Source organism: Coregonus clupeaformis, unplaced genomic scaffold (assembly GCF_020615455.1).
Source record: "Coregonus clupeaformis isolate EN_2021a unplaced genomic scaffold, ASM2061545v1 scaf0087, whole genome shotgun sequence".
Taxonomy (NCBI): Eukaryota; Metazoa; Chordata; class Actinopteri; order Salmoniformes; family Salmonidae; genus Coregonus; species Coregonus clupeaformis.
The window spans coordinates 697,421-768,994 of record NW_025533542.1 but is presented as its reverse complement, the minus strand read 5'-3'; the positions used below and the strand labels follow the sequence as shown (position 1 = coordinate 768,994).

At 43.6% G+C, this 71,574-nt stretch overlaps 5 protein-coding genes across 8 annotated transcripts in view; all 5 read right to left on the bottom strand.

Annotated features, from left to right (window-relative positions):
• Nucleotides 1-21,612: 21,612 nt before the first annotated feature.
• LOC121565560 (zinc finger protein 883) lies at nt 21,613-27,880 on the bottom strand. Of its 3 annotated transcripts, none has more exons than XM_041876139.1 (4): nt 27,650-27,880; nt 25,542-25,964; nt 23,805-23,982; nt 21,613-23,137 (listed from the first exon to the last, which is right to left on the bottom strand). In XM_041876139.1, exons 2-4 carry the CDS (start codon nt 25,953-25,955, stop codon nt 21,780-21,782), a joined length of 1,950 nt encoding a protein of 649 aa, XP_041732073.1. In that variant the 5' UTR covers nt 25,956-25,964; nt 27,650-27,880; the 3' UTR covers nt 21,613-21,779. The 3 variants fall into 3 exon arrangements, with proteins under 3 accessions (XP_041732073.1, XP_041732074.1, XP_041732075.1); XM_041876140.1 differs by having other exon boundaries at nt 25,542-25,961; XM_041876141.1 differs by having other exon boundaries at nt 27,739-27,880.
• A 2,576-nt stretch (nt 27,881-30,456) lies between these two features.
• LOC121565559 (zinc finger protein 345-like) lies at nt 30,457-42,409 on the bottom strand. 2 transcript variants are annotated; one of them, XM_045213193.1, is made up of 4 exons: nt 42,191-42,409; nt 32,858-33,271; nt 32,479-32,686; nt 30,457-32,264 (listed from the first exon to the last, which is right to left on the bottom strand). In XM_045213193.1, the coding sequence occupies exons 2-4, from the start codon at nt 33,260-33,262 to the stop codon at nt 30,703-30,705; spliced, it is 2,175 nt and encodes a 724-aa protein (XP_045069128.1). In that variant the 5' UTR covers nt 33,263-33,271; nt 42,191-42,409; the 3' UTR covers nt 30,457-30,702. The 2 variants fall into 2 exon arrangements, with proteins under 2 accessions (XP_045069128.1, XP_045069129.1); XM_045213194.1 differs by having other exon boundaries at nt 32,858-33,268.
• A 3,751-nt stretch (nt 42,410-46,160) lies between these two features.
• On the bottom strand, nt 46,161-48,060 carry LOC121557821 (zinc finger protein 239-like). The gene is made up of 2 exons (XM_041871293.2): nt 47,918-48,060; nt 46,161-47,703 (listed from the first exon to the last, which is right to left on the bottom strand). The coding sequence occupies exons 1-2, from the start codon at nt 47,955-47,957 to the stop codon at nt 46,610-46,612; spliced, it is 1,134 nt and encodes a 377-aa protein (XP_041727227.2). The 5' UTR covers nt 47,958-48,060; the 3' UTR covers nt 46,161-46,609.
• Nucleotides 48,061-48,074: 14 nt separating this feature from the next.
• Nucleotides 48,075-50,115, bottom strand: LOC121557797 (zinc finger protein 239; the record flags this gene model as incomplete). The annotated part of the gene is made up of 3 exons (XM_041871258.2): nt 50,020-50,115; nt 49,612-49,918; nt 48,075-48,922 (listed from the first exon to the last, which is right to left on the bottom strand). Coding segments are annotated over exons 2-3 (1,149 nt in total), but the record flags the coding sequence as incomplete, so codon positions are not given.
• Nucleotides 50,116-58,157: 8,042 nt separating this feature from the next.
• LOC121557818 (zinc finger protein 239-like) overlaps nt 58,158-71,574 on the bottom strand; it is a 15,938-nt gene continuing 2,521 nt past the window's right edge. Inside the window, exons 2-3 of the mRNA XM_041871288.2 lie at nt 63,090-63,391; nt 58,158-60,876 (exon numbers count right to left, since the gene is read on the bottom strand). Of these exons, the coding sequence (XP_041727222.2) occupies nt 59,786-60,876; nt 63,090-63,186 (1,188 nt within the window). The 5' untranslated portion in view covers nt 63,187-63,391 and the 3' untranslated portion in view covers nt 58,158-59,785. The remainder of the gene's footprint in view (nt 60,877-63,089; nt 63,392-71,574) is intronic.

Genomic DNA, 71,574 nt, shown 5'->3' with positions numbered 1-71,574 from the left:
TAGGGTTAAAAAAGCAGAGCAGATAGTAGTAGAGAGCAATATAGATTAATCTGAAATGGAGAAGAGAGATTCATCATGGAAGCTGCAGGATGAGGTCTTTTGATTTTGATGACAGAGGGGGGGGGCATCTGATCAGTGCTGCTCGTTCCTCTGTTGTGAAAATTAGAGATAGATTAACTCATTCTGTAAGAATCAGTGAGGAATCTTGAGGGTTGATGTCTGTTGGGGATGCCAGCCCAAGACGTGTTAGACGGTCGCGCGGCCTCTGGCAGGTGTGGGTAAGTGTTATGCTTTGTCATAGCTGTGGTATCGGCAACAGTCATTGACAGATAAAATAATGTAGTTGTCAGAACAGTAGGGTTTAAGTGTTCTGGGGTAAAGGGATTACCCTATGGGAATTGTTGGATGGAAAGTAAGGTCAGGTAACAGTGGAAACCTGAAGTATTCAGGTGAAACATTGAGGGCTAAAAGTTATTGTTGTTCTAATAAAACATATGAGGTAAGGGGTATGTTTATGGGAATATCATATTGGGATGTTATATGATAACTTTGGATAAGCATGAACATAAGGTTAGAGATGACAAATATAATGTAATTTTTATGTACCAGGTAGTAGAAAAGCAGGACTTTGATGGTTAAATGATTAGCTTTTGACTGACAATGTGACTATTGGGAATTTTAGAGATATTTAGGGGTTTGGGGGTGATAAAGCATCTATATTCTTACATTATGGAGGGATAGGATTTTGGTATGTGTCAACGTTGAAGCTTCCATATGAGGCTTTTACTATTAAAAGAGAGTTAGCACCGAACACAGCTAAATCTAGGGTTAAAAGGGTGACATGGCTACATGTCATAGTCTTCAAGCCTACCATTGGAGAATGAGTCTAAGGGAGAAGGGGGGACCTCTTCCATGATATGGTGTAACATTTGGGAGATCTGAGAAGATTTGGTTGCAAGCTCAATTAGGCCAGTAGGGGCAGTGATGGGTCAGATTTTAGTTTCAGCTTTGATAACACTGTGTGATGTTTGTACTGACTTTTGAGAAAGTTATGAGATTGAGATAGGTTGGAGAAGTGATGCCTGGAGACAACACTCAGATGCCGTTGGTGATTGTTCCTGATCTGGACGAAGATGGACGAGGGGATTTAGATGGACTACTGATGGATAAATATCCTTTTTGATTATTTGATCATTTTATTTTTATTGTTTCAAGGAAAACATTTTGTAGGCTGATTTTAATATGATTTTAGAATGATTTTATGAATAAAGGGGGGAATGGATAATGTGATTCATACATCATTGATATGTCATTTTTATATTCTTTTAAATTGATGTGGAGGTTTAATTTGAAAATGTTGTTTTGCAAAGGATACTGTTTGGTCGTTTCTTTTCTTTTCATTCCAGAAGCATGTGGGGGAACATGGGAAGGGAGAATATGACTGGAGGAGATGAAATAAGGAGGGTGTGGCTGATTCCATCATCAACAAGTCCATTGGAGGAGGAGACTACGGAGGAGATGAAGTGTAGTGGACTACATTCCAGTGTCAGCAATGAAATATAGACATATTTGATGTGTAATACATAATTGTGTCATATTCTTAGGTATTGATTTTAGTAGAATGATGTTTGATGTTATTGAATGCAGATGAGGATCTTAGATGCTTTTGTTTATTTCGATGGGGTTAGGGAAAGGACGTTTAGGCAGGGAGAGATTCCTTTTCAAGTTCTATGGGTTGACCAGCTTGAGAGTGGATGTTTTCTGGATAGGATTTTGTTTGCAGGGGAAACATGTGTATTTAATGGCATCATAGTTTCAAATGTCTTTACATGATTTATGAGTTTATCTGGAGTACCGCGGTGGTTGCCTGGGGCAGAGGGACCGTGAGAGAATTTTACTGTCTTGATTGATGGATGGATTATGGCTGCCGGACAGTTTTTTCGCTCTTACACTCCATAAAGATTTATTCATAATTCATAGTAATGTGTTCACACTTCATCAACAGTTATTCATATTTCATAAGAAAGGTATTTACACTCTAGAGAAGAATGTTTTGGTTTAAGGTTAAAGATACTCAATAAGATAAGTTGTTACTAGTCATAATCCTATTCTGTTGGTTTCGAGACTTAGTTTAGTCTCGAAGGGGGGAATATAGTATCTGAAGATTATGCCTTTGTTAAATGTTTTTCATGAAGAAATGGAATGTTGTTTATGGTAGTATCAAGAGGGAATGTTTTAGGTGTAATACCACATACCACAGACAGGAGGTGGGTTGTAGACAGGGGAGACTGGTGATTGGCCAGAAGAGGGAGTCACCCCCCTTTTTGCATTGTTTATAAATAGGGGTTAAACGATGAGACGTTAGAACGGCCATAGCAATCTTGAGGAGCCGTTCTCCGGACAACGCGTGTCTGTAATTTATGCTGTAACCTCGTGGTATGAATAAAAGCCTCTAACACGATGCAGCATAGATCGGACTCTTTTGTTGACAGCGATAATTGCCACCATTCATCATATACGACAAGGACAAAGCCAGATACCTCAATCCCTCATTGGTTGCTTTGATAAAAGTCAAACGTGCTCAGTGTCAATTGTGAGGACTGAGGTGTATGGGGGCGGAGCTTATGATTGACAGACACTGCTCCTCCCTCCTACCTGTGTGACGGTGCTCTCCTCGTAAAAATCTCTTCTCTCGAATTGAATAGGTGCATCACAAGAAGTTTTCATTATACAATGTGTAAATGTGATTTTTGAAAAGAAAAAAAAAGATGCATATCTGTATTCCCAGTCATGTGAAATCCATCGATTAGGGCCTAATGAATTTATTTCAATTGACCTATTTCCTCATATGAACTGTAACTCAGTAACATCTTTGAAATTGTTGCATGTTGCGTTTCTATTTTTGTTCAGTATATAAAAACCAGGAGGCTTTTGGAAAGCCTCATAAAGAAGGGCAGTGATTGGTAGATGGGTAACAATGACAAATCGGACAATGAATATCTCTTTAAGCCATGGTCAAGTTAATAATGATGATGTGGATGATGTATTAAACCAGACACATCAAAGATGTAGTCGTCTTTCTGAACTGAGCTGCAGGACAGGAAGGAAACTGCTCAGGGATGTCACCATGAGGCCAATGGTGATTTTAAAACAGCTACAGAGTTCAATGGGTGTGATGGGAGAAAACTGAGGATGGATCAACAACTGAACACTGAACAAAAATATAAATACAAAAAGGTGCTGGTACTCATTTTGGGTGCCAGTATTATATTTAGTTGCAGAAACTCTGCAATACTTTGTTGAGCTATTATTCTATGAGAGGTGCAGGAACTCAAGCAGTTGAACATTTTGAGGTGATGGAATGTGAATAATTGTTAAATATTTCGCCCCTCCTGTGGTTTCCAGCACAACTCTAGCCCACCCCTCTCCGCCCTCACGGAATCCCCAGGTTTTGCCTCTCCTGGTAACACCTTACCGCTGGGTATGAAAAGGGTGTCTGAGCGGCTGGTGGACTGCAGGAAAACACCGGGGCTGAGTGGAACTACGGGACGAGGAGACGTGGAGAAGGCGGGAGATTTGACTAATCAGGAGGTTTTTATAGGATCAGAAACACAATTAGCTGTTTTGCAGTGTTTCATTTCAAATCAAATCAAATTGTATTTGTCACATGCGCCGAATAAATAAATAAAATAAATACAACAGGTGTTGACCTTACAGTTAAAAGCGTACTTACAAGCCCTTAACCAACAATACAGTTTTAAGAAAAATAAGTGTTAAGTAAAAAATAGATAAGTAAAAAATAATTAAAGAGCAGCAGTAACATAACAGTAGTGAGGCTATATACAGGGAGGACCGGTACAGAGTCAATGTGCGGGGGCACAGGTTAGTCGAGGTAATTGAGGTAATATGTACATGTAGGTAGAGTTAAAGTGACTATGCATAGATAATAAACAGAGAGTAGCAGCAGCGTTGGGGGGGGGGGGCTCGTCAATGCAAATAGTCCCGGTAGCCATTTGATTAGCTGTTCAGGAGTCTTATGGCTTGGGGGTAGAAGCTGCTAAGAAGCCTTTTGGACCTAGAATTGGCACTCCGATACCGCTTGCCGTGCGGTAGCAGAGAGAACAGTCTATGACTAGGGTGGCTGGAGTCTTTTGACTTTTGACAATTTCTAGGGCCTTCCTCTGACACCGCCTGGTATAGAGGTCCTGGATGGCAGAAGGCTTGGCCCCGGTGATGTACTGGGCCGTAGCACTACCCTCTGTAGTGCCTTGCGGTCGGAGGCGGAGCAGTTGACGTCCCAGGCAGTTTGCAGTGTTTACGTCCACCTTCACATGACGTAACAGTGAAACATTTTGTGGAAAGATGATAAGAGGACTTCGCAAAGATGGTGTACGCCATATTGATATCTTTTACAATACTGTATTTAGTTTCATACTTGAAATTGCATCGAAGTGTATAGCTGCATCCACTGATGTTCTCGTTCACACAGGAGAAAGACATGACTATAGTGGAGCCTCTACAACATCATGATACTGATGAGGCAGCACCTAGGTGAAAATAACATCTGAACTTTAAAACGAATAAAGAGGAGTCGTATTAGGGAAGTGATACTAGGCCTATGTTGAGTTTATTTATGTCAATCTATACGCGACTGCTCTGGCCTGGTCTGTGTTTTTTTGGGGGGGGGAGCAGTGAGTCTAAGCAGACGTTGCTGCCTCGCTAAAAATGATAACCGTCTCTACCGGAGGACTCAGCTCTCGAACTACAAAATACAGCTCAAACTACAAAAGCCAGGACAACTTTAACTGAACGTCGTGAAGGATCTAGCTAGCGTACAAACGGCAGTTATTTGAAACGTGGAACGTCGGAGAGAGACTTGCTAGTAGCTACATAGCTAACTATAGCAATGGATCAGGTGAGTTAGCTGGCTTGCTATCTACCAATGTTACCTCGTTTATTCTGTTGTGGGTTCTGCTCTGACGATAGATTACTTAAATGAAAGTTGCAGTGTTACAATAATAATCACCCACAGCTAGGGTAGCTATCTTTTCATTAATCGTCATTGTATGCAGCCGACCCCGGCTGTGTGCAATGTAGTAGTAATCTCGGCATTTAGCTAATTCCCCGGTAATGTGGAACAGATGGTCACTCGCTATCTGACCTAGTGGCAAAGACAGAAGCCCCGCTTAGTTCAACAATGTAGTTTCTTAAAATCGGAATAAACCTAACCTTAAATTAAAGGTGCTACGCGTAATGTATCCCCCATGTAGAAACTAGATGAATTGCAACAGCACTAGGCTTCATTCAAAACGAATCTCCCCTCATCCCATTTCCCCTGTAACATGGCGGAGGCTTGCTCTTGAGCCTTTTCCTTTAGGTTTTGGTCCAACAGTTTCAAACATCTGTAAAAACGATATTTTATGTTATTAAAAGGTATTTCACAGCGATTTCAATGGTACAATGATTCCCTACATTATCCAGTGCTTGTTTTCGCACATAAACTGAAATATTATTAACCAGGCGAAATTGAGCGAACAGTGTCGAATTCTAGCAACCAGGAAATGACTATTTCTACATTGGCCGCTTGACCCGATTTCCACTATATAACACAAACAGAGTCAAAACAGCTTTCCCATTTTGACAACAGATGCAGGCCGGGTGGGAGAAATCAATAGACGAATATCACAGCCAATCACAACACTGGCGGGTAAGTAATACTGAGAAACACCATCATTCCACTATTACTGAATATATATTCGACATTTTTAGAAATTAGAATGAAAAAAAAATTACCACAATATAACTGCGTAGCGCCATTAAGACCAAAACCCAAATGTTATGATATAGCCTTTGACTTTGCAGCTTGGCTATCTAGTGAAAAGGGGAGGGGCTATACGGACACGCCTGGTGCCCAAATAAATGACGTATGTCGCGCAGCTGAGAGTCGTGGAGACCAATGGATTCGGTTCAGTCAGTTGTCCTGATGAGCTATTCCCACTTCCCAGAAAGCTAGTTTCTGCTGGCAACAACAGCAGCATGGCGCTAGTTAAAACTTGTCAAAGAAAGTGATGTTTATTTTCGATGGGCGAAGGGAGAAATAGCTTGTAGTAGTGGTCACCATCTGGATGTCAATTAGCTAATGTAACGACAAGCCAGTTCGAATGACTAGTGCAATGGTGTTGTATAGAGGTGCTTGCTAGCCTCTTCGATCTCCCGGAGTGAAGAGGCTAGTGCTTGCTGACGTGAGTTACTTCCTACTGGGCAGCAGTTGCTTCCTACTGGGCAGCAGTTGCTTCCTACTGGGCAGCAGTTGCTTCCTACTGGGCAGCTGTATCACATGTCGCTGGCGGTAGCTAACCAATTTGTTCCATCCCACTTGATTTTTTTTCAAGTATGATAGCAGCCTTGTAATATTGGTAGTAATTATCTGGAAACAGAGATGCTTGTTCTAGGTCCCAAGAAACAAAGAGATCTTCTGTTAAATCTGACAATTCATCTTGATGGTTGTAAAGTCGTCTCAAATAAAACTGTGAAGGACCTCGGCGTTACTCTTGACCCTGATCTCTCTTTTGACGAACATATCAAGACTGTTTCAAGGACAGCTTTTTTCCATCTACGTAACATTGCAAAAATCAGAAATTTTCTGTCCAAAAATGATGCAGAAAAATTAATCCATGCATTTGTTACTTCTAGGTTAGACTACTGCAATGCTCTACTTTCCGGCTACCCGGATAAAGCACTAAATAAACTTCAGTTAGTGCTAAATACGGCTGCTAGAATCCTGACTAGAACCAAGAAATTTGATCATATTACTCCAGTGCTAGCTTCCCTACACTGGCTTCCTGTTAAGGCAAGGGCTGATTTCAAGGTTTTACTGTTAACCTATAAAGCGTTACATGGGCTTGCTCCTACCTATCTTTCCGAGTTGGTCCTGCCGTACATACCAATACGTACGCTACGGTCACAAGACGCAGGCCTCCTAATTGTCCCTAGAATTTCTAAGCAAACAGCGGGAGGCAGGGCTTTCTCCTATAGATCTCCATTTTTATGGAACAGTCTGCCTACCCATGTGAGAGACGCAGACTCGGTCTCAACCTTTAAGTCTTTACTGAAGACTTATCTCTTCAGTAGGTCATATGATTGAGTGTAGTCTGGCCCAGGAGTGTGAAGGTGAACGGAAAGGCTCTGGAGCAACGAACAGCCCTTGCTGTCTCTGCCAGGCCGGTTCCCCTCTCTCCACTGGGGTTCTCTGCCTCTAACCCTGTTACAGGGGCTGAGTCACTGGCTTGCTGGTGCTCTTTCATGCCGTCCCTAGGAGGGGTGCGTCACTTGAGTGGGTTGAGTTACTGACGTGATCTTCCTGTCTGGGTTGGCGCCCCCCTTGGTTTGTGCTGTGGTGGAGACCTCTGTGGGCTATACTCGGCCTTGTCTCAGGATTGTAAGTTGGTGGTTGAGGATATCCCTCTAGTGGTGCGGGGGCTGTGCTTTGGCAGAGTGGGTGGGGTTATATCCTTCCTGTTTGGCCCTGTCCGGGGTTTCTTCGGATGGGGCCACAGTGTCTCCGGACCGCTCCTGTCTCAGCCTCCAGTATTTATGCTGCAGTAGTTTATGTGTCGGGGGGCTGGGGTTAGTTGGTTATACCTGGAGTACTTCTCCTGTCTTATCCAGTGTCCTGTGTGAATTTAAGTATGCTCTCTCTAATTCTCTCGTTCTCTCTTTCTCTCTGAGAACCTGAGCCCTAGGACCATACGTCAGGACTACCGGGCATGCTGACACCTTGCTGTCCCCAGTCCGCCTGGCCTTGCTGCTATTCCAGTTTCAACTGTTCTGCCTGCGGTTACGAAACCCCTACCTGTCCCAGACCTGCTGTTTTCAACTCTTAATGATCGGCTATGAAAAGCCAACTGAGAGACCTGAGCCCTAGGACCATACGTCGGGACTACCGGCCGTGGTGACTCCTTGCTGTCCCCAGTCCGCCTGGCCTTGCTGCTATTCCAGTTTCAACTGTTCTGCCTGCGGTTATGGAACCCCTACCTGTCCCAGACCTGCTGTTTTCAACTCTTAATGATCGGCTATGAAAAGCCAACTGAGATTTATTCCTGATTATTATTTGACCATGCTTGTCACTTATGAACATTTTTGAACATCTTGGCATGGTTCTGTTATAATCTCCACCCGGCACAGCCAGAAGAGGACTGGCCACCCCTCATAGCCTGGTTCCTCTCTAGGTTTCTTCCTAGGTTTTGGCCTTTCTAGGGAGTTTTTCCTAGCCACCGTGCTTCTACACCTGCATTACTAGCTGTTTGGGGTTTTAGGCTGGGTTTCTGTACAGCACTTCGAGATATTAGCTGATGTACGAAGGGCTATATAAAATAAAATTGATTGATTGATTGATTGATATCACCGTGATACAGTCTAATGCTCAGTTGGGAGAGTTTGCGTTGCAAGCCGGTAACACGACAACACGTGGCAGTGTCTGTTTGAATGTTAAATAACGAGGCAGAGGCATTGATGCGAGTAACCAGTCTTGTTCAGTATATTGCAATACATCCGGGTATCTCAAATACACCGGTAAAACACTGGAGTTGCAGTAATGAACATTTACCAACAGATGGCATCAATGTGCCATCTTCCACCCATAACATCTTCCCTTTTATAAAATAGGACAGGAGCTGTCAATTCACTAACAAAACAAACCTAGTAGTAATTTCCAACATGAACAGTTAAGTATTTTATTTTTATTTTATTTTTATTTTTTTATTAACCACTTAACACATTTTGATACTCTCTTCACTTTTATCTCTGTCTGTCAACAATCCCTAATGGGAAACCTACAGATTAAGTCTTTTTGGTGGCTGGGACAGACGCCCGCAGCGTGAAAAGACAGGGGGCTTGTCTGCGTGGACTGCGGGCTCCCGCACAGGCGTGTCACCTGACTGTCTAAGGGGAGTATTGATGGGTGAGGGAGTGGCCGACCTGTGATCCCCTGGCTCTTCGCCCAGTGCCTCAGGCCCCATGTGACTTGCTGGGGTTCCGTCTTTTGTCATGCGACCCCTATGACCATCCGAGTTCTGAGTAGATGCTGGCTCAGCAATCCGAAGGTCAACCCTGTTACGACAGTACAGTGATCCATTCACTTCGACCAAGTAGGAGCGTGGTGCCACTTTCTGTACACAGGATCCGAGTCTCCAGAGGCCCATCCGGTCCCCTGGTAGTGGCTTCATTCGCACCGTTTCACCCACCCTGAGCTCAGGTAAGTCTTTTGCTGATTTGTCGTAGATGAACTTGGAGACCTGTCTTCTGTGACGTAGCTTCACCAGCACGTCTGTCACCACACATGGCTCCAGGAGAGTGCTTGCTACTGGCAGAGCTGCTTTTAAACGCCGTGCCATGAGGCGCTGGGCCGGGCTGCTATCCATGCCTTCTGTCGGGGTATTGCGCCATTGCAGGATTGCTTTCCAGGCATCTTTGCCCTCTCGCAGAGCTTTTTTGCAGAGGTTCTTTGCAATTTTGACTGCCGACTCAGTCTTCCCATTAGCTTTTGGGTGTCGTGGTGATGAAGTGACGTGCTCGAATTCCCATTCTGCAGCAAATTTTCGGAACTCACATCCGGAGAATTGGGGTCCATTATCTGAAATTACCCTATCTGGCTGGCCATAGCGGGCAAACTGAGCCTTGCAGCGTTTGATCGTTGTCTCTGCTGAGAGGTCGGGGAGGAGGTCAAATTCCCAGAAGTCTGAGTAATGATCAACTACCAGCAGAAAGTCTTTGCCTCTGTGCTGGAAGAGATCTAGACTTACTATCTGCCAGGGGCGCATTGGTAGCTCGTGGGACATCATCGTCTCTCTCTGTTGCTCAATGGCATATTCATTGCAGATTGTGCATTTACTGACATAGTCTTTGATTTCACTCTGCATTCCTGGCCAATACAGTGTGTCACGTGCTTGTCTGTAACAGGCCTCACCTCCTATGTGACCTGAGTGCACGCGTGCCAACATCTCAGGGCGCAGAGACCGGGGAATATAACATGGTGTCAGAAGCGGGATAACTAACCATGCTTTCCGCAAATTAGAGTCACCTGTTCTGGTTTTAAAAAGCTTAGTTGAGTAAAACTTCTCCGGAATTGTCCTTAGCTAGATTGAGTTTGCTAGTTAGCTTCAGTGTTGTTAGCACCGTTTAGACATGGCAGCGAACATTTCCCCTCCCGCCGTTATGAAGCTCAGCGGAGATTGGAGCACAAACTGGGATACGTTTAGAGGTGAATGGGAGGACTATGCACTAGCAACGGGACTTCGGGAAAAGGACGATGAGGTAGTGGCTGCCACTTTGAGGACTATAATGGGAGCAGAATGCCGACACGTATACAAACACAATCTGAACCTAACAGCAGCTCAGCAAGGTAACGCTACAGCTTTCTTGATGCTCTCGAACTTTACTTTAAGCCAGCAAAGAACGTTATCTACGAGCGTTATGTTTTCAGTTGTTGCAAACAGGAGGACGGGGAGTCCATTGACAGCTTTGTCACTAAGCTAAGTGAAAAGGCAGCTACATGTGACTATGGTGCTTTAAGAGATGAACTGATCAGAGACAAGATAGTGCTTGGCATAACTGATGAGGGCACCCGCAGACGTTTGCTGAGAGAACGTGACCTGACACTAGTCTTGGCAGTGGAGACATGCCGTGCAGCAGAGCTTACGGATATACAGATAAGGTCCATGGAGCTAGAAAGGCAACATATGGACAATGTCAATGCTACATTCAGGCAGCCAATAAAGAAATTCCCTTTTGCCACAGCTAATGCTAATACTACAGCCAACTCTGCAGTAGACAACCCCAATGCATGCCGATATTGTGGCATTTCTCATGGACGAGGAAAAGAACACTGCCCAGCCTATGGAAAAATATGCAAATCCTGTGGTACAGCTAATCACTTTGCAAGGGCCTGCATGAAAAGCAAGAGAAAGGAGGGTAAAGTGCACTCCATTGAAATAAACACAGATGAAGGGAACAACAGCACAGAGGATGTATATGCTAGCGAGTGCATAGGGGCAGTAAGGGCAAAAGGAAAAAAATTGTTTGTCACTCTGCTACTTAATAATAAACCACAGCAATGCCAGCTAGATTCAGGGGCCACATGTAACGTTATGAGCCTTAAAGATAAAAGGAGGCTCGCGCCCAGAGACAAACTCACACAGAGTAGCACCAAGCTGAAACTGTATTCAGGCCAGTTCATGACCTCTTTAGGCCTGTTTGTGACAGAGTGTGTTTTACGTGGCCAGAAACACACTCTTGAGTTTGAAATAGTTGAGGCTAGTCAACAGCCATTACTGTCAGGTTCTACATGCGAGCGCCTTGGGCTTATTAACTTCACCATCCCACTTCTGACACCATGTTTGAATGTTAAATAACGAGGCAGAGGCATTGATGCGAGTAACCAGTCTTGTTCAGTATATTGCAATACATCCGGGTATCTCAAATACACCGGTAAAACACTGGAGTTGCAGTAATGAACATTTACCAACAGATGGCATCAATGTGCCATCTTCCACCCATAACAGTGTCCTTCACTCCTGCTTGCCGCAGTAAGGGAGGGAAGTAGCTAGAAAGTGTAGCTAATATCAGGGCAGGGTGACCACTAAACCACATTTATTGTAGTGATTTTTTTACTACGGCATTAACGTCAAAAAAAATAATTATACTAACAATTACTCCGATAAAAACGGAATGAGCTCCTAAGTCCCAACTGCAACAGACAAGTTTCAAATTCTCGCTGAAGTTGCTAGCCACAACTATAAACTAGCTAGCTGGGAAGGGCTCATCAGGACGACTGACTGAACCGAATCCGTTCGTCTCCACTCGAGTCTCGCTGCGTGACATAAGTCATCAATTTGGGGCACCAGGCGTATCCGTATAGCCTCTCCCAGTAGAAACTGGAACGGATCGAAACCAGATGGGGGTGGAGAATCAACTAGCCTATTGTATAACTCAGGACAACTTTAAAGCTCAATTTTGTCCCACAGTGCTACAGTAAAAAAAAAAAATAATAACACTCAATAGCCATTCGAAAATGACTCTAATACAACATTCCATTGTTTGGGATAGTGTCAACATGAGCAAATGGCCCAGTGCTACATGGTTACAGTAACACCAAAGATGGTTTAGTATGAAGATATGTAGAAACTGCTTCTCTAATACAAATCCCTGATCACGCTTATAGGCGATATCATGGCAGAAACACATCATCGGGTCTAACGGTCGTCACGCGCTGAACTGCGCATGTGCAGGCCGTCAAATCAAAGGCAATCCTTTTCGATATGAAGTTGATTTTGATGAACATTTTAAATTAAAGTGTCCCCCCAAAAAAAGAAACAAATAAGTGTTAAACAGTTTGACCAGGTTGTAGTAATGACATGTTCAGCTACTGGTTTGAGTCTAGGTTGTGCCTTTTGTAGAAATCGAGAAAATGAACTAAGCCAGAATGTTTCACCTCTCTCATTGACTTCTCAAACACCTCGGTCCGGTCTGCTTCGCAAGTGTTCCCGGAAGTACCGCGATGTTGAAACTCTATGGTATCACTGAGCAGAGCTGGTTATATTAACAGAAGGCTCTGTCACCTATCATTATAATAAGCACCCATTTAGCTCCTATTTCTCACCTCAGACCTGTTTGCTTGTAGAGCTGGGCGCTGAGGGGTTTACAAATGGAGAGAATATATAAAGGATGTTGGTGATTGTAAATTAACCTATTAAGAGCATTGAGATGCAATATGATGCTGTAATTTTGTGTCGCGTGTCCAGGGGGGCTGTATGGAACGTAAATAATTGTTGAACATTCCTCCCCTCCTGTGGTTTCCAGGACAACGCTAGCCCGCACCCCTCCACCCTCCCTGAATCCCTGGGTCGTGCCTCTCCTGGCAGTGCCTTACTGTTGGGTCTGAAGAGGGTGTCTGTGCGGCTGGTGGACTGCAGGAAAACAACGGGGCTGAGTGGAACTACGAGAGGAGGAGACAAGGAGGAAGAGGGAGATTTGGCTGATCAAAGTAAAAGACTGCTGGGTCTGAAGAGGGTGTCTGTGCGGCTGGTGGACTGCAGGAAAACACCGGGGCTGAGTGGAACTACGAGAGGAGATGAAGATGAGGAGGGAGATTTGACTGATCAAAATAAGTAGGAGGTATTATGTAGGAGCAGAATTAGTTTATCTTGGTTGTGTTTACTTTGGACTTCAACCTTCACATCGAGAAGAAGAAGAAGCTATCCTACTAGGAGCATGAAAAACTACTAATCTCCTGGCGGCACACATTTAAAAGAAAACATTTTTATAATAAATATTCTGCACTAGCATAAAAAAATAAATAAAACATATTATGACCATTATGAATAACTTAATTGTGTAGTAGAGTTTAAATAATTCTTAAACATGATTAGGAAGTGGAATCTGGACCAGTGGTGAGAATCCTTATTCAGCATCAACACCTGTATAAGTTATTCAATGGCACTGCTTGATGACTCACAGGAAGTACAGGTTGTTTAACGTTGTCTCGAGACACCGTGACACGTCAACACACAAGAAAACTATATTTAGGGAAGTGTCTTCAAGACATGCCATTTTTTTTTTCTAGGCCAAGGCTGCAGATCCGACTTTTCTGGACCCCCTCTTCCCGACAGCTTGAAGGTCCCAAAACTTCTTGCGGGATTCTCTACTTTACGCTCAGTCTCTGCTCTACTCATTCGGCTGCTCAGAGAACAGGCTACTCTGGCAAATGGTGCTTGTTTTAAGTTAGATCAAAGCTGAATCAGTGTCTGCAAGATCACATAATGATAGGATTCTACGTAACAGAACCCAATATAACAGAGCATGTAGAGACTGTGTGTAAAGTAGAGAATCCCGTACATCCACATGCGCAGAAGCTTCAGGACATTTAGCTGTCGAGAAGAGGAGTCCGGAAAAGTCGGATCTGTAGCCGCTCCATTTTTATATTAGTGGCTTGAGAGATACCATAAAATGTTTGAAGACATGGCATTATGTCTCAAGACATGTTTTCAAAATAAGATGTCTTAAAAAGTATCTATGTCTTGACGTGTCTCAAGACTTCACAACTTGGTGATGGCTGGGTATATAGGAGGTTTATAAAAGATCAGAAACACATTTTTGCAGTCTTCACTTTGGACTTCAAATGTCAGATTGTGTGTTGGAGAACCATGTTGGTGGTATTAAAGCGGACAGACGGTGTGATGAAACATTTACATATCTTTTGTTGTTGGATCATACTTTAATTTGCATCATACTTTTAATTGCAAGTGTGTATCAGTGTATTCGCTGATGTTTTCGTTCACACAGGAGAGAGACGACTATCGTGGATCCTCTGGGGAGCCTCAACAACATCATGATGCTGACGAGGCAGAGAAGAGTCTCTCCAGATCAGAACACCTCAAACACCAGTGGAGACTCACAAGGAAGAAACCTCACCTCTGCTCTGAATGTGACCTCTGCTCTGAATGTGGGAAGAGGTGTAACTCTTCATCAGAACTTAAAAGACACCAGAGAATCCACACAGGAGAGAAGTCAAACCCATGCTCTCAGTATTTAATATTCCACCAAATGAAACACACTTGTGAAAAGCTTTACCACTGTACTGTCTGTGGAAAGAGATTTTCCCAACCAAGTGCACTAAAAGTACATCAGCGGACACAAAGGAGAAAAGCTGTACCACTGCTCTGAGTGTGGGAATAGGTATATGATCACACTGGTAATTAATCATTTGTTGTATTACTTGTGAGCATAATATTTTTTTTTACTGGACTGTTGACCAGTCTGAGGGGAGGGAGGGAGCATTACTTAGGCTGCCGCTCACCCGACTCACCCGACTCACCGTCCCTCCGCTCTCCCTCCGTCCGCTGAGAAAAGGGGACACAGTCTTCCAGCTGATGGCGAATTTTTTTTATTTCTGCCTCATGCACCAATTCATGTTGTTACTCCTTTGATCGGTTGGTGACCACTGTAGTAAAGATGTTCCTTCAATTGGCAAGTCTGAAAAGACACCAGCGGACACACTGGAAAGAAGCCGTACCACTGCTCTAAAGCCTGAGAGTTCGCCAGACAACACACACTGGAGAGAGTTTTTCACAATCAAGTGAGCTTAAGGGTCACCAGCGAAGATATCAACTTCAGAAACACAGAGGAGAGAAGCCTTACTTCTGCTCTGAATGTGGGAAAAGCTTTTCACAAGCGTTAAAGACGTGCTCTGGAACTTTGGCGACCACTAAGTATTTTTTTAAACCTCCCGCTTTGGAATGGATGTGGTTATGACACATACATTATCTAATAATAATCTATGTGCTGAATAACTATCTGACCTCAATTAGCCACTAAATCCCTGTGATTTTCTTGGAGCTGTGCTGCGTCATTTTCCTCACATTTCCTCCCTTGTGGGTGGGGCCCCCTAGCAATTTGAGTTCAACCAATGAGCTTCAGCCCCTTGCCATAATGAGTAATGGCTAGAAAGTGCCTCGTCATGCACCCACAACAGAGAGAGAGTGAGCAATGACTGGGTGCATAAATCTGCACATATGTGACGTAATAGTGCTATCCGGTATCCTTGGGCCATCCCTACCCTAAACTCTAACCTTAACCCCCTACCCCAACCCTTTTCAATTTAATCTTCAAATGGGGTAACGTCAGAGTTGGGATCTCGGATAGCACAGACCCTGCTTCCATCATAATAAGACCTCAAATACAGCCCTTTTTCATCCTCACAAAGTAACACAGTAATAAGTCGAGAAAGTAAATTAACAATTTATGCAAATGCGTCTACATTTACGTTTACGTCATTTAGCAGACGCTCTTATCCAGAGCGACTTACATGAGCAACTAGGGTTAAGCGCCTTGCTCAAGGGCACATCGGCAGATTTTTCACCTAGTAGGCTCGGGGATTAGAACCAGCGACCTTTCGATTACTGGCACAACGCTCTTAACCACTAAGCTACCTTTGCTTCTGGCACTGTTGTTGGATTGAGTGTAGTGACCGTTAGTTTTGCCTGGGCTCTTATTAGATGGTGGATAAATAAAGATGTCTTACTCAGGCCGTTTACCAATGGAAAAAATGGTCACAGTTCCAGTCTGCCTAAGGTGTGTCTCCGCTACCCTTTCTATGAGCTTATAATATAAATGGGATGTCTCGCATCCTTTTCTGTCTCTGGTTCATTTGGCCGAGATTCAAGTATTGAGCTATGAAAGAACTGGAGACAGCTTCTCAAATGGGCCGACCGTTGCTTTTAACGTAATCTACTCATGTTCGCATACACCCTCAGTGCGCACTGGGGCCCAGAACAAGCAGTGATGTCATCCATAAACATGGCAGACATTGATTGAATATAAAAATGTTTATCGTTTGGCTGTGAGTGATTGGGGAAAAAATTGCCCCAGGGATAACTATTTGAATAATTTAATGGATGTTTTGTGCACAAAGGTGATAAAGAAAGTGTATTTTTAGGAATGTTCAAATTCACAGGAGGTTGGTGACACCTTTAATTGGGGCGAACGGGCTCGTGGGGAATGGCTGGAGCGGAATCAGTGGAATGGTATCAATAATAAAAAAGTAAAAAATATTCCAGCTTTATTTAACCAGGTAAGCCAGTTGAGAACAAGTTCTCATTTACAACTGCGACCTGGCCAAGATAAAGCAAAGCAGTGCGATAAAAACAACAACACAGAGTTACATATGGAATAAACAAAAACAAAACGTACAGTCAATAACACAATATAAAATCTATATACAGTGTGTGCAAATGTTGTAAGTTATGGAGGTAAGGCAATAAATAATTACAATTTAGTATTAACACTGGAGTGATAGATGTGCAGAAGATGGTGTGCAAATAGAGATACTGGGGTGCAAATTAGCAAAATAAATAACAATGTAAATAACAATATGGGGATGAGGTAGTTGGGTGGGCGAATTACAGATGGGCTGTGTACAGGTGCAGTGATCGGTAAGCTGCTCTGACAACTGATGCTTAAAGATAGTGAGGGAGATAAGTGTCTTCAGCTTCAGAGATTTTTGCAGTTCATTCCAGTCATTTGCAGCAGAGAACTGGAAGGAATGGCGGCCAAAGGAGGTGTTAACTTTGGGGATGACCAGTGAGATATACCTGCTAGAACGCATACTACGGGTGGGTGTTGCTATGGTGACCTATGATCTAAGATAAGGTGTGGATTTGCCTAGAAGTGATTTATAGATGACCTGGAGCCAGTGGGTTTGGCGACGAATATGTAGTGAGGGCCAGCCAACGAAAGCGTACAGGTCACAATGGGGGGTAGTATATGGGGCTTTGGTGACAAAACGGATGGCACTGTGATAGAATACATCCAATTTGCTGAGTAGAGTGTTGGAAGCTATTTTATAAATGACATCGCCGAAGTCAAGGATCGGTAGGATAGTCAGTTTTACGAGGGCATGTTTAGCAGCATGAGTGAAGGAGGATTTGTTGCGAAATAGGAAGCCAATTCTAGATTTAACTTTGGATTAGAGATGCTTAATGTGAGTCTGGAAGGAGAGTTTACGGTCTAACCAGACACCTAGGTATTTGTAGTTGTCCACATATTCTAAGTCAGACCCGCCGAGAGTAGTGATTCTAGTCGGGCAGGTGGGTGCAAGCAGCGTTCGATTGAAGAGCAGGCATTTAGTTTTACTAGCATTTAAGAGCAGTTGGAGGCCACGGAAGGAGTGTTGTATGGCATTGAAGCTCGTTTGGAGGTTTGTTAACACAGTGTCCAATGAAGGGCCAGATGTATACAAAATGGTGTCGTCCGCATAGAGGTGGATCCGAGCCTCACCAGCAGCAAGAGCGACATCATTGATATACACAGAGAATAGTCGGCCCGAGAATTGAACCCTGTGGCACCCCCATAGAGACGGCCAGAGATCCAGACAACAGGCCCTCCGATTTGACACATTGAACTCTATCTGAGAAGTAGTTGGTGAACCAGGCGAGGCAGTCATTAGAGAAACCAAGGCTATTTAGTCTACCAATAAGAATGCGGCATGGGCAAGTTGGGCAAGTTGCAGCGGAGGGTGCAGAGCTGGTGGCCGGAGTAGTGGTAGCCAGGTGGAAAGCATGGCCAGCCATAGCAAAATGCTTGTTGAAATTCTCGATTATTGTAGATTTATCGGTGGTGACAGTGTTTCCTAGCCTCAGTGCAGTGGGCAGTTGGGAGGAGATGCTCTTATTTTCCATGGACTTTACAGTGTCCCAAAACTTTTTGGAGTTAGTGCAGTTGCAAACTGTAGTCTGGCTTTTTTATGGCGGTTTTGGAGCAGTGACTTCTTCCTTGCTGAGGGGCCTTTCAGGTTATGTCGATATAGGACTGGTTTTACTGTGGATATAGATACTTTTGTACCTGTTTCCTCCAGCATCCTCACAAAGTCCTTTGCTGTTGTTCTGGGATTGATTTGCACTTTTCACACCAAAGTATGTTCATCTCTAGGAGACTGAACGCGTCTCCTTTCTGAGCGGTATGACGGCTGCGTGGTCCCATGGTGTTTATACTTGCGTACTATTGTTTATATAGATGAACGTGGTACCTTCAGGCGTTTGTAAATTGCTCCCAATGATGAACCAGACTTGTGGAGGTCTACAATTGTTTTTCTGAGGTCTTGGCTGATTTCTTTTGATTTTTACATTTATGTCAAGTAAAGAGGCACTGAGTTTGAAGGTAGGCCTTGAAATACATCCACAGGTACACCTCCAATTGACTCAAATGATGTCAATTAGCCTATCAGAAGCTTCTAAAGCCCTGACATCCATTTCTGGAATTTTCCAAGCTGTTTAAAGGCACAGTCAACTTAGTGTATGTGAACTTCTGACCCACTGGAATTGTGATACAGTGAATTATATGTGAAATAATCTGTCTGTAAACAATTGTTGGAAAAATTCCTTGTCATGCACAAAGTAGATGTCCTAACCGACTTGCCAAAACTATAGTTTGTTAACAAGAAATGTGTGGAGTGGTCGAAAAACGAGTTTTAATGACGCCAACCTAAGTGAATGTAAACTTTTCATCGGCAGGGACTGGGAAACTGGTCAGAATTGAAGGAATGATGGATGGCGCTAAATACAGGGAAATTCTTGAGGGAAACCTGTTTCAGTCTTCCAGAGATTTGAGACTGGGACGGAGGTTCACCTTCCAGCAGGACAATGACCCTAAGCATACTGCTAAAGCAACACTCGAGTGGTTTAAGGGGAAACATTTAAATGTATTGGAATGGCCTAGTCAAGAAATGTGTGGAGTGGTTGAAAAACGAGTTTTAAGGACTCCAACCTAAGTGTATGTAAACTTCCGACTTCAACTGTAGTTTGGGATGAATTGATTGGCTGGATGAAACCTCAGTGGGCAGAGCTTAGTGACAGGCCAGTGGCCAGGGTTTACAGGAGAGAGTCAAATAAGAAAAGTAGCGGCTGACTTTTACGGGATCTTTAGTCCGCCGGATCCCGAAGCTTTATATTATATGTTCTCTGTTCTCTATTACACAGGTGGCACACGGAGGGGCCAAGTGTCTGTGGGTTTTCACTCCTCCCTTGGACTTGACTGATGAATAAATGTCACTACTTAGTAAGGAACTCCCCTCACCTGACTGTCTAGGTTTTAACTGAAAGGAAAAAAACTAAAACCAGCAGACACTAGGCCCTCCATGGAATGAGTTGGAACCCCTGGTGTACTACGTGTAGAGAACCATCCACTGGTGGTGCTCATTTAATAACGTTAGATCAAAGCTGAATGGTGCTCCTTTAATAAAGTTAAATCAAAGCTGAATGGTGCTCCTTTAATAACGTTAAATCAAAGCTGAATGGTGCTGCTTTAATAAAGTTAGATCAAGGTGAATTTGTCTTACAGTAATGTTATACTATGCTGTTATTATATTTATATACACACAGGTCTTGTCCAACATTCTACCGTCCTGATATTATATTTATATACACACAGGTCTTGTCCAACATTCTACCGTCCTGATATTATATTTATATACACACAGGTCTTGTCCAACATTCTACCGTCCTGATATTATATTTATATACACACAGGTCTTGTCCAACATTCTACCATCCTGATATTATATTTATATACACACAGGTCTTATCCAACATTCTACCGTCCTGATATTATATTTATATACACACACAGGTCTTGTCCAACATTCTACCGTCCTGATATTATATTTATATACACACAGGTCTTGTCCAACATTCTACCGTCCTGATATTATATTTATATACACACAGGTCTTGTCCAACATTCTACCGTCCTGATATTATATTTATATACAGGTTTTATCCAACATTCTTAACTAATCCCATTTCTAATCTACAGATGTTCTGACTGACTGAACAGCTTTAAAAGGTGAAGAAACAAGTGTGGTGCCTCCCTCCTGCTGGGAGGTGGACTAGATTACTAATCTACCTTCTGACTGGCACTGGGATAGGCTAAGGTCACAGGTGTAGTTCTGACTGGCACTGGGATAGGCTAAGGTCACAGGTGTGGTTCTGACTGGCACTGGGATAGGGTAAGGTCACAGGTGTGGTTCTGACTGGCACTGGGATAGGCTAAGGTCACAGGTGTAGTTCTGACTGGCACTGGGATAGGCTAAGGTCACAGGTGTGGTTCTGACTGGCACTGGGATAGGGTAAGGTCACAGGTGTAGTTCTGACTGGCACTGGGATAGGGTAAGGTCACAGGTGTGGTTCTGACTGGCACTGGGATAGGGTAAGGTCACAGGTGTAGTTCTGACTGGCACTGGGATAGGGTAAGGTCACAGGTGTAGTTCTGACTGGCACTGGGATAGGGTAAGGTCACAGGTGTGGTTCTGACTGGCACTGGGATAGGCTAAGGTCACGGGGTGTAGTTCTGACTGGCACTGGGATAGGCTAAGGTCACAGCTTCTAATCTTGCTGATGCCCCATCTCAAAACAATTTGTCAGTTTGTCATTGCAGTAAACACATTTCACTCATATTGTTAGTCAACGTCTTTTTAATGCTACCTGAGTTATTAGGCAAGAAGATCTGATCACAATGTGTCCTTTGATTGTCTACACCAGTCTAAAAATGTGGGCAACAATCAGAATGTGGACAAGATCAGGACAAAAGGACGCATGTTAGAACCTGGTATAAACGGGTCTTTAGAAAAACATCCTAAATGTATAATCAAGTCAACAATAAGCCGTTTAGCAGACGCTTTTATCCAAAGCCACTTACAGTCATGCGTGCATACATTCTTACGTATGGGTGGTCCCGGGGATCGAACCCACTACCCTGGCGTTACGAGCGCCGTGCTCTACCAGCTGAGCTACAGAGGACCACAAGTCAACAACATAACAATTCAGCTTGTAAATGCTAGGGGGTATCTAACAAATCAGGGTCAACACATTCTGAAATCATTAAAAAAAATGTATAGCCTTGAAATTGGCACCATGGTACAACTCACTCAGCAACCAACAACCCATAATAATAACAATATATATAATAATAATAATATAATATGCTATTAACCCTTTACACTCGTACCCATATATGGGTTGAAATTGGAACGCAGTGGCTGTACAGTACATTATCATCAATGTGGCGAAAAGTACAGTAAATGTAAAATGCACAGAAAATCAACAGTGTAATGCTTGGATTCAGTCTTGTGTCAGGTGAATTGTTGTGTCCTCAACTTTAGTCTAATCATTTTCTAAGTTTCCTTTCAATTGCTACCATGCTGTTCACATTTAAATCTGTAAGACATTTCCATTTTACCCTAGGCCTGGTGTGATTGGTTGATGGATAGGTAATTCAACCCCTAGGCCTAGCATGATTGGTCGCTCGAGGGCTGGTGAATCTCCTACATGTGTTTTCATGTGTTTCACCAGGCACCTGTGATAGGAGAACCTCTCACCACATAGATCACACCTATAGGGCTTCTCTCCTGTATGTGTTCTCATGTGTGTAGCCAGAGTATCTGTCCTGGGAAACCTCTTCCCACACTGATCACAGCTGTAAGGCTTCTCCCCAGTGTGTGTAAGCTGGTGCTTCTTCAGTGCCCCAGAGCGAGCAAAGCTCTTCCCGCACTCAGAGCAGTGGTAAGGTTTCTCGCCGGTGTGCGAGCGCTGGTGTAGAGTCAGGCTTCCCGATTCGGCGAAGCTCTTCCCACACTGGTCGCAGACGTACGGTTTCTCTCCTGTGTGTGTCCGCTGGTGTGTTTTGAGCTGGGTCAGGGTGAGGAAGTTCTTGGGACAGTCGGAGCAATGGTGACTCTTCTCCCCATTGTGTGTTCGCATGTGTGCATTATAGATGTCTAGAGAATAGTAGCCCTTACCGCACTGCGGGCAGAGGTGGGACCTCACTTTAGCATGCGTCTGTTGGTGTACTTTCAGGTGACCCATTTGGGAGAAACTCCTCCTGCACTGGGAGCATTGGTAAGGCTTCTCTCCAGTGTGAGTCCGCTGGTGTGCTTTAAACGTGGCCCTGTGGCCGAACATCTTCCCACAGTGGGAGCACTGGAAAGGTTTCTCTCCCGTGTGAATCCTCTCGTGGGTTTTCAAGCCTGACTGTTGGCGGAATCGCTTCCCGCAGTGGGAGCAGAGGTGAGGTTTCCCTCCGGTGTGGATTCTCTGGTGAGTTCTGAGGTCTGCCGACGAGGTGAAACTCTCCTCACACTGATCGCAGCCATAATTTGTTTCTCCAGTGTGGACTCCCTGGTGTAGTTTCAGAGTATGTTTTGTCGAAAATCTTATCTCACACAGTAAGCAACTGTAAGGCTTATTTTCTGTGTGGGTTCGCTTGTGTGATAACAGCTGACTTGACGTACGAACGCTCATCCCACAGTCTGAGCAGGAGTAAGGTTTCTCTCCTGTGTGTGTTCTCTGGTGTACTTTCAGTTCTTGTAACTGAGCAAAACTCTTCCTACACTGGGAGCAGCTATAATGTTTCTCTCCTGTGTGGATTTTCTTGTGTTTATTTAGTTCTGATGAAGATTTGCAACTCTTCCCACAGTCAGAGCAGCGGTGATGTTTCTTGAGGTGTTCTGATCTGGAGAGACTTTTCTCTGCCTCGTCAGCATCAGGATGTTCTTGAGACTCCCCAGAGGATCCAGGATAGTCACGTCTCTCTCCTGTGTAAACAAAAAAGTGAATAAAACGGTGAATACAGTGCATGTCTTCCAGTCCTAGAGAAGTTGAATCAGACAGCTGTGTTGTCAAAACAATATCACTTCCTCCCATAGACCACATTATTAATGCATCAACACAACATTAAACCCTCCAGCACCACATTATTAATGCATCAACACACTACTAAACCCTCCAGCACCACATTATTAATATATCAATCAACACACCACTAAACCCTCCAGCACCGCATTATTAATGCATCATCACAACACTAAACCCTCCAGCACCACATTATTAATGCATCATCACAACACTAAACCCTCCAGCACCACATTATTAATGCATCAACACACCACTAAACCCTCCAGCACCGCATTATTAATGCATCAACACACTACTAAACCCTCCAACACCACATTATTAATGCATCAACACACCACTAAACCCTCCAACACCACATTATTAATGCATCATCACAACACTAAACCCTCCAGCACCACATTATTAATGCATCAACACAACACTAAACCCTCCAGCACCGCATTATTAATGCATCAACACACCACTAAACCCTCCAACACCACATTATTAATGCATCAACACACCACTAAACCCTCCAACACCACATTATTAATGCATCAACACACCACTAAACCCTCCTGCACTTACTTTGATCAGTCAAATCTCCCTCCTCATCTCCTCCTCTCACAGTTCCACTCAGCCCTGGTGTTTTCCTGCAGTCGTCCAGCCACACAGACGTCCTCTTCAGGCCCGGCAGTAAGGCGCTACCGGGAGAGGCACGACCCTGGAGGGAGGAGGGGGGCGAAGTAGGCTTGTCCTGGACATCCTGAAAATAAGAGACAGAAAGAGAGACTAGATGAAGCATGGAGGGAAACACTCCTCCTACCTGTAAAGCAGTGGTCACCATGCCAACGATAAAGCCCTGCGCTCCTATTTATTTAAAGCAGTGGTCACCATGCCAACGATAAAGCCATGCGCTCCTATTTATTTAAAGCAGTGGTCACCATGCCAACGATAAAGCCCTGCGCTCCTATTTATTTAAAGCAGTGGTCACCATGCCAACGATAAAGCCCTGCGCTCCTATTTATTTAAAGCAGTGGTCACCATGTCAACGATAAAGCCCTGCGCTCCTATTTATTTAAAGCAGTGGTCACCATGCCAACGATAAAGCCTTGCGCTCCTCTTTATTTAAAGCAGTGGTCACCATGCCAACGATGGATCTGCTACCCCACAGCAAAGTTTGATACTAGCCTACATGATAGTTCATACCTTTTAAAACCATGACCAGATAGACTGACAAAAAAATACAGCAATTAGCTGTTATCAATGAGTTCATGTTTAAGTTTTTATTCACTACTGTCAACACGTTTTTTATTCCACACTGTCAACACGTATTTTATTCCACGCTGTCAACACGTCTTTTATTCACAATTGTCAACACGTTTTTATTAAGTACTGTCATCACATTTTTTATTATACACTGTCAACACGGTGTTATTCCTCATTGTTAACACGGTTTTTATTCAACACCTTTACAACACATAAAACGCGCTTCTCCCTACTTCCACTCATGCTACATCCAGCCAGCACCGCAGCTGCAATAGCGGCTCGTCGTGTTTATTTTAATATCAAGGAATATTTCACTTTCACTGGTCATAGGAACAACATGAATTTGTGCATGAGGCAGAAGTAATGCTATGCAACTCGAGTTTCCACCGAGTTTCGCCATCAGCTGGAAGACAGCGTCCCACTCTCTCGTCGGTCTCACTGGAGGAAAGGAGAGAGCAGGGACTGTGAGAGGCCCTCTACGGCTGTCTCCATGTCTCTGCTGAGACTGACCATCAGATGCAGGTACCATCAGTCCAGTCAAATAAAAAAAGCCCATTATTTCAATTTATGCCCAGCTGTGCCTCGCAAGTAATTCAACTGATCTATATTTATATCAAAGCTCAAGTTTAGAAATATAATATGGTCTGAGAAGAACAACATTGTCAGGCCAGGCATATAGCCAATATGCTGTGATAATGTATTAGGCCTACTGCACTAACCTCATTCCTACACAACTGGTTTCATTAGGTTAACGTTGCAGTGGCGTACATGTTTGTAGTCATGTTTTTAAACAATTCTGAGCGGTAGATCTTGGCTTGCATTTTAAACACTGAATGTGATCTTGACTCAGAAAAAGGAAGGTGTCCAATGCTGTAAAGGAATTTTGAAATCTCTAAAAGTCTTTCCTTGATTCCTAAAATCAGGCGATTCTGCCTCCTCAAAAAGCACTGGAGGAGAAAGTCCAAGAGGAGGAACCTCACATCTTCTCCTCCAATGTATGTACAGTATAGAAGGAGGTTGGAGAAACAACACACTTTCTGAATGGGAAGTACTCACATCACTCTCTTCCTGCTCTGGGTTGTGCCTCTCTGGAGATGACTCCGCCTCCAGCCTGTTGCTAGGAAACCAATCATTGTCCTCCACGTCCCATTCTTCATTGCAGGTTGTAGCATCGTCATCACCATCAGACTGGCTGGGACTCATGGGTGCCACACTAGATTCTTCCTGTATCTTTCTGATGTCCTCTTTCAGTTGGAGTAACCAAGACATTCCCTGCTCTTCCGATTTCACCGAATCAGCATTTTCCCACATTTCCTCCATGATTTTACGTCGTAACGAGCGATGGTGCTTTCCTTTAACTTGGGAGCCATCTATTCCACAGCGTTCACACAGGTATCGTATATTGTCCTTAGTTAGAGTAAATAAACTCTGTTCGATTTCATCCAACAACGTTTCCTTCTCTCCACTCATGATGTCCTGCTGGTGGGAACAATGACAATGCAGTCAATGGCAAGACAGCAGGAAGTACATACACTTTAGATGACCTGTAGTAGAAGAAGACAGCAGGAAGTCCATACACTTTAGATGACCAGTAGAAGAAGAAGACAGCAGGAAGTCCATACACTTAGGAATCCCCTGCCTTGCCCTGTCTCCCCCCTGTCCCCATAGGGATCCCCTGCCTTGCCCTGTCTCCCCCCCTGTCCCCATAGGAATCACCTGCCTTGCCCTGTCCCCATAGGAATCACCTGCCTTGCCCTGTCTCCCCCCCTGTCCCCATAGGAATCCCCTGCCTTGCCCTGTCCCCATAGGAATCCCCTGCCTTGCCCTGTCCCCATAGGAATCCCCTGCCTTGCCCTGTCTCCCCCCCTGTCCCCATAGGAATCACCTGCCTTCCAGCCCCTACTACTGCTCCTCTTATTCCATCATTGACTGTTTCTACATCTGAATTCAGATCTATCTGAAACAGCTCCTGTTCACGCAACTCCTGAAACTGACCCCACTCCGCTTTCCCAAATATCCATCTCCTCAATCCATTTCCTACTGATTCTTCCTCCCTCAATCCTACAGTACACATGATAGGATAGTAATCACTACCCACTGTAGATTCCAACAACAACAAAAAATCTCCAAACTACATCTGCCTGCCACTGAACTTGAGATCAAAGTAAGATCCAGAGCAGATTATTTCCAGTTACTGGGTCAATCCTGGTTCCCCGGCCGTCATTAAGACTCACAAGCCCTTTCTCATCCAGTGGTTCCTCCAACACTTGTCCGTTTACATCAGTCCGTAACCCTCCCCAGAGCGTACTATGAGCATTAACATCCCCACACCCCATTACCAGTCTCCCATCTTGACCTTCTACATTCCCAAGGGACCAGCAACTCTAGTCTCTTACACAGATTGTAAAAGTTCACTATTACCATATCATCCCCCCCCTCCCAACCACCCCTCTACATACTCCTGTTCCACTCCCTCTCCCACACACCTATATGGGATCCCCCGCTTTATAAAGGTATCACACCCTCCACCTCCCACCCTATCTCTACGGACTGCAACATAACCTTGTAATACAAAATCTAGAGTAGGTTTTAGCCATGTCTCCTGGAGACAAATCACATCAGGTTTGGCTGGTAAGTCCTCAAGAAACTGTTTGAACTCTCGCCCATTAGCCATCAAACTTCTGCCACTCCATTGAAGGATTAACACCATAATGCAAATTAAACAATACAAGATTCCTGGCTGGACTGATTCTCCAATCTTATTGAAGTCATCCTGTACATTTTCCCATGTCAGTCCTGTGATCCCAAGACATCTCGCTGCCTGCTCCACTATGATCTTTATCTTCTTAGTCCTCGATTGTAAATGTTCTGTGCAACTGATTGCTGCTGTCACAAATGTAACAACCTTCCTCATGTCTCCTACCAGTGTTGTGTTCTCCCCGATTCTGCTCCCTCCATCACGCCCAACCTGCATCTCAATCTGCCCTGGAATACCTGCTCTTCAAGGTGCCCCGATTGTTTCTGCTTGAACTACCTTCACTGCTTCTGCATAAGAGATGTTACGCTCACTCCTCACCTGCTGCACTCCCACCTGTCTTTTCATCCCTGAACAACCCCCATACGGTACACTATGGGCATAATAAATTAGCCAAATTACCAGGTACCTTGTAGAAAAACCAGCTAGCTAAGGTAGCTAGCAAGCGTCTGTCCACCGTTTTTTTTACCCACGTGGAAAAGGTAGATAGATAGCTACCTATCTCTCTTCAGTCTCATCTAATTATCCTTTACGACGTCCAAACAAAGTTGTCCTGTGGATATTGTATTTTCTTGATTAAGAGGAGAATGTCTCGCTTGAAGGCTACTAGCGTAGCACGATTATGTCAGCTAATATCGTTAGCAGCCACTTCCGCTTTGACTGACGTTGTTGCGTTAAATCACGCAGGCCACAGCAATCGAGTATCGACATAGAACATAAAAACTATTTTCAATAAATACATGGATGATGCTTCGTGTAACTGTAATCTTACACTTCAGGTAAAACTTGATGCATTTTTATTTGTTCACTGAAGAATGAAAGTGGGAAAAAAAAGGAATTCCAAAGTTCATAGGAGCTTTGTATTTGATCTTATTATAAAGTGGTATTTATTTACTAAAGCATATGTATTCAATTTGAATTAAAACATTAGAACTATTAGTATAACATTGCTAAAACACTTCACACTTTTATCAAAAAGACTCTGATCTTACATTTGGCCTCGCCCCTATCCATGGAGCATAAAGATATAGGTCGTGTCCCCCGCTCTCCTTAAATATTTTTCATCTGATTTATTCGTTTCGGTGTCTGAATTGATTAATCAAACCCTTTCGCCGCCAGCTCCTGATATCAGGGCATAAAAACCACAACCAGTGTACTGAATTAGCCTAGTGCGCCCAGTTATATCCTGTCCAGAGCTTGTTTTCCCACGCTAAACTAGCTGGCTAGCTGAACTATGCTAGTTTTCGTCCACATTGACAAACTTCAGAAATACTGCACCCTCAACTTCAAACTCATTTGCTAGTTATACAATCATGTAACTAAGAAATTCGCTGGAAAGAAAGTTGAAAAGGATGTATTGTTTTTGTTGAATAGTCATGACTGGTTCGCGCCATCTGTCGTGTCGTTTGACAAAGGTGGCGAGGGATATCATTGCTGCTTAACGCGGATCCAAGTTCAGTTTTGAGATCCAGCGGCGTCATTGGCGTAAGGTTAGCTGGACGTTTCTGATTGGTCTTGGAACAGTGACAATGGGCAGCCTCTCCCTGCTTGGCTCGATGGGATATGTAGTGATTTTGCCAACACAGCCAGATATGTACACAGTCTTGTAGCCTTAACCTTTTTAAACGGACTATCGTATTTGTTGATTGAATCAGACTTTATTAATATTATGAGTAATCCAGGAATGGCACAAGTTCATTGAGAAAATTTGAGAAAATAGCAACTCTACAGAGCGCAATGACCACAATTGGCGAAATTACTTCAGGACACGAAGGGTCTGCAGAGCTCCTCCTCACCACGCTATTTAACATATGATGTGGTTAGCTGATAGGTAAAATACCTGTCCAGGCATTGTAAGATCTGTCAGGAGTCAGCAACGTCTAAGCATAGGACCACACCCCTATTGTATCACATTTGAGCCGTTATAGATCACTGATGTCATGACCTCGTCTGGAATATATTGACCTCGTTTTTTTCCGAGTTCCCAGTTGTCTTGAAAAGCACCATGTTGATTTGTTTATAGTCTCAGACACCACTGGCCCGATTTTGACAAAACTCTATGATTGCGTCCTGCCTTAGAGATCCGGCATTTACAAAATTACACCGATTGACCAAATGGTGGCGCTATAACAAGCGATTGAAAATGCAAACTTTGAAAGGTCGTGCCCCTCACCCCGTTTGACCTAAAGTCATGAAATTCGGTACATAGATCACATGTCATCTATGGACAAAAGTATCCTAAAGCAATATATTCCAGACTAGTAATTAAAACATGGGCACTATTGAACAATAAACATTGCAGTGGGCAGTTAGGCACAAACGCATATGAATCACAGATATTCGTATTGTAACCAATATGTTTACTTGATGAGGGGGACTGTGTCCTACATATCCAGCAGCACTTTGTACTCTGCCGCCTCCATGCAACACACACTGCATATGAAATACAGAGTGGGCTATTTTACCCAGAGTCTATAGAGGGATCCTGTGACGTTTACCCAGAGTCTATAGAGGGATCCTGTGATGTTTACCCAGAGTCTATAGAGGGATCCTGTGACGTTTACCCAGAGTCTATAGAGGGATCGTGTGATGTTTACCCAGAGTCTATAGAGGGATCCTGTGACGTTTACCCAGAGTCTATAGAGGGATCCTGTGATGTTTACCCAGAGTCTATAGAGGGATCCTGTGACGTTTACCCAGAGTCTATAGAGGGATCGTGTGATGTTTACCCAGAGTCTATAGAGGGATCCTGTGACGTTTACCCAGAGTCTATAGAGGGATCCTGTGATGTTTACCCAGAGTCTATAGAGGGATCCTGTGACGTTTACCCAGAGTCTATAGAGGGATCCTGTGATGTTTACCCAGAGTCTATAGAGGGATCCTGTGAGGTCTACCCAGTGATGCCTGAGAGAATGGAGGTGTGCAGTGATTCAGTCCTCCGGCTGTTTGACTTCTCTCTACGCCTGTGTCACTTCTCTCTCCGCCTGTGTGGGTACTCTCTCCGCCTGTGGGGGTTCTCTCTCCGCCTGTGGGGGTTCTCTCTCCGCCTGTGGGGGTTCTCTCTCCGCCTGTGGGGGTTCTCTCTCCGCCTGTGGGGGTTCTCTCTCCGCCTGTGGGGGTTCTCTCTCCGCCTGTGGGGGTTCTCTCTCCGCCTGTGGGGGTTCTCTCTCCGCCTGTGTCGGTCCGCCTGTGGGGGCGCTGTGGGGCGCCTGTGGGGGTTCTCTCTCCGCCTGTGGGGGTTCTCTCTCCGCCTGTGGGGGTTCTCTCTCCGCCTGTGGGGGTTCTCTGATAACTCTTTAGGATTCCTGATCGAGCAAATCTCTTCCCACAAATATCACATTTATAATGTTTCTCTGCGGTGTGTCCTCTTATGTCTTGCCAAGGATTCTGGCTGAGTGAAGTTTATCCTGCATAGATCACAGCTATAAGGTTTCTCTCCAGTGTGAATGCATCTGTGTCTAGTCAGCAGTCCTGAATAAGTGAACGTCTTGCCACACTGGTCACAGCTGTATGGGTTCTCTCCAGTGTCTTCGATTCACTCCTCCATCTGTTTGACTTCCCCCCTCTACCTGTCTTGGTTCTCTCTCTGCCTGTGTGGGTTCTCTTATGACTCTTCAGGTTTCCTGATTGTGCGAATCTCTTCCCACATATATCACAGCTATAACGTTTCTCTCCAGTGTGTGTTCTCTTGTGTACAGTCAGCAGTCCTGACTGAGCGAATCTCTTCCTGCATAGAACACAGCTGTAGGGTTTCTCTCCAGTGTGCACTCGTTGGTGCATTTTCAACTCTACTGGCTGAATAAAGCGCTTCCCACATTGATCACAGCGGTAGGGTTTCTCTCCTGTGTGCCTACGCATGTGTACATTCAGGGATCCCATATGTGTGAAGCTCTTCCCACATCGATCACACAGGAAGAGAGGGTTCTCTCTGGGGTGTACAAGCTTGTGCTTTCTCAACTCTCCTTTGGAAACATATCTCTTCTCACACTGTTCACAACTGTAAGATTTCTCCCCGGTGTGTATATGTTTGTGTTTAGTCAGGAATCCCGATGAAGCAAAGCTCTTCCCACACTGATCACAGACATATGGTTTCTCGCCTGTGTGTATACGCTTGTGTATATTCAGGATTCCCGAACTAGCAAAGCTCTTCCCGCACTGATCACAGACATATCGTTTCTCTCCAGTGTGTATACGCTTGTGTATATTCAGGTCTCCCGAACAAGCAAAACTCTTTCCGCATTGATCACATACATGAATACCCTCCCACATGTGTTTTCTCTGGTGGTGTCTTGCTAGGTCTTCTGAATGAGCGAAACTCCACTCACAGTACTTACAGCTGTATATAGCACAGCTACGATGTTTCTCTCCAGTGTGTGTTGGCTTATGTAAATTCAGTGTTCCTGAGTTAGTAAATCTCTTCCCACATTGATCACAGACATATAATTTCTCTCCTGTGTGTGTTAGCTTGTGTTCAGTCAGGGAATAAGCTCGGGCAAAACTCTTCCCACATTGATCACATCGATAAGGTTTCTCTCCTGTGTGTGTTTGCTGGTGCCGTTTCAACTTCGCTGATGTAGGGAAGCTCTTCTCACAGTCTGAGCAGTGGAACGTCACGCCGGTGTGTGTTCGCTTGTGTTCAGTCAAGGAACAAGCTTGAGTAAAACTCTTCCCACATTGATCGCAGCTATAAGGTTTCTCTCCAGTGTGTGTTCGCTTGTGTATAGTCAATTGTCCTGAAGTACAGAAATTCTTTCCACATATAGGACAGACATATGGTTTCTCTCCTGTGTGTGTTCGCTTGTGTCTAGTCAGTGTTTCTGACATACGGAAACTCTTTCCGCATATAGGACAGACATATGGTCTCTCTCCTGTGTGTACTCTTTGGTGTCTTTTAAGGTTTCCTGACTGAGTGAAACTCATCTCACATACGTCACAGCTATAAGGGCGCTGGATCACTTTCAACCCTGGAGCCTTCCCAGATGATAAGCCCCTCCCACTGAGCGAGCGACCGTTAGAGCTGTCCCCTGTGAAACAAAGACATGAAGTTAAGGTTCCTCATATGTACCAAAGTATTTAACAATAAACTAGTGTTGAAGTATCTTCCCTATTCAACACAGATGAACTGCTATACAACACTGAATAGAAACGTTTTGCAAATATGGATCAATTAATAAATATTGATCAATCAATGAACTGTTACAGGAGCAGATTGTAGTTTAATCCACCCATTGTTCTTACTTGATAACATCGAATCTGAATCTCCATATCCCTCCTCTTCTCCTCCTCCTCCTCCTCCTCCTCCTCTCACAGTTCCACTCAGCCCCGTTGTTTTCCTGCAGTCCACCAGCCGCACAGACAACCTCTTCAGACCCAGCAGTAAGGTGCTACTGGGAGAGGTACGACACGGGGACCAGGGGAGAGGGGAGGGGGGCGGGAGAGACGTGTCCTGAAAACCACAAAAAGGGAGACAGAATAAATAAGGTGGGAAACACTCTCCTACCGGTCAAGGAATTTAGAATCCTCAAAAGTCTCAGCAGTCCTTCCTTGATTCCTCTCATTCTCTGGACCACCTGCTATAATTGCATTGGAGGAGAAACACTTTCTGGGAAATACTCACACCACTCTGCTCTGGGGTGTGCCTCTCTGGAGATGACTCCACCTCCAGCCTGTTGCTAAGAAACCAATCCTTGTTTTCCACGTCCCATTCTTCATCGCAGTCTGTAGCTTCGTCATCATCAGACTGTCTGGGACTCATGGGTGCCACACTAGATTCTTCCTGTATCTTTCTGATGTCCTCTTTGAGTTGGAGTAACCAAGACATTCCCTGCTCTTCCGATTTCACCGAATCTGCATTTTCCCACATTTCCTCCATGATTTTACGTCGTAACGAGCGATGGTGCTTTCCTTTAACTTGGGAGCCATCTATTCCACAGCGTTCACACAGGTATCGTAAATTGTCCTCGGTTAGACGGTGTAAACTCTGTTCGATTTCTTCCAACAACGTTTCCTTCTCTCCACTCATGATGTCCTGCTGGTGGGAACAATGACAATGCAGTCAATGGCAAGACAGCAGGAAGTACATACACTTTAGATGACCAGTAGAAGAAGAAGACAGCAGGAAGTCCATACACTTTAGATGACCTGTAGTAGAAGAAGACAGCAACAGAGGCTGCCACTCACCTATGTGTGAGATTCTGATGTTTGGTTAAAATTTGGAGTGTCCTCGCGCAATGACAGTTGAGAAGAAATACCAAGTCTCAACTACACCATCAATGAAGTGACTTGTTTAATGGATTTACATTCTTCATTTCAAGGTACGTTTATTTCCAAGCAAACTATAAGAGAGAGCAATATTTCCGTAGTCTGTATGTACACTGAACAAAAATATAAATGCAACAATTTCAACGATTTTACTGAGTTACAGTTCATATAAGGAAACCAGTTAATTGAAATAAATTCATTTACGCCCTAATCCATGTAATTCACATGACTGGGAATACAGATATGCATATATTGGTCACAGATACCTTTAAAAAAAAAGTAGGGGAGTGGATCAGAAAACCAGTCAGTAGCTGGTGTAACCACCATTTGCCTCATGCATCTCCTTCCCATAGAGTTGATCAGGTTGCTTATTGTGGCCTGTGGAATGTTGTCCCACTCCTCTTCAATGGCTGTGCGAAGTTGCTGGATATTGGCGGGAACTGGAACACGCCGTCGTACACGTCGATCTAGAGCATCCCAAACATGCTCAATGGGTGACATGTCTGGTGAGTATGCAGGCCATGGAAGAACTGAAAAATGTTCAGCTTCCAGGAATTGTGTACAGCTCCTTGCGCTATGGCGCCGTGCATTATCATGCTGAAACATGAGATGATGGCGGTGGATGAATGGCACGACAATGGGCCTCAGGATCTCGTCACGGTTTCTCTGAGCATTCAAATTGCCATCGATAAAATGCAATTGTGATCGTTGTCTGTAGCTTATGCCTGCCCATACTATAACCCCACCGCCACCATGGGGCACTCTGTTCACAAAGATGACATCAGCAAACCGCTCGCCCACATGACGCCTTACATGCTGTCTGCCATCTGCACGGTACAGTTGAAACCAGGATTCATCTGTGAAGAGCACACTTCTCCAGCGTGCCAGTGGCCATCAAAGCTGAGCATTTGCCCACTGAAGTCAGTTACGACGGCGAACTGAAGTCAGCATGCCAATTGCACGCTCCCTCAAACCTTGAGACATCTGTGGCATTGTGTTGTGTGACAAAACTGTACATTTTAGAGTGGCCTTTTATTGTCTCCAGCACAAGGTGCACCTGTGTAATGATCATGCTGTTTGATCAGCTTCTTGATATGACACACCTGTCAGGTGGATGGATTATCTTGGCAAGGGAGAAATGCTCACTAACAGGGATGTAAACAAATTTGTGCACAACATTTGAGATGAATAAGCTTTTTGTGCATATGGAACATTCCAGGGATATTTTATTTCAGCTCATGAAACATGGGACCAAACTGTTTGTTGGAAGTTGTGTTGTTTTTATTATCAGACCACTAGCCTACAAGCTAAATAACAGCTCGCCAGCTAGCAGCAACGTTAGTTTCCCTAGCAACAGACCCGCTAGCCGCAACTTTAGCTTCCCTAGCAACAGACCCCCTAGCAGCACTGTGTATGAGAAACATTGAACTGCGCTGGGGAAAGGCTTTATTTTCAACTATTTTATTGGCAAACCCTTTGCAAACTCATAATTCGTAATTTTACACAAAGACATTACACGTTCATGGGTACTCATAGCGCTCCCAAACCATTCTCCGTAAGTCGGGTTTTCAGCAGCTACATTTGGCTCCATGTGAACTACAGTTCCGACGCAGTATTTAGCTTCTTACTTTCTTGTGTTCTTCTTTTTTCCGTTTTTGTTCTCCCTTATGTTATTTTTTAGTACTACATTGATATGTTATTTTTTAGTACTACATTGATATGTTATTTTTTAGTACTACATTGATATGTTATTCTTAGTACTACATTGATATGTTATTCTTAGTACTACATTGATATGTTATTTTTAGTACTACATTGATATGTTATTTTTTGTACTACATTGATACAGTGGGGGAAAAAAGTATTTAGTCAGCCACCAATTGTGCAAGTTCTCCCACTTAAAAAGATGAGAGAGGCCTGTAATTTTCATCATAGGTACATGTCAACTATGACAGACAAATTGAGAAAAAAAATTCCAGAAAATCACATTGTAGGATTTTTAATGAATTTATTTGCAAATTATGGTGGAAAATAAGTATTTGGTCACCTAGAAACAAGCAAGATTTCTGGCTCTCACAGACCTGTAACTTCTTCTTTAAGAGGCTCCTCTGTCCTCCACTCGTTACCTGTATTAATGGCACCTGTTTGAACTTGTTATCAATATAAAAGACACCTGTCCACAACCTCAAACAGTCACACTCCAAACTCCACTATGGCCAAGACCAAAGAGCTGTCAAAGGACACCAGAAACAAAATTGTAGACCTGCACCAGGCTGGGAAGACTGAATCTGCAATAGGTAAGCAGCTTGGTTTGAAGAAATCAACTGTGGGAGCAATTATTAGGAAATGGAAGACATACAAGACCACTGATAATCTCCCTCGATCTGGGGCTCCACGCAAGATCTCACCCCGTGGGGTCAAAATGATCACAAGAACGGTGAGCAAAAATCCCAGAACCACACAGGGGGACCTAGTGAATGACCTGCAGAGAGCTGGGACCAAAGTAACAAAGCCTACCATCAGTAACACACTACGCCGCCAGGGACTCAAATCCTGCAGTGCAAGACGTGTCCCCCTGCTTAAGCCAGTACATGTCCAGGCCCGTCTGAAGTTTGCTAGAGTGCATTTGGATGATCCAGAAGAGGATTGGGAGAATGTCATATGGTCAGATGAAACCAAAATATAACTTTTTGGTAAAAACTCAACTCGTCGTGTTTGGAGGACAAAGAATGCTGAGTTGCATCCAAAGAACACCATACCTACTGTGAAGCATGGGGGTGGAAACATCATGCTTTGGGGCTGTTTTTCTGCAAAGGGACCAAAACGACTGATCCGTGTAAAGGAAAGAATGAATGGGGCCATGTATCGTGAGATTTTGAGTGAAAACCTCCTTCCATCAGCAAGGGCATTGAAGATGAAACGTGGCTGGGTCTTTCAGCATGACAATGATCCCAAACACACCGCCCGGGCAACGAAGGAGTGGCTTCGTAAGAAGCATTTCAAGGTCCTGGAGTGGCCTAGCCAGTCTCCAGATCTCAACCCCATAGAAAATCTTTGGAGGGAGTTGAAAGTCCGTGTTGCCCAGCGACAGCCCCAAAACATCACTGCTCTAGAGGAGATCTGCATGGAGGAATGGGCCAAAATACCAGCAACAGTGTGTGAAAACCTTGTGAAGACTTACAGAAAACGTTTGACCTGTGTCATTGCCAACAAAGGGTATATAACAAAGCATTGACAAAACTTTTGTTGTTGACCAAATACTTATTTTCCACCATAATTTGCAAATAAATTCATTAAAAATCCTACAATGTGATTTTCTGGAAAAAAAATTCTCATTTTGTCTGTCATAGTTGACGTGTACCTATGATGAAAATTACAGGCCTCTCTCATCTTTTTAAGTGGGAGAACTTGCACAATTGGTGGCTGACTAAATACTTTTTTTCCCTCACTGTATGTTATTTTTTGTACTACATTGATATGTTATTTTTTAGTACTACATTGATATGTTATTTTTTAGTACTACATTGATATGTTATTTTTAGTACTACATTGATGTTATTTTTAGTACTACATTGATATGTTATTTTTAGTACTACATTGATATGTTATTTTTTAGTACTACATTGATATGTTATTTTTTAGTATTACATTGATATGTTATTTTTTAGTACTACATTGATATGTTATTTTTTAGTACTACATTGATATGTTATTTTTTAGTACTACATTGATTACTGCATTGTTGGGTTTAGAGCTTGCAAGAAAGGCATTTCACAGTACACAGTACAAAACTTAAAAGGTCATGTTTAGAAAAAACTATAATAATCTGTTTCAAACCGGTTTTCAAAACAAATGCTGATATGGCCCTTATCTTTCATATCAGCGATAATGAATCTTTCAAATAAAAAAGCTACACTCACTGTAGCAGTTTTGCACACATCCACAAGCTGTGTGCCTCCAGTTGACGAACTACACTTCCTCCCCAGTTACTCACACACAGGTGTTCAGAGCATGTTAGATAGCTAATCAGCACAGGTGGCCGCCTATGTCTTCCGTCTGTCTTCAGTCAACAAGCAATGTAACATGAAGATATGGCCGTGTGGGAAACCCTAACCCTATAAAACGGTGTGTACCCATTTAAACTTATTTTTGTATTATTTCTTCCTGATATGAAAGCTATGTTCCTTACGTTTCCAAAAACGTACCGCAAGCGATGCGTGTTAATGTTTATAGCAAGCGTCTGGGCTCTTAACAACACTCCCCCGTCAGAAGATACTATCCTCAATAGGTCGTTCTCAATAAAACGTCACAATATGGTGCAGAGCGTTTGATTTGGCTGCTGGGGGTCAAGGAGACCCCAGCTCCACTAAAACCCTTGACAACTACGTGCCGTTTTGAAGGGATTGTTAAATAAAATGTTATAACTATTTGGTTTTAATATCATCACCTCTTTAAGAGCATAGTCAGAACTACACATTTCTGATTATTCCACATTTATCTCTATCAGAGTTATACAGCAAGAAACTGCATGCTTTTCATGATCAGTAAACATCAATTGATCATGTATTCAGATATGTGAGGGTAGCCAGATCCATTTGGCATGTAGCTAGCTAGCTAGCCAAGCAACAACGTGTCATTTAGTTTGCTTCATCAGAGATTAGGCTCTTGGAAAGAGCGTGACATCGGCAAATCCTCATCCTGGTAAAATTGCCAGTCGGACTACTGTCATCACCCCTATAGATGGCAAGCAAATCAAACAATGTTTGGATATACCCATCTTAGTTTATCCCCTGAAAGGTAACTTATTAACTAGCCATATTGACCTGATCTGTTATTAGCTAGCTAGCCAATTTGACATGGTCCATCAATCAATGTAGCCTATTATGTCTGTCAGCAGCAATCATGATCAAACACTTAAAAACAATGTTGAAATTCGCTAGGTAGACCTACGTTGGTTGGAGAAAAAAGTTAATTAGGTCTACTTACCACTATGTTTAGCCAACTGTACAATGTTTTTACCAGTAGCATGCAAGGTAAACATTATCAGCAAACAGTACATCGGCAAATGCGACTTTCTGCTGCTTGACAGGCAGAGCTCACAAAGGATGGGAAATGAACCTAAACCACTCATACTTGTCAGGTATAGTTCAGTTTTATATCACTCAAATATCCAATTAATGATGGCCAATATTGAGATCGTGAGGCTACACTCAAATATCTTAAATTACATGATCAATTGATGTTCAGTTCCTTGCGGATGCCTGTCTCTAACGATAGAGAAAATGTGCGCAATTGTTTTGCATGGAATAGTCGGAAATTTCTTAAAGCGGTGAGGATATTACAACCAAATAGTTTACATTTATTGAATAATCCCTTGAAAACGGCACGAAGTTGTCAATGGTTTTAGCAGAGCTGCGGGTGTCCTTGCCTTGCGATTAGTTTACTACAATTAGGGGAGGGATGGTAGGGTTAGGGGGGAACATAATAGAAAAGGGAAATATATTATGCCAGCTCCAAGATGGGGGAAATAATTGTTTTGTCCTATTATAGTGAGCTTTGAGGGAATCTAATTCAAATTTAACACAGTAAAAACGGTTGGTAAACACTTTGTGACATGTGTGCCACTAATACATCATTAATCCATTGTCATTAAAATTGCAAAACATAACATGCCCATATTATGCCAGCTACAAAATTGGAAAAACACTAGTTTACAGTGAAAATACAAATTTGACACAGTAAAAATGGATGGTAGTGCCAGTGGGCTAGCTAGCTAAAGTTAGCCAGTAGTGCCTCTTCATAGCCATCTATCTAACCTACCTGTAGCTAGCAACATATCATAGCCAATTAGCTAGCTACTAATATCTCCCAGTGTCCCCTCCACTGAGCTTTATAGTCTCCTCCCGCGAACTCCTCGCACACTGGCTGTTGTTGCCGTGTCAGACAGTTACGGTCTCCGTTTCCTGGCAACAATCACACGCTTTTCTATCACATTTAAGGTCTTATTCAACTGGCTGTGTCCCACCCTTAATCTTGTAAAAAATAGCCTCCTCTCTTCTGTTCCTTCTTGCCGTCCTCCCCGACTTTTCTCTGTACTTGAAATAAATGCCTTCCCTTAGTATATCTCTATTCCACTGCTCCTGCCATCTCTGCACCATCACTGTATATATCAGTATTTTTGCCTCTGCCTTGCTCATTGAAACCTCAACATCAACATCCCCACTACTAAGTGCTTGTTTAGCCAGTACATCTACTGCCTCGTTCCCCTCCACCCCCACATGGGCTGGAACCCAAGTAAATCTTATCTGAATAGCCATCTGTTTAATCATGCCATGGGTTTGTAGCACCTCCTAAAGCAGGTCTTGTCTGCTACGTGAGCTAAAGGACTGGAGACTCATTAACACTGCACATGAATCAGAGCAAATAACTACTCTGTCTGGCTTGACTTCCTCCACCCACTGCAAGGCCAACAGTATGGCCATCAGCTCCGCCGTATATACAGCCAGATGATCTGTAATACGTTTCCTGACTTCCACCCTACATTCCTGCACTACAAATGCTGACCCAGTACGTCCTGTCCATGGATCTTTTGACCCATCTGTGGAAATGGCCACAAAATCCTGATACACAGTATCCAGACATCTCAAACAAATCATATGGATCAACACCCTCCCTATCTTTCTGTAGTCTCTCCAACACTTCTAGATCAACTACTGGAGGCGGGAGTAGCCATGGTGGATTTACAGGAATAGCTACCGTTGGACTAAACTCCCTTCCATACAGTCCCTTCGCCTGGGTATTACCCACCCAAAGCTCATGTTCTGGCTTCGCTCATGTTCCCAGCATGCCTGCAAAATCCCCTTCGCAGGATGAGACACCCCATGTCCCTGTAGGTTAACCCAATAATTCATTGCCAGCTGCTGTCTCCTAATCTGCAATGGCATATCCCCCATCTCCACCTGTAACGCAGCCACTGGGGACGTCCGAAACGCCCCACTACATATTTCTTAGTCCTTGCCCCTGTATGACATCTAGCCTTTCTAATGAGGTCCGGGCTGCCAAACCATACGCTATACTGCCATAGTCTATTACCGATCGGATCAATGCAACATACGGGCTCCCGAGTGGCGCAGCGGTCGGTCGGTGCTGGAGGCGTCACTACAGACCTCCTGGTTCGATTCCAGGCTGTATCACAACCGGCCGTGATTGGGATTCCCATAGGGCAGCGCACAATTGGCCCAGCGTCGTCCGGGTTTGGCCGGTGTAGGCCGTCATTGTAAATAAGAATGTGCTCTTAACTGACTTGCCTAGTTAAATAAAGGTAAAATAATAATAAAAAATAAATAAAAATGAGGAACGCCCAGCCCCCCACTCCTTCCCTGTCAGACAGCGCATGACATTTAGCACCATCTTACACTTTCCCACCACTCTCTCAATGTGTTCTGCCCAGGTCAGTCTAGTGTCAAAGTATACCCCAAGGAACCTGAAGGCCCCCACCCTCTCCAAGTTTCTCCCATATAACCTCTAGCATAACCTCATCTCCCACCTTCCTCCTGGTAAAGAACACTGTCTGAGTTTTCTCTACAGAGAACCTGAATCCCCACATTAATGCCCACCGCTCTACCTCATCAATTGCTTCCTGTACCTTCCTGACTATGTATGGCACATTTCTTCCCCTCTTCCATAAGGACCCATCATCTGCAAATAACGACCTCCCAATATCCGTCTGTACCTGAGAGTAAACATCATTGATCATGATTTGCCAGCAAACACACTGGCAACCTCTCCTCGCTTCAACCTCACGTTACCGAAACCCCGCCCACGGTGTTTGATTGACAATCAGCACAGGTCGAAAACGATAAGACAAATGAGGAAACGAAATAGCAAAATGAAGTATTGCGATTGATTTATCGAATTTGACTGATCATTAGAATTGACAGTCTTAAACCACAGAGTATGGAAAAGCATTGTCAATTGCCACTTGAGAATTATTTTTATTTTTATCAGAAGGAAATGAAATGGCAAACATGATAAATGGTTTGTCATTTAAGCGTTTACATTTTATTTTCAAATGTGTCAGTGTTGTACTGGATAGTACCATGGAAATTAAATAAACACTTCTATTTATTTTTCAAATTGGCACACAATATGCAATTTTTTTTGCATTTCAATTATAATTGTCACAAAAAATGCATACCCATTTAGAAAAGGGAATTGCAAACATGATATTGATTTATCATTTGTCCATTTGCGTTTCGGCAGCTAAATGCTTCCATACACTTGCCGGATGTAAAGAACTGAACTCAGATCTCGACTAATGACGTCATATCAATATGGCCGCAAGCAAATCAACTCCAAAAGTCCTCCGGTATAATTTTTTTTGCAGCAATTCATAACGCCGTTTAAAGGCATCAACATGAAAATAAAACTAACGTTATGGTTGATTTGAGCTATTAATATTTTTTAAACGGACCAATATCAGACTAGCTAACGTTTGCTAACGTTCACTGACGACTAGTTGGGTGGAAACTTCCGGGTGATATGCGCAATGCCAGTTTTGTTTACACTTCAGAAAACTGTAATTGGTAACATTATCATCATAACTAGACTGTAAACATTCGTCGTTCATGAGGGCACAAAAACATAAATCCGGCTAAAGCTATTGATGAACAAAAGCTAGCCAACTTACCAGATTCCTTTTAGAAAAGCCAGCTACGTAGCTAGCAAGTTCCTGCCCACTGTTTTCTTCCACGTGGAAAGGGAGTTAGGTTATATCTCGTCAGTCCGGTAATGGTCCCTTACGACTGCGCTGTATTTTTAGATTGAGATTAGAATATCTTGCTTGAAAGCGACTGGCACGACTCTTTTAGCTGGCTACCATCTTTAGCAGCAGGGCAGCAACTTCCGCTTTGACACAGGCCAGAGCAATCGAGTATCGACATAGCAGAGACAGAAGAGGAAGCGAGACACTCCATTCGCTGTTTGTTTTTTTGGGACTCCCTAAAACACGCCACTTCAATACAGCTACGACTTTTCGCAGCAGGTTAGGATAATGTAGCAGGTTAAATAAAGGGTTAGGGTGAGCGAAAATGCTTTACTAACCTGCTACGAAGTCACTTGTATCAAAGTGGGGTGTTTTTAGGGAGTCCCTTTTTTATCTGGTTCAATGAAAGTCCATGCGTTAAGTAGACCAGAACTGACTTTTTTTTTTTCAATGGTAAACGGGCCTGAGTGAACTATCTTCATTTATCCACCATTGTTTATATAAGTACACTTCTTCTTCGGTGGGGTTTACCAATGGTTGGTATCCAATGTTAATGGTGCATTACTGCTACCTACTGTACTGGAGGGTGGGCCAGAGCAAACTAATTTGGCAACTGTATGTAATGATGTTCTACTCAGTAAACTCTTTAAACTCAATTTCTGTATCCCATTCTCCCTCATACTGGATCTCAGTCTCTCTTTCCCTCTCATACTGACATAGCCTCAGTCCCTATAGCCTCAGTCCCTATAGGCCCAGTCCCTATAGCCCCAGTCCCTATAGCCTCAGTCCCTATAGCCTCAGTCCCTATAGCCCCAGTCCCCATAGCCTCAGTCCCTATAGCCTCAGTCCCTATAGCCTCAGTCCCTATAGCCCCAGTCCCCATAGCCCCAGTCCCCATAGCCCCAGTCCTTATAGCCTCAGTCCCTATAGCCCCAGTCCTTATAGCCTCAGTCCCTATAGCCCCAGTCCTTATAGCCCCAGTCCCTATAGCCCCAGTCCCTATAGCCTCAGTCCCCATAGCCCCAGTCCTTATAGCCTCAGTCCCTATAGGCACTCATTGGCACCTCCACATCCTCCTCTGATAAGGGCCTGTTTAGCTAGCACATCTACGTCCTCATTCCCCTCCACCCCCACTTGGGCTGGGACCCAAGAAAAACGTATCTGGACACCCATCTGTTTCATGAGTTTGGAGTACCTCATATAGCATATCTTGTCTACTCCGTAAACTAAAATACTTCAGACTCAGAACAATTAACTACCCTATCCTGCTTCACTTCCCCTACCCACTACAAGGTAAACAGTACGGTCGTCAGCTCTGCATACAGGCAGGCAAGGTAAACAGTACGGTCATCAGCTCTGCATACAGCCAGGCAAGGTAAACAGTACGGTCATCAGCTCTGCATACAGCCAGGCAAGGTAAACAGTACGGTCATCAGCTCTGCATACAGCCAGGCAAGGTAAACAGTACGGTCATCAGCTCTGCATACAGCCAGGCAAGATAAACAGTACGGTCGTCAGCTCTGCATACAGCCAGGCAAGGTAAACAGTACGGTCATCAGCTCTGCATACAGCCAGGCAAGATAAACAGTACGGTCGTCAGCTCTGCATACAGCCAGGCAAGGTAAACAGTACGGTCGTCAGCTCTGCATACAGCCAGGCAAGGTAAACAGTACGGTCATCAGCTCTGCATACAGCCAGGCAAGGTAAACAGTACCGTCATCAGTTCTGTAGACTTCCACCCCACATTCTTTCACTACAAATGCTGATCCTACACAACCTGTTCTTGGATCTTTTGATCCATCTGTATAGATGGACAGGAAATCTTGATACACAATATCCAGACTCAAAGACTCCAGCCACCCTAGTCATAGACTGTTCTCTCTGCTACCGCACGGCAAGCGGTACCGGAGTGCCAAGTCTAGGTCCAAAAGACTTCTCAACAGCTTCTACCCCCAAGCCATAAGACTCCTGAACAGCTAATCATGGCTACCCGGACTATTTGCACTGCCCCCCCACCCCATCCTTTTTACGCTGCTGCTACTCTGTTAAGTATTTATGCATAGTCACTTTAACTCTACCCACATGTACATATTACCTCAACTACCTCAACTAGCCGGTGCCCCCGCACATTGACTCTGCAACGGTACCCCCCTGTATATATAGCCTCCCTACTGTCACTTTATTTTACTGTATATATAGCCTCCCTACTGTCACTTTTTTTACTTCTGCTCTTTTTTTCTCAACACTTTTTTTGTTGTTGTTTTATTCTTACTTTTTTTGTTTAAAATAAATGCACTGTTGGTTAAGGGCTGTAAGTAAGCATTTCACTGCAATGTCTGCACCTGTTGTATTCGGCGCATGTGACCAATACAATTTGATTTGATTTGATTTGTTAAACAGCTCAGATGGCTCAAACCCCTCTCTAGCTTTGCCTAGTCTCTCCAACACTTATAGATCAATTACTGGAGTCGGGAGTAGCCTTGGTGGGTTAATAAATCCCTCATATTGATTAAGGGGGAAATCAGGACAGACAGCCAGCCAAATTTCAGAGTGTCAGATTTTGATAAGGGGGTCGCCCAAACAGAAAGGGAAACGCAACACTGTTTTGTCAATCTCTCACATAGATATGTTGAAATCAATAGTGCGAGAGGGGGAAAATTAGGTTGCATGTACTGTTAAAACTACCAGCTGAAAAACCCCATGGAATCTGGGAATATGTGTTATCCCAATAACAGGTTAGAGGAAAACTTGTAGAACACAGCCAGTTACATTTTGGAGTGTTTTGATCCAAGTTGGTCGACATTAGGATAAGTGTAACACAACACTTTTTATTGTTAATCCCTCCTATCGATATCACGTTGAAATCAAAGTAACACTATTTAAAGGCCAGACGGAATCTGAGAATAATTTTTATTTCACTGGTTAGAAGAGAATTTGCTGAAGACGGTCATCTAATTTTAGAATGTCGGATGGAGATTCTGGAAGGCTGCTGAAACGGGGAAGGAAACTGTACAAAAGGCTGTGAAGTATTTGTAGTTAATCATATCAGTGCTGTAGTGCCGCCAACCGGTGAAGTGGAGCAGAGCATGCTGGGCGATCTCCAGCTCAGAGAAGAAGATCAGCTCGAGAGAAGTCAAGTGAGAGAAAGCTCCAGCCATCCTTGTGGTTTCCCACAGTTAGCTTTCATTGTGTTAGCCAAGACCAGTGTGCGTCCTTGTTGATATGTAAGTACATATTTAATATCTTTCAGGCGTTTATGACAGAAGATGCACTCTGCTACTACAATGTCATATTTATGGTTATGCTAATCAGTAGTTTCAACTGCGAGCTAGCTATTGTGAGCGGACTAGCTCTGTTTAGGTTGTCATATCATTTCGGACATTTAACCCTGTATTTGTAAAGGATAATGTCCCCCAGTTAGTTGTATATATGCCCTGTAATTGTATAGGTGTGTGGTACATCATTATATGGGTATTACGTTTTATTTCATTGTTTAGAGGTATTCAAGTTCATTGTGCAGGTGCTACGCTTTATAGTACACTTGCGATGGCACCCCTTTGATCTCAAACGAGTGCAGTCACAGTCACGTTGTATTGCGCTGTCTGACCCTGTACAGCATTAAGTCATCATAGTCATGTTATAGCCATGCATATTGTTTATAAGAGATGTGAATTGGAGATTGTATTCTGTCATTCGCTATTGTATCTTTCTCTCTCCACACACTTTGGTTGAAGCAAGTTGCCAGACCACTAAGTGCCTCAGCCCATCCCTGCTTCATACACTGTGGTGCTGTTCTGCGCCTGTGCATCTTCAGCGTTATTAAACCACCTCAACTGGAAAACCGGAAGAAAAAAAAAGCTTGTATGCCTAATTTAACCGGACGCTCTAGAAAGAGCTCCCATAGTGACTGTGCAGCAGCCCGGTCATTAGTCTTCCTCAATAGGAGATAAAAACTATTGTGTCTACATGGATGATGCTTCCTGTAACTAATCTTACTTCTGGTAAAACTTGCTGCATTTTTTTGTTGTTCTCTGAAGAATAAGGAATGCCAAAGTTCATAGGAGCTTTGTATTTAATCTTACTAAAAGCAAAATAACGTGGTATGTATTAATATATGCATTCAATTTGAATTAAATTGAATTAAAACATGAACTCTTATTATAACATTGCTACAATATTCTACATTATTTAATTGACAATATGAGCCCATGAAATAAGACACTAATAAGCGAAGTTCATCGCACATACATCACAGCTGTACAGCTTCTCTCCTGTGTGACTCCTACTATTGTGTCTTGCCAGAGAGCATGACTGAGTGAAGTTAATCCCACATATATCACAGCTTTAGGGCATCTCTCCAGAGTGAATGCGTCTGTGCTTAGTCAGGTTTGTTGACTGAGTGAAGCTCTTCCCACACTGGTCACAGCTGTATGGTTTCTCTCCGGTGTGTACTCTTCTGTGTATTTTCAAATCACCTGGATGAGCGTATCTCTTCCCACATTGATCACAGATGTAAGGCTTCTCTCCTGTGTGTGTACGCATGTGTACATTCAGGGTGCTTTGTCGAGAAAAGCTCATTCCACAGACGTAGCAGCCAAAGGGTTTCTCTCCCGTGTGTGTACGCATGTGTTCATTCAGGGCTGTGGTATCTTTGCAGCTCCTCCCACATTGATCACAGCTGTAAGATTTCTCTCCAGTGTGTACACGCTTGTGAATAGTCAGGGCTCCCAATCGAGCAAAGCTCTTCCCACAATGATCACAACTGTAAGGTTTCTCTCCAGTGTGTACACGCTGGTGTTTAGTCAGGGATCCCGAACAAGCAAAGCTCTTCCCACACAGACCGCACCTGTAAGGTTTCTCTCCTGTGTGTATACGCTTGTGTTTAGTTAGGGATCCCAAACAAGCAAAGATCTTCCCACACAGACCACACCTGTAAGGGTTCTCTCCTGTGTGTGATCGCTCGTGCTCTTTCAACTTTGCTGGTGTATAGAAGCTCTTCCCACAGTCTGAGCAGAGGTAGGGCTTCTCTCCTGTGTGTGTTAGCTTGTGTGCAGCCAAGCAGTTAGGCCGAGTGAAGCCCTTTCCACATATATCACAACTATGAGGCTTCTCTCCAGTGTGTGTTAGCTTGTGTTCAGTCAGGTAATCAGTTCGAGCAAAACTCTTCCCACATTGATCACAGTTATAAGGTTTCGCTCCTGTGTGTGTTCGCTTATGTATAGTCAGTTGTCCTGATGTACAGAAACACTTCCCACATTGATTACAGCCATATAGTTTCTCTCCTGTGTGTATTCTCTGGTGTCTCTTTAGGTCTCCTAAATGAGGGAAACTTTTCTCACACACGTCACAGCTATAAGGGCGCTGGATCACTTTCAACCCTGGAGCCTTCCCAGATGATAAGCCCCTCCCACTGAGCGAGCGACCGTTAGGGCTGTCCCCTGTGAAACAAAAGACATTAAGTTAAGGTTCCTCATATGTACCAAAGTATTTAACAATAAACTAGTGTTGAAGTATTTTCCCTATTCAACACAGATGAACTGCTATACAACACTGAATAGAAATGTTTTGCAAATATGGATCAATTAATAAATATTGATCAATCAATGAACTGTTGCAGGAGCAGATTGCAGTCTAATCCACCATTCTTCTTACTTGCTTCATCATCATCATCATCAGACTGGCTGGGCCTCATGGGTGCCACAGTAGATTCTTCCTGTATTTTTCCTGTCTCGTTTCTCTCTCCTCCGGTCTCGTTTCTCTCTCCTCCGGTCTCGTTTCTCTCTCCTCCGGTCTCGTTTCTCTCTCCTCTGGTCTCGGTTCGCTCTCCTCCGGTCTCGGTTCGCTCTCCTCCGGTCTCGGTTCGCTCTCCTCTGGTCTCGGTTCTCTCTCCTCCTGTTTCGGTTCTCTCTCCGCCTGTGTGGGTTTTCTGATGACTCTTCAGGTTTCCTGACTGAGCGAATCGCTTCCCACATAGATCACAGCTATACGGTTTCTCTCCAGTGTGTGTTCTCTTGTGTACAGTCAGCAGTCCTGACTGAGTGAATCTCTTCCCACACTGGTCACAGCTGTAGGGTTTCTCTCTGGTGTGAATGCGTCTGTGTTTAGTCAGGTCTGTTGACCGAGTGAAGCTCTTCCCACACTGGTCACAGCTGTAAGGTTTCTCTCCAGTGTGCGCACATATGTGTTTTGTCAATTCACCTGCATGAGTATATCTCTTCCCACATTGATCACAGATGTAAGGCTTCTCTCCTGTGTGTGTACGCATGTGTACATTCAGGTTGCTTTGTCGAGAAAAACTAATTCCACAGACATAGCAGCCAAAGGGTTTCTCTCCTGTGTGTGTACGCATGTGTTCATTCAGGGCTGTGGTATCTTTGCAGCTCCTCCCACATTGATCACAGCTGTAAGGTTTCTCTCCAGTGTGTACACGCTTGTGAATAGTCAGGGCTCCCAAACGAGCAAAACTCTTCCCACAATGATCACAGCTGTAAGGTTTCTCTCCAGTGTGTACTCTTTGGTGTCTTTGTAGGTTTACTGACTGAGTGAAAGTCTTCTTACACACATCACAGCTATAAGGTCGCTGGATCCCTTTCAACCCTGGAGCCTTCCCAGATGATAAACCCTTCCCACTGAGTGAGCGACCGTTAGGGCTGTCCCCTGTGAAACAAAGACATGAAGTTAAGGTTCCTCATATGTACCAAAGTATTTAACAATAAACTAGTGTTGAAGTATCTTCCCTATTCAACACAGATGAACTGCTATACAACACAGAATAGAAACGTTTCGCAAATATGGATCAATTAATAAATATTGATCAATCAATGAACTGTTACAGGAGCAGATTGTAGTTTAATCCAGGTGTTCCCAACCTTTTCTTTGCTTCCTGACCAATACAGCTGTCTTTTGAGTCGCAACCAACCACAAGGGTTGAGCGGTGAAAACACACACAGACAAAAGAATACGTTTTTAAAAGATACATCCTGCCATGGAGCTGAAAGAACATGTTGCAGTTTAAGACCATTTCCTACAACCCTACACATTTTGACATGGCTAATGCTGTACTCCTATGCTCCAGCATTATAACAAAATCAAAAGGGCCGGATTGGCTAGCAGCTTTTTTTTTCTCTCTCTAAGTTCTCAAAGATTATAGCCTATTATTGTATATAGTATATAGGTCCATTATATTTTCTATATAATTTATATTTGGTTTTAGTCATTTACGTTCACACTGACAGTGTTTTTCCATCCCGAAAATCTATTTCTAAATCTAAATTATTATTTTTAAAATTGCAATGTCATCCCGTGACCCACATGGACCCCCACAAGTAATCCACCATTCTTCTTACCCGCTTCGTCATCATCAGACTGTCTGAGACTCATGGGTGCCACACTAGATTCTTCCTGTATCTTTCTGATGTCCTCTTTCAGTTGGAGTAACCAAGACATTCCCTGCTCTTCCGATTTCACCGAATCTGCATTTTCCCACATTTCCTCCATGATTTTACGTCGTAACGAGCGATGGTTCTTTCCTTTAACTTGGGAGCCATCAATTCCACAGCGTTCACACAGGTATCGTAAATTATCCTTGGTTAGACGGTGTAAACTCTGTTCGATTTCATCCAACAACGTTTCCTTCTCTCCACTCATGTTGTCCTGCTGGTGGGAACAATGACAATGCAGTCAATGGCAAGACAGCAGGAAGTACATACACTTTAGATGACCTGTAGTAGAAGAAGACAGCAGGAAGTCCATACACTTTAGATGACCAGTAGTAGAAGAAGACATCAGGAAGTCCATACACTTTAGATGACCTGTAGAAGAAGAAGACAGCAGGAAGTCCATACACTTTAGATGACCTGTAGTAGAAGAATGATACATCACACAGTATTGATAGTGTAATATGATTATTTACAGCATTTATTTAGCAGTGTTCTCTTCTCATCACCTAATGCAACTACTTGAGTAGACAAGGGTTATGCTACAAGGGTTAGGCTACAAAGGGTTAGGCTACAAAGGGTTAGGCTACAAGGGTTAGGCTGCAAGGGGTAGGCTAATCCTAGTTTAGCCACTAGAGGCTGCCACTCGCCTGTGTGTGAGATTGATGTTTGGTTAAAATGTGGAGTGTCCTCGCGTAATGACAGTTGAGAAGTCTCTCGTTTAATGGATTTACATTCTTCATTTCAAGGTAAGTTTATTTCCAAGCAAACTATAAGAGAGAGCAATATTTCCGTAGTCTGTATGTAACCCACAATCTGAGATATTCAATCTTCCATAATCTAAATGATACCAAATGTTGAATTGTTAAAGCAGCATGTGTTTACAGTTTGAGTTTGAGTTTGAGTTTATTTTTACAGGGACAGTGCACATTAATCAACGTTTCAGTAAAAGTGCCGGTTTTAGCCAGCCGGCTAATTTTCAACCGCAGTCCCTGGGCAGGTTATTAAAAACAATTACAATATAGACAATAACAACATAGAACAAGACATAGCATACAGACATAGCAACATAGGACAAACAAGACGTAGCATACAGACCGAGCAACATAGAACAAAAAGCAGCAAGACAAAATTCATAAAAGCAACAAAGTGTTTCCACACCTCACAAGTTACAGACAACAGACATGGAAAGCGGCAACACACAGCTAGGGACCATGTTCACAAATCTGATTGACCTTTAGCCATGTCTTCAAGCATTTTGTGAAAGTGTGATATGTGGTGCAGTTATGTGTGTCTGATGGCAATGTATTCCAGACATGGGAAGCTCTCACAGAAAAAGCGGATTTACTAAAGGTGCTTTTCCTTAGGGGAACTACACAGTCACCTCTCATGGCAGACCTTATGGATCTGCTGCCATATGTTTGGGTTTTCTGTTTAACAAAAATACTGAGTGGAGGGGGAGCCAAGCCATTTAGGATCTTGAATACAAGACATGCATCGGTGTATTGCACAAGATTTTCCCAACTCAGGAGCTCATGCTTTCTAAGGATGTGACAGTGATGATGGCTATTGGGCTTCCTATCAAGCACTTTGAGAGCCTGTTTGTAGACAGACTGAATAGGTCTTACTGTTGTACAGCAAGCTTGGGCCCAACTAGTCAAGCAGTATGTTAAGTGGGGGAGTATCATAGATTTGAAGTACAGTTTTGCTACCTCTGTAGTCAAACAATTTCGTATAAATCGGAAATTAGCTAGGTTGAATTTGGTTATTTGAATTACCTTTTTCACATGCTTTTTAAAAGAGAGGTTGGAATCAAGTATGATGCCAAGGTACTTAAAATCAGATACCCCCTGGAGCTTCTCCCCTGACACATAGACTTCTGGCTCAGTAGCATCTGTTGCCCCCTTTGTGAAGAACATGCAAACAGTTTTTTTCACATTGAGATGCAAACACGAGTCACTGAGCCACTTTGTAACCTGGACCATTACAGTAGTGAGTTCTTGTGCAGCTTGTTGTTTGCTATTTGCATGCACATATATCACTGTATCATCTGCATACATTTGAACTTCAGACCCAGTACAGACAGAAGGCAGATCATTAATGTACAGGCGGAACAGGAGGGGCCCCAGTATTGACCCTTGGGGCACACCCACATCATAGCTAAGAGTGGGCGACAGCTCATTGCTCACTCTGACACACTGAGTTCTGCCTTCAAGGTATGATTTCATCCATCTCAAGGCATCGGGGGAAAAGTTGAACATGGACAATTTTGTGATGAGAATCTCATGGTTAACAGTATCAAAAGCCTTCCTTAGGTCCAGAAACACAGCCCCAACAACGCCCCCTTTGTCCATCTTGGACTTCACATTTTCCAGAAAAAAGCAGTTGGCCATTTCTGTGGAGTGTTTCGCTCTGAAGCCAAACTGCATGGAATGTAATGTGAAGGGGCTGTTGTTGAGGTGGGCAATCAGTTGTTCTGCTACACACTTTTCAACAATCTTTGACACCACAGGTAGTATACTAATGGGCCTGTAGTTACTCACATCAGCAGGGTCGCCTGATTTAAAGATGGCCGTTATTATGGCCGACTTCCATACCCTTGGAAACACCCCGAGACCAATAGATGTGTTGGTGACCTTAGTAATGGGGCCAATGAGTGACTCTTTGTAGTTTTTAAGAAAGGTAGAGTCCATCCCAAACACATCTTTGGCTTTAGAGTTCTTTAGTGAGCTAATCACCTTGTCTACCTTTGACTCAGAAACCTCCCTTATGATGAAGACAGTCATAACATACAAACACAGCACACAGACACACAGCAAGATCGAAGTGAGCTTGATATGTTTTGTTGTTGAATTTAATTAAAAAGATTATAAATAAGTGTTAAATAACTACATGGTCTTGGTCTATCCCCACATTAATGTATCTTTATCATTTTTTAAGTAGTTCTATTACAGTGAACTTTGATGACCCCTAAGTAAAAAACTAAAATTTTAAAAACTAAAAATGGCTGGTAGAATTTGTTTGTGACGTGTGCCACTAGTAGATCAACAATCCACTGTCATTAACATTGCAAAACATAACATTACCATATTATGCCAGCTCCAAGATGGGGGAAATAATTGTTTTGTCCTATTATAGTGAACTTTGAGGGATTCTAATTCAAACTTAACTCAGTAAAAACGGTTGATAAACACTTTGTGACATGTGTGCCACTAATACATCATTAATCCATTGTCATTAAAATTGCAAAACATAACATGCCCATATTATGCCAGCTACAACATTGGAAAAACACTAGTTTACAGTGAAAATACAAATTTGACACAGTAAAAATGGATGGTAGTGCCAGTGGGCTAGCTAGCTAAAGTTAGCCAGTAGTGCCTCTTCATAGCCAGCTAGCCATCTATCTAACCTACCGGTAGCTAGCTACATATAATAGCCAATTAGCTAGCTACTAATATCTCCCGTGTCCCCTCCACTGAGCTTTATAGTCTCCTCCCACGAACTCCTCGCACACACTGGCTGTTCTTCTTCTGTGGGGTTTCACAATGGCTGTTGTTGCCGGGGCAGCCAAAAAACAAGCTACATCGAGACAGCTATTTACCAAGAGAGTTTATCTATCTTTTTCATAGCTGTCTATTTACCACCACAAACCAATGCTGGCATTAAGATTGCACTCAATGAGCTGTATAAGGCCATAACTAAACAGGAAAACGCTCATCCAGAGGCAGCGCTCCTAGTGACCGGGGACTTTAATGCAGGGAAAATCCGTTCTACCTCATTTCTACCAGCACCATGCACCATGTTAAATGTGCAACCAGAGGAAAAAAACTCTAGACCACCTTTACTCCACACACAGAGACGCATACAAAGCTCTCCCTCGCCCTCCATTTGACAAATCTGACCATAACTCTATCCTCCTGATTCCTGCTTATAAGCAAAAACTAAAGCAGGAAGCACCAGTGACTCGGTTAATAAAAAAGTGGTCAGATGACGCAGATGCTAAGCTACAGGACTGTTTTGCTAGCACAGACTGGAACATGTTCCGGGATTCTTCAGATAGCATTGAGAAGTACACCACATCAGTCACTGGCTTCATCAATAAGTGCATCGATGACGTCGTCCCCACAGTGACCGCACGTACATATCCCAACCAGAAGCCATGGATTACAGGCAACATCCGCACTGAGCTAAAGGGTAGAGCTGCCGCTTTCAAGGAGCGGGACTCTAACCCGGACACTTATAAGAAATCCCGCTATGCCCTCCGACGAACCATCAAACAGGCAAAGAGTCAATACAGGACTAAGATTGAATCGTATTACACTGGCTCTGACGCTCGTCGGATGTGGTAGGGCTTGAAAACTATTACAGACTACAAAGGGAAGCACAGCCGCAAGCTGTCCAGTGACACAAGCCTACCAGACGAGCTAAACCATTTCTATGCTCGCTTCGAGGCAAGCAACACTGAAGCATGCATGAGAGCACCAGCTGTTCCGGATGACTATGTGATCACGCTCTCCGTAGCTGATGTGAGTAAGACTTTTAAGCAGGTCAACATTCACAAGGCCGCAGGGCCAGACGGATTACCAGGACGTGTACTCCGAGCATGTGCTGACCAACTGGCAAGTGTCTTCACCGACATTTTCAACCTGTCCCTGACTGAGTCTGTAATACCAACATGTTTCAAGCAGACCACCATAGTCCCGTGCCCAAGGACACTAAGATAACTTGCCTAAATGACTACCGACCCATAGCACTGACGTCTGTAGCCATGAAGTGCTTTGAAAGGCTGGTCATGGCTCACATCAACACCATTATCCCAGAAACCCTAGACCCACTCCAATTTGCATACCGCCCCAACAGATCCACAGATGATGCAATCTCTATTGCACTCCACACTGCCCTTTCCCACCTGGACAAGAGGAACACCTACGTGAGAATGCTATTCATTGACTACAGCTCAGCGTTCAACACCCTAGTGCCCCCAAAGCTCATCACTAAGCTAAGGATCCTGGGACTAAACACCTCCCTCTGCAACTGGATCCTGGACTTCCTGACGGGCTGCGCCCAGGTGGTAAGGATAAGCAACAACACATCTGCCACGCTGATCCTCAACACGGGGGGCCCTCAGGGGTGCGTGCTAAGTCCCCTCCTGTACTCCCTGTTCACCCATGACTGCATGGCCAGGCACGACTCCAACACCATCATTAATTTTGCCGACGACACAACAGTGGTAGGCCTGATCACCGACAACGATGAGATAGCCTATAGGGAGGAGGTCAGAGACCTGGCCGTGTGGTGCCAGGTTAACAACCTCTCCCTCAACGTGACCAAGACAAAAGAGATGATTGTGGACTACAGGAAAAAAAAGAGGACTGAGCACGCCCCCATTCTTATCGACGGGGCTGTTGTGGAACAGGTTGAGAGCTTCAAGTTCCTTGGTGTCCACATCACCAACTAACTATCATGGTCCAAACACACCAAGACAGTCGTGAAGAGGGCACGACAAAGCCTATTCCCCCTCAGGAGACTGAAAAGATTTGGCATGGGTCCTCAGAAAGTTCTACAGCTGCACCATCGAGAGCATCCTGACTGGTTGCATCACTGCCTGGTATGGCAACTGCTCAGCCTCCGACCGCAAGGCACTACAGAGGGTAGTGCGTACGGTCCAGTACATCACTGGCGCCAAGCTTCCTGCCATCCAGGACCTCTATACCAGGTGGTGTCAGAGGAAGGCCCTCAAAATTGTCAAAGATTCCAGCCACCCTAGTCATAGACTGTTCTCTCTGCTACCGCACGGCAAGCGGTACCGGAGCGTCAAGTCTAGGTCCAAAAGGCTTCTCAACAGCTTCTACCCCCAAGCCATAAGACTCCTGAACAGCTAATCATGGCTACCCAGACTATTTGCACTGCCCCCCCACCCCGGTGCCCCCGCACATTGACTCTGCACCGGTACCCCCCCTGTATATAGCCTCCCTACTGTTATTTTATTTTACTTCTGCTCTTTTTTTCTCAACACTTTTTTGTCGTTGTTGTTTAATTTTACTTTTTTTTATTAAAAAATAAATGCATTGTTGGTTAAGGGCTGTAAGTAAGCATTTCACGGTAATGTTTACACCTGTTGTATTCGGCGCAAGTGGCAAATATTTTTTTTTTTGACTTGACAGCTACGACCGGAAGTGACTGTTGCCAGCAAGCACTTCTTCTTCGATGAGGTTTAACGGCAGTTGGCATCCAATAAATGTTGCATTACCGCCACCTACTAGACTGGAGTATAACTCCCTTATACTTTGCTCAAAAAATAAAAAATAAAAAAACCTACCATCTAACACTCAATAAAAAAAACACCACCCTACTCTATTTGTATCCATTTAAATCTATTTAGTCCTACTTCAGGCCAACAGCCTGAAATGATGGGACGACATCACCACTTAACACACCCTGTAACTCTCCTGATGTCAAATCTCGTACACCCAAATACTTCTCTGCAGCTGCCACCACAACCTCAATTTTCTGCGACTTATGTTCCATCCCTGCGGTACAGTTGATAACCATTGCTATAAACGCTAAAATTCCAATCTTACTGAAGCATATACAGTATCACTTGTTGGCTAACCTTCTGTACTGGCACATATCTACTAATCACAGCACTCCTTGACCCATCTTCCTCTACTTTCTTCACTGCCTCAGCATGACAACTCTGCACTACTCTAACCCTGGAAACCTCAACCTGCCTCTCTCTCACCGGACATTTCTGATCCCCAGCCCCATGGCCACCCCTACAATTAACACATACCACTACTTTCCCCAATGCAACACATTCCTTTGTCTCATGCGCTTCTTAACACTTCTCACACCTAGGAACCTCCCTCCTACACACTGCTGCCACATGCCCATAAGCTTGACACCTGTAACAACGTAATGTATTTGGCACAAAAGCTCGTACAGGATAACTTATATATCCTAACATCACTTTGTCGGGGCAAAGACTCAACATCAAAACTCAAAAGAACAGACAACAACTCTTCTGTTTCTCCACTCACACCACCCTGTCTGCGTCGCACCAAACGACGAGCATCACAAACACCGGGAATCTTCCCCTTCAGTTGGTCAACTTTCACATTTACCGCTATCCCAGTAATCACTCCTTTCAATGGCACCCTTTTCTTGAGAGCGAAACAATTCATATTTGTATGATATATATTATCTCTTGCCCCCATTCGTTTAACATGGAGTGCCTGCTCCCTCTGACCAGCAGAAACACAGACAATTATCACCAGACCACTTCTGGTTACCCTCACCGTTTCCACAGCACCCAACTCTGTTTTCACCCACCCTTTTATCGAATTTTATTGATCATTTGAATTTTGACAGTCTTAAACCACAGAGTATGGAAAAGCATTGTCAATTGCCAATTGAGAATTATTTTTATTTGTCACAATTAATCCTATCACAACAAGGAAATGAAATGGCAAACATGAGAAATTATTTAAGGTTTTTCCTTTAGATTTTTAAATGTGTCAGTGTTGAACTGGATATTAACATGGAAATGAAATATCAAAACACACATTGCTATTTATTTTTCAAATTGGCAGACAATAGGCATACTCAACCATGAAAATACCCATTTAGGAAACGCATACCCATTTAGGAAAAGGAATTGCAAACATGATATTGATTTATCATTTGACCATTTGCGTTTCGGCAGCTAAATGCTTCCAGACACTTGCCGGATGTAAAGAACTGAACTCAGATCTCGACTAATGACGTCATATCAACATGGCCGCAACCAAATCAAATACAAAACGTATTCTTTTTGTAGCAATTCATAACATCGTTTAAAGGCATCGACATGAAAAATAAAAGTTACGTTATGGTTGATTTGAGCTATTTATCTTTTAAATGGAGCAATATAAGACTAGCTAACGTTTGCCGACGACTAGTTTGGCGGAAACTTCCGTGTCATACTTGCAATCGCGGGTTTGTTTGGACTTCACAAAACTGGGATTGGTAACATTATCATCATAACTAGACTGTAAACATTCGTCGTTCATGAGGGCACAAAAACAAATCCGGCTAAAGCTGTTGTTGATCAATAGCTAGGCAACTGACCAGATTCATTGTAGAAAAGCCATCTACGTAGCTAGCAAGTCTCTGTCCACTGTTTTCTTCCACGTGGAAAGGGAGGTAAGCTATATCTCGTCAGTTTTGGCTAATGGTCCTTTACGACTGCGCTGTATTTTTAGATTGAGATGAGAATATCTTGCTTGAAAGCTACTGGCACGACTCTTTTAGCTGGCTACCATCTTTAGTAGCAGGGCAGCAACTTCCGCCTTGACACAGGCCAGAGCAATCGAGAATCTACATAGCAGAGACAGAAGAGGAAGCGAGACACTCCACTCGCTGTTTGTTGTTATGGGACGCCCTAAAACACGCCACTTAAATACAGCTACGACTTTTCGCAGCAGGTTATGATAATTAATGTAGGAGTTTAGGAAAAGGGTTAGCGAAAATGCTTTACTAACCTGTTACGAAGTCACTTGTATCAAAGTGGGGTGTTTTTAGGGAGTCTCGTTTTTTTGTGGTTCAATGAAAGTCCATGAGTTAAGTAGACCAGAACTGACTATTTTTCCCAATGGTTTTCAATGGTAAACGGGCCTGAGTGAACTATCTTCATTTATCAACCATTGTTTATATAAGTATACTTCTTCTTCGGTGGGGTTTACCGATGGTTGGTATCCAATGTTAATGGTGCATTGCTGCCATCTACTTTACTGGAGGGTGGGCCAGAGCCAGACTAATTTCTCTTGAAAAATTATATCAGAAGATTGATGTTCTACTCAGTAAACTCTTTAAACTCAATTTCTGTGTCCCATTCTCCCTTATACCTGTCTGCCATCTGTGCCCTTCAACTGGAATCCTACCTGTCTTCCATCTGTGCCCTTCAACTGGAATCCTACCTGTCTGCCATCTGTGCCCTTCAACGGGAATCCTACCTGTCTGCCATCTGTGCCCTTCAACTGGAATCCTACCTGTCTGCCATCTGTGCCCTTCAACTGGAATCCTACATGTCTGTCATCTGTGCCCTTCAACTGGAATCCTACCTGTCTGCCATCTGTGCCCTTCAACTGGAATCCTACCTGTCTGCCATCTGTGCCCTTCAACTGGAATCCTACCTGTCTGCCATCTGTGCCCTTCAACTGGAATCCTACCTGTCTGCCATCTGTGCCCTTCAACTGGAATCCTACCTGTCTGCCATCTGTGCCCTTCAACGGGAATCCTACCTGTCTGCCATCTGTGCCCTTCAACTGGAATCCTACCTATCTGCCATCTGTGCCCTTCAACTGGAATCCTACCTGTCTGCCATCTGTGCCCTTACCAGCACACGGGAGAGAACACATAAAGTAACCTCACCTAAAGAATATACAGTCCACCAGGTCCTCACTTACAGAAACAAATAAGTTGCTTTGTTATTTAATTTGTTGTTTCATTTGACGTAGGATCAATACTGACAAGGGTTGGCCGTTATTTGAGTGATAGTTTAGCCAGCGACGTTCATACAGAGTGCCCCCGTATTTTTCATGCCATTTGAGTTCGTAAAAAAAATACTTGTATGCCTAATTTAACCGGACGCTCTAGAAAGAGCTCCCATAGTGACTGTGCAGCAGCCCGGTCATTAGTCTTCCTCAATAGGAGATAAAAACTATTGTGTCTACATGGATGATGCTTCCTGTAACTAATCTTACTTCTGGTAAAACTTGCTGCATTTTTTTGTTGTTCTCTGAAGAATAAGGAATGCCAAAGTTCATAGGAGCTTTGTATTTAATCTTACTAAAAGCAAAATAACATGGTATGTATTAATATATGCATTCAAATTGAATTAAAACATGAACTCTTATTATAACATTGCTAAAATATTCTACATTATTTAATTGACAATATGAGCCCATGAAATAAGACACTAATAAGCGAAGTTCATCCCACATACATCACAGCAGTACAGCTTCTCTCCTGTGTGACTCCTACTATTGTGTCTTGCCAGAGAACATGACTGAGTGAAGTTAATCCCACATAGATCACAGCTTTAGGGCATCTCTCCAGAGTGAATGCGTCTGTGCTTAGTCAGGTTTGTTGACTGAGTGAAGCTCTTCCCACACTGGTCACAGCTGTAAGGTTTCTCTCCAGTGTGTACACGCTTGTGTTTAGTCAGGGATCCCGAAAAAGCAAAGCTCTTCCCACACAGACCACAGTTGTATGGTTTCTCTCCAGTGTGTACATGCTTGTGTTTAGTCAGGGATCCCAAACAAGCAAAGATCTTCCCACACAGACCACACCTGTAAGGGTTCTCTCCTGTGTGTGATCGCTTGTGCTCTTTCAACTTTGCTGGTGTATAGAAGCTCTTCCCACAGTCTGAGCAGAGGTAGGGCTTCTCTCCTGTGTGTGTTAGCTTGTGTGCAGCCAAGCAGTTAGGCCGAGTGAAGCCCTTTCCACATATATCACAACTATGAGGCTTCTCTCCGGTGTGTGTTACCTTGTGTTCAGTCAGGTAATCAGTTCGAGCAAAACTCTTCCCACACTGGTCACAGCTGTAGGGTTTCTCTCCAGTGTGCGCACGTATGTGTTTTGTCAATTCACCTGCATGAGTGTATCTCTTCCCACATTGATCACAGATGTAAGGCTTCTCTCCTGTGTGTGTACGCATGTGTACATTCAGGTTGCTTTGTCGAGAAAAACTCATTCCACAGACGTAGCAGCTAAAAGGTTTCTCGCCCGTGTGTGTACGCATGTGTTCATTCAGGGCTGTGGTATCTTTGCAACTCCTCCCACATTGATCACAGCTGTAAGGTTCCTCTCCAGTGTGTACACGCTTGTGAATAGTCAGGGCTCCCAAACGAGCAAAGCTTTTCCCACACAGACCACACCTGTAAGGTTTCGCTCCAGTGTGTACACGCTTGTGAATAGTCAGGGGTCCCGAACGAGCAAAACTCTTCCCACAATGATCACAACTGTAAGGTTTCTCTCCAGTGTGTACTCTTTGGTGTCTTCGTAGGTTTACTGACTGAGTGAAAGTCTTCTTACACACATCACAGCTATAAGGTCGCTGGATCCCTTTCAACCCTGGAGTCTTCCCAGATAAGCCCTTCCCACTGAGTGAGCGACCGTTAGGGCTGTCCCCTGTGAAACAAAGACATGAAGTTAAGGTTCCTCATATGTACCAAATTATTTAACAATAAACTAGTGTTGAAGTATCTTCCCTATTCAACACAGATGAACTGCTATACAACACTGAATAGAAACGTTTTGCAAATCTGGATCAATTAATAAATATTGATCAATCAATGAACTGTTACAGAAGCAGATTGTAGTTTAATCCAGGTGTTCCCAACCTTTTTTTGCTTCCTGACCAATACAGTTGTCTTGAGTCGCAACCAACCACAAGGGTTGAGCGGTGAAAAAACACACAGACAAAAGCATACGTTTTAAAAGATACAGTGGAGAGAAAAAAAGTATTTAGTCAGCCACCAATTGTGCAAGTTCTCCCACTTAAAAAGATGAGAGAGGCCTGTATTTTTCATCATAGGTCAACTATGTCAACTATGACAGACAAATTGAGAAAAAAAAATTATGGTGGAAAATAAATATTTGGTCACCTACAAACAAGCAAGATTTCTGGCTCTATACCGCTTCTTTAAGAGGCTCCTCTGTCCTCCACTCGTTACCTGTATTAATGGCACCTGTTTGAACTTGTTATCAGTATAAAAGACACCTGTCCACAACCTCAAACAGTCTCCTCCACTATGGCCAAGACCAAAGAGCTGTCAAAGGACACCAGAAACAAAATTGTAGACCTGCACCAGGCTGGGAAGACTGAATCTGCAATAGGTAAGCAGCTTGGTTTGAAGAAATCAACTGTGGGAGCAATTATTAGGAAATGGAAGACATACAAAACCACTGATAATCTCCCTCGATCTGGGGCTCCACGCAAGATCTCACCCCGTGGGGTCAAAATGATCACAAGAACGGTGAGCAAAATCCCAGAACCACACGGGAGGACCTAGTGAATGACATGCAGAGAGCTGGGACCAAAGTAACAAAGCCTACCATCAGTAACACACTACGCCGCCAGGGACTCAAATCCTGCAGTGCCAGACGTGTCCCCCTGCTTAAGCCAGTACATGTCCAGGCCCGTCTGACGTTTGCTAGAGTGCATTTGGATGATCCAGAAGAGGATTGGGAGAATGTCATATGGTCAGATGAAACCAAAATATAACTTTTTGGTAAAAACTCAACTCGTCGTGTTTGGAGGACAAAGAATGCCGAGTTGCATCCAAAGAACACCATACCTACTGTAAAGCATGGGGGTGGAATTATCATGCTTTGGGGCTGTTTTTCTGCAAAGGTACCAGGACGACTGATCCGTGTAAAGGAAAGAATGAATGGTGCCATGTATCGTGAGATTTTGAGTGAAAACCTCCTTCCATCAGCAAGGGCATTGAAGATGAAACGTGGCTGGGTCTTTCAGCATGACAATGATCCCAAACACACCGCCCGGGCAACGAAGGAGTGGCTTCGTAAGAAGCATTTCAAGGTCCTGGAGTGGCCTAGCCAGTCTCCAGATCTCAACCCCATAGAAAATCTTTGGAGGGAGTTGAAAGTCCGTGTTTCCCAGCGACAGCCCCAAAACATCACTGCTCTAGAGGAGATCTGCATGGAGGAATGGGCCACAATACCAGCAACAGTGTGTAAAAACCTTGTGAAGACTTACAGAAAACGTTTGACCTGTGTCATTGCCAACAAAGGGTATATAACAAAGTATTGAGAAACTTTTGTTATTGACCAAATACTTATTTTCCACCATAATTTGCAAATAAATTCATTAAAAATCCTACAATGTGATTTTCTGGATTTTCTTTCCTCATTTTGTCTGTCATAGTTGACGTGTACCTATGATGAAAATTACAGGCCTCTCTCATCTTTTTAAGTGGGAGAACTTGCACAATTGGTGGCTGACTAAATACTTTTTCCCCCCACTGTACATCCTGCCATGGAGCTGAAAGAACATGTTGCAGTTTATGACCATTTCCTACAACCCTACAGATTTTGACATGGCTAATGCTGTACTCCTATGCTCCAGCATTATAACAAAATCAAAGGGCCGGATTGGCTAGCAGCTTTTTTCTCTCTAAATTCTCAAAGATTATAACCTATTATTGAAAAGTATATAGGTCCATTATCTTTTCTATATAATTTCTATTTGGTTTTAGTCACTTACGTTCACACTGACACCATTTTTCCATCCCGAAAATCTATTTCTAAAATTGCAAGGTCATCCCATGACCCACATAGACCCCTTCCACGACCCACAAGTAATCCACCATTCTTCTTACCCGCTTCGTCATCAGACTGGCTGGGACTCATGGGAGCCACACTAGATTCTTCCTGTATCTTTCTGATGTCCTCTTTCAGTTGGAGTAACCAAGACATTCCCTGCTCTTCCGATTTCACTGAATCTGTCAATGGCAAGACAGCAGGAAGTCCATACACTTTAGATGACCAGTAGAAGAAGAAGACAGCAGGAAGTCCATACACTTTAGATGACCTGTAGTAGCAGAAGACAGCAGGAAGTCCATACACTTTAGATGACCAGTAGAAGAAGAAGACAGCAGGAAGTCCATACACTTTAGATGACCTGTGGTAGAAGAAGACAGCAGGAAGTCCATACACTTTAGATGACCTGTAGTAGAAGAAGACAGCAGGAAGTCCATACACTTTAGATGACCACTCTCTATTGATTTCAATGTGATATCGATATGAGTGATTGACAAAACAGCTTTGAGAGGTACAGTCTGTATCCTTCCAACCCCTCTCTGAACTCTGATGCACCTTTAGGTCAGTGGTATACAAACTTTCTCAGTGAGGACGCCATTCTTTCGGCAAGAATTTCTGGACCCCATTTCCCCCCAATTTCTCACGACCCCACCCCCAAATCTAATGACACATCCTTAAAATCTGTAAATGGTTCATTTTTACGTCATCAAATACAGGTAACTGACAAAATAAAAGGAAACACTTGAGTCAATGAGGGATACGAAGTGTATTGAAAGCAGGTGCTTCCACACAGGTTCCTGAGTTAATTAAGCAATTAACATCCCATCATGCTTAGGATCATGTATAAAAATGCTGGGTAGGCCATTATTTTGGCTACCATGGCAATGCTCCCATAGGATGACAACGCCCCCATAGGATGACAACGCCCCCATCCACAGGACACCAGTGGTCTCTGAATGGTTTGATGAGCATGAAAACGATGTAAACCATATGCCATGGCCGTCTCAGTCACCAGATCTCAACCCTGTTGAACACTTATGGGAGATGCTGGAGCGGTGCCAGAGTCAGCGTTTTCCACCACCATCAACAAAACACCAAATGATGGAATTTATCATGGAAGAATGGTGTCGCATCCCTCCAATAGAGTTCCAGACACTTGTAGAATCTATGCCAAGGTGCAGTGAAGCTGTTCTTGCTCGTGGTGGCTTAACGCCGTATTAAGACACTATGTTGATGTTTCCTTTATTTTGGCAGTTACCTGTAACCTTCAATTCCTACATTCATCTCTTATCAAAATGAAAAGAAACCAATAAATGTACACAATAAAAGTGTTTTTCAAATTACCTTCACATACATTAACCTGTACTCAATTTCTTTTCAAAAGAAAAATAATATATAGTTTCTAATTTGATGACCCCATTGCAGTTCCCCCGCGACCCTGACTTTGAATACCACTGACCTAGGTCCTATGTTATGCAAATGACTAGCTCTGCATGTGTTTTAGGCATGCTGCTTACACACAGCGTCACGTCCTCGCTCCTCGCTCGTCACAGTGGTGACCTCTCCTCGGATTCCTCCAGACATTTCACCATGTTGTTATATCCCTCAACTACCTCACCTGATTCACCTAGTCAAGGGCTTGATGATTAGCATGGAATTGTTGGGGGTCCCCGAGGAGAGGTTTGAGAACCACTGGCTTAACGTACATCACCGTGCTTCAAAACTTCATATAGGTAAGCAATACTTCTGTAAGTTGTTTTATAATTCCTTAGAAGAACTCAGTATAACGTAGCTCCATGGGTAATGGTGTTAAAGTGATTATTGAAAATATGTTAGTATTAATCTTGTCTGTAAATCAGCCATGCTAACCAGGGTTAGTAGTTAGCTCTGCAGCTCCTTGTATGGTTAGAGAATGTCAACGTTGTGAGTACCTTTCAATACCTCAAGTGGTATGCTATACAGTATTGTAAGCACTTGAATGAAACTCAGTTTCATACAGTGCCTTCAGAAAGTATTCATACCCATTGACTTATTCCACATTATGTTGTGTTACAGCCTGAATTCAAAATGGATTAAATTGAATTTTCTTTTTTTATACATCCTCAGTCTTATCCCATCACAGCCATTAAACTCTGTAACTGTTTTAAAGTCACCATTGGCCTCATGGTGAAATCCCTGAGCGGTTTCCTTCCTCTCCGGCAACTGAGTTAGGAAGGATGCCTGTATCTTTGTAGTGACTGGGTGTATTGATACACCATTCAAAGTGTAATTAATAACTTCATCATGCTCAAAGGGATATTCAATGTCTGCTTTTTTTTTTACCCATCTACCAATAGGTGCCCTTCTTTGGGAGGCATTGAAAAAACCTCCCTGGTCTTCGTGGTTGAATCTGTGTTTGAAATTCACTGCTCGACTGAGGGACCTTACAGATAATTGTATGTGTGAGGTACAGAGATGAGGTAGTCATTCAAAAATCATGTTAACACTATTATTGCACACAGAGTGAGTCCATGCAACTTATGTGACTTGTTAAGCACATTTTTACCCTGAACTTATTTAGGCTTGCCATAACAAAGGGGTTGAATACTTATTGACTCAAGTCATTTCAGCTTTTCATTCATTTGTAAAAATGTCGAAAAACATAAGTTCACTTTGACCTTATGGGGTATTGTGTGTGTAGGTCTCCGACATTTTTCCTCTCTCAATTGAATCCATTTTAAATTCAGGCTGTAACACAACAAAATGTGGAATAAGTCCAGGGGTGTGAATACTTTCTGAAGGCACTATGTACCGTATTTTCCACACTATAAGGCGCACCGGAGTATAAGCCGCAGCAGCTAAATTGAATGATATTGAATGATGTGTACATATATAAGCCGCACTGGGACTATAAGCCGCAGGTGTTTTAATGTTTAATTATGTTTAATTACCATATGTAAGGGTTCTGATGGACAGTCCCTTTCGTCTCATAAATCTGAAACACCAGGATGGTCCACCTCTAAAATTTTCAATTTTCATTTAGGTGGCGACTGTTTCAGCCGGATCTGCACGGTGGAAACACCTCGGCCGTCTGCTCTCTGTGTGTTCACCCAATCTTCAAGAAAGTCTTCAAGTTCGGGCCATCTGCTTTTATTACCTCTGAAAGCTTTTTTTGACTTTTTGCATTGAGACAGTTCTTCCCGCTGGCGTCTCCAACGTCTCACCATTGACTCATTGATGCCAAGGCTACGTGCAGCAGCTCTATTTCCTTATTTTACAGCCAGATTGACTGCCTTTAATTCAAAGCATTTCTACGTTTGTTTTCCATAATGAGGGTTTGTGCATGAAAACTTCCATTGCACAAACTGTCTCGCTCTCGTAATGTCTGTCTGTCTTGCTCTCGTTCTGTCTCTCGTTCTGTCTCTCGTACCACTCTCGGTTCCACTTTTACTTTTGCGCGCTACCTGTCTCACTCTTTTCCGGCCTCCAGCTTTTCCTGCTGGAGCCCGCCGCTCAAAGGTGGGGGCGCGGACCGTCATAGAGCCCATAGAGTTAAAGTTGGTGGACTGTAACCTGTAAAATCCATAGATTTAGGAGGTCTTCTAGTGGCCGTTAGCTGTAAAAATCCATAGATTAGCCGCACCGTTATATAAGCCGCAGGGTCGAAAAATTTGAAAAAAGGCGCGGCTTATAGTCCGAAAATTACTGTATTCTTTTAGAGACGTCATTTCACTGAAGAAAAAGTATGCCTGTTTATGAAAATGAGCTCTGCACTTGTTTTAGGCACGCTGTTTAGACAGAGTTGCATCCTTGCACATCGTACATCACTGTGCCTCAAAAACGTAATGTAGTGCTACTGCCTTGCTATTGCCGACGTCACGGAGCTGAACTGGTCATCGCCTGTAGCTGCTGGATGCATTGGACTGACATATCTGCATGTGATCTCGGGCGCTGCACTCTGAGATAAGGACTAAAAGTGAATGAACTCTACTCCTCCTAAACCAGAGAGGTATCTCTGAAGTGTGCACACAATTTATTTTCATTTATTTTATACTATTTATTATTTCAATACTGCTCAGTTATTCATTGTTGAATGAAATATATGTTTGGATGTCAATTTTCTAATTTCTATTCACTAAAGAATATTCAAACTACTTTGTTGTCTGCTGAGTTGAGGAACAAGCAGCCCTTACTCTATTACTTCTTTAGACACTTCATTAAGACAATTGTTGCGTTTCCCTTTCTGTTTTGGCGACCCGCATATCAAAATCCAACACTGAAGTGTGTTTGGCTGTCTTCTGCAGCTTGTCCTCTAACCAGTGATGTAAAAATATATATACACATCTCCAGTTTCCATGTGGTTTTTGAGTTGTGATAGTTTCAACAGCACATACAACCTGATTACCCTAATCGATATAAAGTGATTTATTGCCACTTGTCCAAACAACAGGGTTTTTGGTGCTCGTAAAAGAAGAAAAAATATATATATATGATTACTGTTGTTGCACATACACAGAGTGTACAAAACATTAGCAACACCTGCAGTTTCCATGACAGACAGACCAGGTGAAAGCCATGATCAGTGGCGGCAGGTAGCTTAGTGGTTAAGACCGTAGTGCCAGTAACCGAAAGGTCGCTGGTTCTAATCCCCGAGCCCACTAGGTGAAAAATCTGTCGATGTGCCCTTGAGCAAGGCACTTAACCCTAATTGCTCCTGTAAGTCACTCTGGATAAGAGCGCCTGCTAAATGACTAAAATGTAAATGTAAAATGAAGGGGAGAAGACCGGTTAAGAAAATACTTGCTACGAAAACAAAACGAAAACACAATAAAATAACAGTAAGGAGGCTATATACAGGCGGTACGAGGTAATATGTACATGTAGGTAGGGGGTAAGTGACTATACATAGATAATAAACAGCAGTGTAAAAAGGGGTCAATGTAAATAGTATGGGTGGCCATTTGATTAACTGTGCAGCAGTCTTATGGCTTGGGGGTAGAAGCTGTTTAGAAGCCTCTTGGACCTAGACTAGGCGCTCCGGTACCGCTTGCCGTGCGGTAGCAGAGAGAACAGTCTATGACTAGGGTGGCTGGAGTCTTTGACAATTTTAGGGCCTTCCTCTGACACCGCCTGGTATAGAGGTCCTGGATGGCAGGAAGCTTGGCCCCAGTGATGTACTGGGCCATACGCACAAACCTCTGTAGCGCCTTGCGGTCGGATGCAGGTCTCTGACCTACTCCCTTATCAGCTGTCTCATCGTTGTCGGTGATCAGGCCTACCACCGTTGTGTCGTCGGCAAACTTAATGGTGTTGGAGTCGTGCTTGGCCACGCAATCGTGGGTGAACAGGAAGTACAGGAGGGGACTAAGCACGCAATCCTGAGGGGCTGATGTGTTGTTGCTTACCCTTACCATCTGGGGGCGGCCCGTCAGGAAGTTCAGGATGCAGTTGCAGAGGGAGGTGTTTAGTCCCAGGGTCCTTAGCAATGAGCTTTGAGGGCACTATGGTGTTGAACGCTGAGCTGTAGTCAATGAACAGCATTCTCATGTAGGTGTTTCTTTTGTCCAGGTGCGAAAGGGAAGTGTGGAGCGCAATAGAGGCGTGTGGAGTCATCTGTCGAGGCGGTATGCGAGTGGAGTGGGTCCAGGGTTTCCGGGTGTTGATGTGAGCCATGACCAGCCTTTCAAAGCACTTTATGGCTACAGACGTGAGTGCTACGGGGTCGGTAGTCATTTAGGCAGGTTACCTTGGTGTTCTTGGGCACAGGGACTATAGTGGTCTGCTTGAAACATGTAGGTACAGACTCGGTCAGGGACAGGTTGAAAATGTCAGCGAAGACACTTGCCAGTTGGTCAGCGCATGCTCTGAGTACACGTCCTGGTAATTCGTCTGTGAATGTTGAACTGTTTAAAAGGTCTTACTCACATCGGCTACAGAGAGCGTGAGCACATGGTCGTCCCGGGAACAGCTGGTGCTCTCATGCATGCTTCAGTATTGCTTGCCTCGAAGAGCACATAGAAGTCCTTTAGCTCGTCTGGTGGGCTCGTGCCACTGGGCAGCTCGCGGATGGGCTTCCGTTTGTAATCCGTAATAGTTTGCAAGCCCTGCCACATCCGACGAGCGTCAGAGCCGGTATAGTAGGATTCAATCTTAGTCCTGTATAGACGCTTTGCCTGTTCTGATGGTTTGTTTGAGGGCATAGCAGGATTTCTTATAAGTGTCCGGATTAGTGTCCAGTTCCTTGAAAGCGGCAGCTCTAGCCTTTAGCTCATGCGGTTGTTCCCTGTAATCCATAGCTTCTGGTTGGGATATGTACGTACGGTCACTATGGGGAAGACGTCATTGATACACTTATTGATGAAGCCGGTGACTGAGGTGGTATACTTCTCAATGCCATTGGATGAATCCCGAACGTATTCCAGTCTGTGCTAGCAAAACAGTTATGTAGCTTAGCATCTGCGTCATCTGACCACTTACGTATTGAGCGAGTCACTGGTACTTCCTCCTTTAGTAGGATAGAATTATGGTCAGATTTGCCAAATGGAGGGCGAGGGAGAGCTTTGTATACGTCTCTGTGTGTGGAGTAAAGGTGGTCTAGAGTTTGTTTTCCTCTGGTTGCACATTTAACACGCTGGATGAAATTAGGTAAAACGGATTGAGTTTTCCTGCATTAAAGTCCCCGGCCACTAGGAGCGCTGCCTCTGGATGAGCGTTTTCCTGTTTATTTATGGCCTTATACAGCTCGTTGAGTGTGGTCTTAGTGCCAGCATCGGTTTGTGGTGGTAAATAGACTGCTACGAAAAATAGAGATGAAAACTCTTGGTAAATAGTGTGGTCTACAGGCAAACAAAACTCAAGATAGTTCAATTTTGAGTCTTAAATGAGGACGGTAATAGTGTGGTATACATCTTATCATGTGATACTCTACCTCAGGGGAGCAAAACCTCAAGACATCCTTAATAGCCTCGAGACATCCAAGACAAAGGAGATGATTGTGGACTACAGGGGGGAAAAAAAGAGGACTGAGCACGCCCCCATTCTCATCGACGGGGCTGTAGTGGAACAGGTTGAGAGCTTCAAGTTCCTTGGTGTCCACATCACCAACAAACTATCATGGTCCAAACACACCTTGACAGTCGTGAAGAGGGCACGACAAAGCCTATTCCCTCTCAGGAGACTGAAAAGATTTGGCATGGGTCCTCAGATCTTCAAAAAATTTTACAGCTGCACCATCGAGAGCATCCTGACTGGTTGCATCACCGCCTGGTATGGCAACTGCTTGGCCTCCGACCGTAAGGCACTACAGAGGGTAGTGCGTACAGCCCAGTACATCACTGGGGCCAAGCTTCCTGCCATCCAAGACCTCTATACCAGGCGGTGTCAGAGGAAGGCCCTCAAAATTGTCAAAGACTCCAGCCACCCTAGTCATAGACTGTTCTCTCTGCTACCGCACGGTAAGCGGTACCGGAGTGCCAAGTCTAGGTCCAAAAGACTTCTCAACAGCTTCTACCCCCAAGCCATAAGACTCCTAAACAGCTAATCATGGCTACCCGGACTATTTGCACTGCCCCCCCACCCCATCTTTTTACGCTGCTGCTACTCTGTTAATTATTTATGCATAGTCACTTTAACTCTACCCACATTTACATATTACTTCAACTACCTCAACTAGCCGGTGCCCCCGCACATTGACTCTGCACCGGTACCCCCCTGTATATATAGCCTCCCTACTGTTATTTTATTTTACTTCTGCTCTTTTTTTCAACACTTTTTTGTTTTATTCTACTTTTTTTATTAAAAATAAATGCACTGTTGGTTAAGGGCTGTAAGTAAGCATTTCACTGTAATGTCTGCACTTGTTGTATTCGGCGCATGTGGCCAATAAAATTTGATTTGATTTAATATTAAAGATCGCACACCAGCTGTTATTGACAAATACACAGACCACCACCCCCCGTCTTACCAGAGATACAGTTGAAGTGGGAAGTTTACATACACTTAGGTTGGAGTCATTAAAACTTGTTTTTCAACCACTCCAAAAATGTCTTGTTAACAAACTATTGTTTTGGCAAGTCGGTTAGGACATCTACTTTGTGCATGACACAAGTCATTTTTCCAACAATTGTTTACAGACAGATTATTTCACATATCATTCACTGTATCACAATTCCAGTGGGTCAGAAGTTACATACACTAAGTTGACTGTCCCTTTAAACAGCTTGGAAAATTCCAGAAATTGATGTCATGGCTTTAGAAGCTTCTGATAGGCTAATTGACATCATTTGAGTCAATTGGAGGTGTACCTGTGGATGTATTTCAAGGCCTACCTTCAAACTCAGTGCCTCTTTGCTTGACATCATGGCAAAATTAAAATAAATCAGCCAAGACTTCAAAAAAATAGTAGACCTCCACAAGTCTGGTTCATCTTTGGGAGCAATTTCCAAACGCCTGAAGGTACCACGTTAATCTGTACAAACAATAGTACGCAAGTATAAACACCATGGGACCACGCAGCCGTCATACCGCTCAGGAAGGAGACGCGTTCTGTCTCCTAGAGAGGAACGT

Coding starts and splice junctions, on each gene's coding strand:
- LOC121565560 (XM_041876139.1), bottom strand. CDS start 25,955: ATGAGTGGAGAGAAGGAAACGTTGTTGGATGAAATCGAACAGAGTTTA. Junction 23,983..25,541: donor CAGAGCAGGAAGAGAGTGAT/GTGAGTACTTCC, acceptor TCTTATTTTCAG/GATGTCCAGGACAAGCCTAC. Junction 23,138..23,804: donor GGGAGATTTGACTGATCAAA/GTAAGTGCAGGA, acceptor TTGTTTACACAG/GAGAGAGACGTGACTATCCT.
- LOC121565559 (XM_045213193.1), bottom strand. CDS start 33,262: ATGAGTGGAGAGAAGGAAACGTTGTTGGAAGAAATCGAACAGAGTTTA. Junction 32,687..32,857: donor ACACCCCAGAGCAGAGTGGT/GTGAGTATTTCC, acceptor TGTGGTTTTCAG/GACACGTCTCTCCCGCCCCC. Junction 32,265..32,478: donor TTCAGATTCGATGTTATCAA/GTAAGAACAATG, acceptor TTTGTTTCACAG/GGGACAGCTCTAACGGTCGC.
- LOC121557821 (XM_041871293.2), bottom strand. CDS start 47,957: ATGAGGCCCAGCCAGTCTGATGATGATGATGATGAAGCAA. Junction 47,704..47,917: donor TGATGATGATGATGAAGCAA/GTAAGAAGAATG, acceptor TTTGTTTCACAG/GGGACAGCCCTAACGGTCGC.